Raw genomic sequence first — 72,089 nt, forward strand, 5'->3', positions numbered from 1 at the left:
GAGGGGGAAGAGGAAATTCCAGAGTCTATAGAACTATACAATAAAATAAATGTTTGAAAGCACATAAATAATAAAAGTAAAGCAAAATTAAGAATCTACTAAGATACTATTTCAGTGGGCTGACCCTCTTCATGTAAATGCCCACATCCCACATGGGCACTGCTTCTTATCCTGGCTTTCCACTTCTGATCCAACTCCCTGCCTGTGGTCTGGGAAAGCAGAAAGGCTGATGGTCCTAGTCCTTGGGACACTGCACCTTCTGGTTGCCAGGAAGGAGCTCCCCGCTCAGCAATTGTGGTTGTGGCCATTCAGGCAATGAATCAGTGCGTTAAAGACCTCTGAATCTCCTCTCTGTAAAAATCTGCCTTTCAAATAAAAAATTGAAAAATATATAGTATTTCCTCTAAATATGCGCATCTTTTTGTTCAAGCTAAAAGGTATTAAGCAAAGAGACTATACAGTAAAGCATATGTAGAATTGCTTTTAATGTGAAGTTTAAATGTTCATGAGTGTCTGCTTTATACCATGACAGGTTTAGAATAAGACATTGTAAATGTATGAAAAACATATGAATAAATTAGAGGACTTTAGATATTAATAAGTTGTCTGAGGAATGTAAAGTTGAATAATGTATTAGACATTTCTGGAGATATCAATTTGCAAGTCACTGAGTTCCAGTTATTTATGCAGGGCATTACTGTAGATGGTGGAACCTTGAAGAATTTGTAAGAAACTTAAGTAATCAGGGTTAAAAATAGATGCTGTAGGGCCCAACAAGTAGCCTAGTGGCTGGTGTCCTCGCATTGCATGCTCCAGGATCCCATATGGGTATGGTTATAATCCCAGTGGTCCCGCTTCCCATTTAGCTTCCTGCTTCTGGCCTGGGGAGGCAGTCAGGGTTGGCCCAAGGCCTTGGGACCCTGCACTCCGCATGAAAGACCGGGTGGATGCTCCCAGCTCCTGGCTTCGGATCAGCTCAGCTGTAGCTGTTGTGGCCACTTTGGGTGTGAATCAACGGATGGAGGATCTTCCTTTCTCTCCTCTCCTCTCTGTATATCTGACTTTCCAATAAAAAGGATAAATCTTAAATATATCTATATCTATATCTGTATCTATATCTATATCTATATATCTATATCTGCATCTATAACTGTATCTATCTCTCTATCTATCTATCTGTCTATCTGCTGTAGAAGTGAGGAATGCTGCTAAAGAGAAGGGGCACTGAGGGAAGCTCTGGGAAGACCCAGTCATTTGGCGTGGACTATGAAAAAGGAAGGTACAAGAGAGTAGAAACGGGGATGCAGAAAAAACCAGGAATTGTTACACTAAGGGCCACATGCAGGGAAGATTCCCGGCATTAGTGAGATCACAGGTACCCATAAAACACTCACATATCTGTACCACGAGCAGAGAACAAATGAGCTTACTGTCTTACAAATGTGATGCCCAAGGGCTTAAATGAAATGGCTTGTAATATTAATATTTTTGAAATGTTCCAGGTATTAGGCAGGAGCTGACATAACAACCCTGTTTATCTCTGAGGACCTACAGTGACTCTCAAGGTCACCTTTGGTAACCTAGCAGTTAAGGACAAGATCACTGTATCCACGTCACAATGAACCCCTACAAATGACAGGAAATTAGTACCCTGTCCACCACATGCCAATAGCACAGGGCTTGCCACCTGAAAATGCCATGTCCCAAGTTTCACTGGGACACATGTTCAAAGCAAATTAAGATAAATAGCAAGTCAAATTAAAGTATAAGGCAAGGGAACTGAGTAAATAAGTATTTGGGATTTATCATAGACTGGAAGAGATTTTTCATTATATTATTAAAGCAAATTTGGTATAAAACATTTTTGTTGATGTTGGAGGTAGGCAAAGGGCACCTAGACAGCCTTTGGGAGCATTATTATAATCATTCCACTTTCTTATTCATCATCTTTTAAAATATTTATCAAGCTTTTAATATTCTGTATCTTTCAGAATTATTATGTAAAGAATTATAATTTCAATAATATTTAACTACGTATTTTTAAAATGTTATCTTGTGATTTTGAAGGGTACAGGAAAAAGAATAGGGCTGGGTAGGGCAGGGCAAGGCTGGATATGAAAGGGAAAGGAAGGAGAGGGGAGGGAAGAGGAGAAGAGAAAAGAAAAGAAAATGAAAAGAAAAGAGGGCATGGGAGAGGAGGGGAGAAGAGAGAGAGGAGAGGGGAGGGGAGGGGAGGAGAAGAGGGGGAGGACAGGGTGAGGAGGGGAAGATAAGGGCAGGGGAGAGCAGGGGAGAGGAGGAGAAAAGAGGGGAGGAGACAGAAGGAAAGAGAAAGGACAAAATGAAAATGAATTTCAGTTTGTTTTTATGTTCATTTGTTTTGTCCAGAAAATATATAAAGAGCTTACATAAGGCAATGCATAATCAGGGCCATTTTAAGGCATTCCAACTTAAAAGACAGTGGATCAGGAGAAACCATTATAATACCCAGCCCCCATTCCTCTGGGTCTGTCCTAAGACAAAGATGGTGATAGTGCATTTATTCCCGGAAGTCACTTGGATACAACCAACAGCCCATGTTTTATGAAAATGTGGCTAGTTCAATAGAATACCTGCTTGTTTTTGATTTCTATATTTTATGCCTCTCACTCCCCCCTTCTACTTAGCCCTTGTTTTCTGAGATACGATCTATCAAACACACTAAAATACTACAAATGCGAAGAAAGACAAGCTCAGACAATTGTTAGTGGAGAGCATCGTGAATGCTTAAACATCTCAGTGGCAGAAACGACAAAGGCTCTCTCATCTGCCGTTGTGGGGCTGACTTTGCCAGCAATCAAGTTTACAAATGAGGGTGACCCATTGGCAAATGAAATAGAACTTCAGCACTCAATGATCTTCTGTATCAAAGTAGATCTTACATGGGACTTATTTGTCACCAAGACGGAAAACGGGCATCAGCAAACATTTTGAATTTTCAAATTCCTTAACAAGCGCATATTATCTTGACAAAACACACCTTTTCTCAGAAATAAAACAAAACCAAGTGAAGAGAGAGCAAGACGTTTGCATTTGTGTTCCTCTTCAGTACCAACATGATCTTTCTGACCTGAAGCCGAGGCAGCAATGTGCGCGGTGTCTTCCACCAAGACATCCCTTATGGAAAAGCAGTGCTAGGGGTGCTCAGCTGCTCATGTGAGGAGGCACGTTGGTGGTGATGGACAAAGGGCTTGAATGGGTGTAAGAACACATGTTTACATGGTCATGCTTGCCAACTGAACATCCCGGGAAAAACAGCTGCAGCAGTTGCTACGGTGCTCATTTTTGCTCACACAAACCCCAGCAGGAAGTGATGAGGACTCAGAAAACTGCTGAAAAATGAAAGGCATGAACTTGGTTTCTGGCTCTTGGTTTTGGATAGACCTAGTCCTGATCATTGTGGCTATTTAGAAATCAAAGCAATGGATATACCTGTCTCTCTCTCACAAACATGACTCACAAAAAAACTACATGATTTGTAAAATATTTCATGTTAAAACAAATTTGAGCTAGCTAAACAACTGCTATATAAATAAGCACATACATACACACTTTGGAAATGTTGAGGTAAAAATTAATAATTCTACTAGCCAAGTGAGATATAATGACTATCACAAGTTAATGAAAAGATATGATAGTTAAAATACATAATTAGAATAGGTAAAACAGTATACATAACACATACACAATATGTCTTTTGGAAAATATGACGAAATGGTAAGCAACATGAAAACTTCTGTGTTGAAGCAAAAGTAGCACTTGGCACAAAATATATAAAGTGAAAAAATAACATGTATCATTTAAATAAAAATGTGAATAAAGAACAATGAAACAAAATTTAAAATTATAACAAGTAATAATAATAATAACAATAAAGCAGTGTTGAAAGCATAATGGACAGTATGATAAATGAAACCTGATTTCTTGAACACACTAATACAATTTTTAAAAGCAATCCAAATTGTTAAGTGTAAGATAAAGAAAGATAATAAACGGTTTCAGAAATGAAAAAGAATCTATAGTGGCAGAGCTTGAAAGTATAATATTGGATGTGACAAACAGCATTATCCAACACATAAAAGGAGTAAACTCTCAAAAAAAAAAAGTCTTGGGTCCTGCCTAGTGGCCAAAGTTCTTGCCCTGCACGTGCCCGGATCCCATATGTCATTGGTTCTAATCCCGGCAGCCCCAATTCCCATCCAGCTCCCTGCTTGTGGCCTGGGAAAGCAGACCAGGATGGCCCAAAGTCTGGGGACACTGCACCCACTTGGGAGACCCAGAAGTAGCTCCTGGCTCAATTAAGCTATGGCGGTTGCAGCCACTTGGGGAGTGAATCATCGGACGAAGATCTGCCTCTCTGTCTCTCCTCCTCTCTGTATGTCTGACTTTGTAATAAATAAATAAATAAATAAATAAATAAAATATTGATAAAATGGAAGTAAGACACTTTATTCCTGACAAAAGGAAGAATTATTTAGTTGGAATATTCTAATAGTAATAATTAGTTTATATTATGTAAACATATGTCAGGAAATGAGAAACAAAAATTTAATCATTTTAGAAACCTAATATAATCCTAACTCTGATATCAGACAAAATTATGGATACAAGAAAGAAGGAAAGAATGTTATCTTTACAGAGAAGCTAATTAAAAATAAATATGAGATGTTACTAGGCAAAAGACCCATAAGATCCTTTGTGCTACTACCTAGAGTTATTGTTTTGTAAATGTATGCTGACATAAAGTTCTAAAGAAGATAAAGATAAATATGCATGTTCAGTACTTGTGCCATAATAGGAAGAGAAATAACCAGGAAAGCTGCAAACATGGAGAATCTACAAAATACTTAGCAAACAGTATGTTTAATGTTGAACTGTTGCCGCTGTGCCGTTAGCATCAGCCACAGCGCTGACTGCTTGCTGCGTTGCTTTCTGCACTCCTGTACAACAGTGTTACATGTAAATCCTGGGAGAAAACAGCAGGACAATAGGAGGAGCAAACCATTGAATCAGAAAGAAAGACACCAGCATGATCAGAAAATGTGTCTGAAAGCACAACAAATCCACAGACCTCATTTTACAGTGAGTAAAATGTTAAGGAATTTTGTCAAATATGAGATTGATTGCTTATAAATGCCAACAGGACATAAAAATGCATTTCAAAGGGAAAAAAGACAAATAATAATAATAAAGTTTGTGAATAAATGTACATGCTTTCTCTGTGTCAAATCATTCGCTTTATTCTAAGGCTATTGGACAGAACCTAACTGAATCATTATGCTCTGACATTCATGGATAATGTGATCAAGTCTCATAATGCTAGTCACTCTTACTGTGAATGCTTTGATGTGAGAAAACTTAATTGACAGAACACAAGTATTGTAATACAGAAAAATGAAGTTTATTCTACAACGTTGGTATATAACAGAAAATAGTTATGCAAAAATAATTATCTGGATATTTATTCTTTTTTCTCTTAAATTATTCTTTTTTATAGTGAGACACTTTCTGAAGGAGTATAAAGTAGGACCATTTGGGAAATTCACAGGGCTGGAATAATGCGCCCAAGCAACAGAATAGAAGCAAATTCTGAAATGACTCTAATGCACTGAACACTATCAGAAAAGATACGGGATTTCACCGTGCCACGCACAAAACTAGTTACTGGTTAATTAAGCACTTAAGAATGAAGACATAATTCTAAAATTTCAGGAAGGAAGTAAAAGGAAACGTAAAGAAAAAACAAAAATGAAAATGGAATCTGAAAGTTGAAAAAAGATATTTGCATAAACCTAAAAATATAAAAAGCTCTTATAAATTAGAAACATTAACTATTAAAAACAAGTGTAATTTTGCATAAAATGTTTTTAATAAATAAAATTATTCAAAAAAATAAAGTAATTACATCACATGTACTTAAACTCAGGAAAATTAAAAACATAATCCTGGGCCCAGAACGGTAACCTAACGGCCAGTGTCCTTGCCTTGCATGCGTCCGGGATCCCATATGGGTATTGGTTCTAATCCCAGTGGCCCTGCTTCCCATGCAGCTCCCTGCTTGTGTCCTGGGAAAGCAGAAGAGGACAGCCCAAAGCCTTGGGATTCTGTACCCATTGGGAGACTCAGAAGAAGCTACAGGCGCCTGGCTTTAGATTGGCTCGGGGGGTGAATTATTGGATGGAAGATCTTCCTCTTTGTCTCTCCTCTCTGTATATCTGACTTTCTACAACAAAACAAAACATAATCCAAAATTGTTTGTCTATTAAATATTGTTCTTTAAAATATCTGTATGCAGTTATCAGCACATACATATATAAACCTATAATTGATTTAATGATATAACAAATACATTTATTATCTATGTATTTTTTATTTATTAAGTATTTTCTACAGAAATGATTATCAAAAATTTAGCTAATTTGTTCCTTTTAAATTTTGAGGAAATATATTCTTATGGATTTGTTAGATTATTTGCTGTACACATTTTCAGGGAAAACAATTACATTATTTTAGGCAGAGAATACTTTTATACCTGAGTGTTCACTGGTATCTAGTGTGCCCAAAGAATTAGAGAAAGCAAATGTCTAGCAACAATAAATATGAATGAAATTGACATTTTGAGTTTTGATTATTACACGCAACCCCTGTCTACACTCTTGAGGAACAGTGAGTTTTCGAATTACTATTGGAACTCTTGGCTCAGTGGAACATTAAGCTTCTGATTATAAAGTATGGCATAATAAAAATTAACAGAAAAATAAGAAAAAAGGTAGATGGGGGTGCAAGCAAGGGAGGGAATGTAGGAACTCTCATTGTGTTTTTAAAACTGCAAATAGGAAATGCATGAAACATGTTTCTTTTATCTGAATGCATTTCAATAAATATTACATCTAAAAAAATCACAAACAGACCTAATCTTTTTAATAAAGGAATATATGCCCGCCAGAAAAGCACTGCATTTTAAGTTAGAATAAAAGGAGAAAACTTATGGGAAAAAAAAAAGCTCTTTTGCAACCTTTAAGTGTACTAATGAATCCTATGATCCCAACCAGAAGAACACACAGTGAGGGCTCAGATCTAAGGAAAGGAGCCACACGGAGCACGCTGCACTTTTTAGGTTGTTTTCTGGACACACTGTCAAAAGCAGTCACAGGGCATACTTTTGTAACAGAATGTATCATCCTTTGTATCTTGGTTCCACTTACTCTTTTTCAAAATGATGGCCCCTCTTAAAAGTATTACTTTCTTAAAAATAGCACATGCATTCCAAAGTTTCACAGAAACATTATTGTTGTCACATCATTTACCGCCAAGAGAAAGGATTGTCATTCAACTAAGTAGAGAGCATTGTTTTTTAGAGATGAGAGCCAGCACAAAGTTTAAATGATTTCATTTGTGGCTAAGAAATTGGGAACAGATGCTAAGATAAATGGAGCGTATCAAGGGTATGTAAATTTTTGACAAACAGAGTAAACAAATACTTTCAGAATATGGCTTTTCAGCAAGTTTTTTTCTTAAGAAGTTTTAATTTGCAACTCCAAATCCAGACTGTTTAGAAAGTATACAAATAAATTTACATTCCAAGGTAGTAATGGAGTAGGAAAAAATCTCTGGATGAGTATGTGTATAATCTATTCCTACTGAATGATAAATAGTGATAGAAAACGCAGAGATTTTATTGCTAGAAAAACCAGCAAATAACTAGGACTTTAAAAAGTGTGCTGCAGCCAAGAGAAAGCTGGCTTTTATCCCAGAAGTATGTAAATGAAATTAAAAGAACTACCAGGCACAGGTTACTGCTCACCAATAGACTTGCGTCAGTGTTAGTCACACGGGAAAATATATAATTGCTCCTACTGGGATGCAAAATTATCCCAAACAATATGTTTCTACTCTAAGAGATGTGAATTTAGAAAAATTGAAACTGTGAAGCTGATGTTCATAGGAAATAAAATAGTACTCACTTAATTGAAGTTTCATATCCAAAAGGGATCCATGATATCACTCCAAATGAACTCTATACTCCCGTTTGAAGAGTGAGTGACAACCAAGGTAGTACCTTATCGAAACATTCACTGGTTTCTAAATCAAGGGATGTGTCTTAATTTGCTGCAGTAATCCTTATCTTTCTAACTTTCCCAAATTTCATAATTAAATGGATTATAAATCATTTAAAGGTTTCTACCAGCATAATTAAAGATTCACATGGAATAGAAATATTCTAAAATAAATGCATTGCAGAAGATACCAGAATAATCTCAGGTAGTCTAGATAGAACACAAAACATTATAGGAATGAAATGGCCCTTTGCAGATATGATTGTCACGTTTAGTCCTGGTTTAAACTCCGGTGGAACTGCGGTCTGCCTACTTATTACTTGTTCAGATTGATGATTTTTTACAAACTGAGCCTATGGAGAAGATTAAAATTGTGCCTAAGCAAAAAATAAAAAATGATGGGAGAGAGAAGGTGAGGGAATCTGGGGGGAGATCAGGAAGTTAAGGAAGTGGCATTGTCTTAGAATTGTACCTATGAAATGTATAAAATCTGCTTTTTTTAATGTTGCTAAAAAAGCACAAAGAGCCAAATGTAGATCCAAAGCTCTAGAGCACTGATAGCCCTTGCAGAATATTCAACAAAAATGTAGGTTTCTATTAATATTACAAAATGTATTTTGGTTAAGCAATCAAAAAATAAAAAGGCAAGAAAACGAAGTTGCAGAAAAATACCTTGGAGTAGACAAAATAAATAGCATATCAAATTAATATCAAAGGCTTAAGTCGTTGGGTACCTTCCAGCCAGACATCGGGATGACACTTCTAACACCTGCTTTGACCCTGCTGCAGGGTTGAGACGCTGTACTTATTTCAGGATTTAAAAGGAATATGCTCTCTTCCTCTCTTTGTCTTCCAAATACAAGTTATCATGTCACAACTAAGTCAATGATATTTTTGTGTTCGAAAAATTGAGGAAAAGAGCAGGGATATTGTGGTGGTAGGGGATCTCTGTATTTAGTACTCAAAGCTGCTCTATAAATGAGGTCTATTAACTTTTTAAAAATTAATTTTATTTTTTATAATGATTACACGATTGGTCATGGTGGGAAGGATGAAGGTTTAGGAAAAACTAGATGAACTCATTGTTTTCAATTTTGCCATTTCTTATTGTTGTTTCTGGGAGAAGAGGAGAGACAAAGAGGGAAGTCACACATGACTTTCCAAACGTCCCAGTACACAAGGATGAGGAACTGCCACCTCACATTGACCTGGGGTCTCAATGTGGACATATTCTGAGGGTTCAACCCAAGTGGTTTGTATAGTTCTGAAATGCTGTCAATTTCACTGAACCAAGCATGATGTCACCCTCCCAAAGTCCATTGGCTGATCCTGTAAGCCTCAAGTCTCCATTCACCAAGATATTTTGCTATCACCGTTGAGGTCTACTAACTTTTACACTTGCTCTTACCCAAAAGGCTGAGAAGTGGTGAGGTCTACCAACTTTTAAGAAGAAAAACCTGATAGATACTAAAGATACACAAAAAGGCAAATATTCAGTCAATTCTTGTGGAAAGTTAAGTGCATTTTGTAAGAGGAACTTGGGTTTGGCTTTATCATAGTTTTACTATATTGCTGACTTCCAAGTCTTCCAGTGAAAGGTTTGTGCTTCCCCGTGAGCATCAGGGACACTGCATATTCTAGGATGGGAATATCTCTCAGTACTCCTATTCCTGGCCATGGTCTACACTGCTGTTGTTTGTTGCTCAGCATAGTGTTCATCAATTCCTGTCTAGCCGCCCTATTAAACAAGTTTGGAACCTGAAACTTTGCAGTGTGAACCTTCTGGTAACTAAACTCTAACATACATTTTCACAGCAGACCAGGGGAAACATTTAATTGAATTTAATTGTAGTGCTTTTCCAAACAGGATTTGTGCTAAACAGCAGATGGAAAAATACGACTAGAGTGCTTTTGCTATTTTTCCAATTTTCATGTTTTTCTTAAATCTGCTTATTTCAAAGGCCAACAGGCAGGAAGACAGAGACAAAGTATTCATCTGCTGATTTCTTACCCCAATGCCTGGAATGTCCTTACTGGTTGAAAACCAGGCACAGAGTTGCAGACAGGAACTCCATCCAAGTCTCCCTCTTTGGCAGCAAAAGCCCAAGTGCTTATGTCATCACCTGTTGCCACCCAGGGTCTACATTAGCTGGAAGCTACAATATGCAGCCAGGGCAACCCCAGGATACCCTGATGTGGGACATACATTTTTTCACTGTCACCTTAATCATTAGGCAAGATGGCCACCATACCAGCAGGCCTATAGACCCCATACACAAAGCAGTCTGAAGTCTTAGTTAGTGGTTAGGGTTTGCTGTCCATGAAGAGAAGAACACGAAGGTTTATTGATTTGCCTCCAGTTAGTTTCTGCTGGGCAAGATGAAAGGTTATACTTTGCATTGTATTTGGGCACTGATGGATTGTAATATTTTTATCACTGTCATCTCATTTTGGAACGGATGAAGTATAACGTGTGTGTCCCATCTGGATTTGAAGACAGTATTCATGATTGGAAATTCAATTCACCCAGTAATGTTGTGAAGTCACGTCTCAGATATGTTCAAAAAGGTTACTGGGGTTGTCGTAGAGTTAAGCTTTTAATTGCAATGATGGCATCTCATATGGGCAGCTGCTCTACTCCCGGGTGATTTACATCTGATCCAACACCTTGTTGCTGAAACAGCAAATATGGCACGAGTGATGGGAGTGGACCCAGATAGTGTAAGACTGCAGGCTTTGAGTTGGCTCAGCACTGATTGTTGGGGCCGTTTGAGAAGTAAACCAACTGAAAATAGATCACTCTCTCTTTATATCCCCTTTTGGCTTCCACTTTCAAAATAAATTAATATTCTAAAAAACTTGTCATTTTAAAATTATTCTTTCTTTTTCATTTAGTTTGCAGCATTTTTGCAAGCTTCTGGCCAAGGTAAAAGTAGAAATTCTGATAGTTTCACTTTTACATGGAGTGTTTGTAGTTCAGCTTTGTGGAGAAGGATGCAATAATATTTTTTTTAAGTAAAGATTTTTCCAGTTGAATTTATGTTATGAAATGTGTATGTTTGAACATGCTCTTTTCATTTTTTCGTTCATTTACACATTAATTTTTTCATGCTATGATTCCATAGAAACAAGAACTTTGTCTTCTACTCCTCCCATTGTACCCCGCGACAGTTTTCTGCCGTATTATCACAATAGTGTAGTCTTTCAGCAACAGGCACAGACTTTAATTTTCACTGGTACATACTGTCTCTGGAATGTTTTTGATGCTCCTTTCACTATTTTAAATCCACTTTTGAATTCCTTTTTTGTAAATATTTGCATTATGTTAGAACGACTCCAGGAAACTAAACATTTATATGATGTTTTCTTAGCGTCTATTGTATAAGGAACACTTCATGAAAGGATCTTTGTCACTCTGCGATTCTTTCTGCTCCAAAAAGGAAGACTTCATAACTAGAAAGCTTATATCGTCCATCTCCATCAGGATATATTGACATGTAGTGTTCTAATTCTACAACATACTATCATGAAATATATAAATCCGTTATGTTTGCTTGTAAGCATTACCACTCCCTAGTTTTTTAAATATAATGATTATTTGTGAATTGCATTTGTTGCTTGTGGGTCTCATGTCTTTATTCCACAGAAACAGTCCTGGTAAGTTTTGCTCTTGTATTTGCAAAAAAGAAATACATAAGAGGTTATTGTGATCTATGGTCACTCCTGGCTTAATAACCGTTTGAATAACAGTTTGAATCTACTTGTAAATGAAGTTTGAGATCTAACTCATGATCTCTCCTTGCCTCTCTGACCTACAGCTTCTTCCAAGCTTCTTCATTCAGTAGTCCTTTTCATTGGAGGATATATATTTTAGTATAGTATTTCTGATCCATTTTAAAATGGTAGCCATTTTTGGTATTTCTTCCAGTTCTGATGATTGAAGGACATTTTCTTAGAGTGGAACATCACTTCTATTTCCATCAGAAGTCCCAACATTTCTACTTTAGTATCTCTAAAAATGCTGATCATTTTCTCAATTCACCTACTTCTCATGATGTGCCATCTGAAAAATCACTTAGTATCCTACTAAATATACAGATATACAAATTGCAGCTCATATAGTTTTAATCATATATGTACATTTTTATCATTTCAATTGTTATACCTACAGCCCAAACATCAGTTTCTGAATCTTTAATCATTTTAGCTTATTCAATCTGTCCCAACATTATCATGCCAGCATATACCTTAACCTGCTTATTTGGTTGAAAACAATCATTTTATATTTGCACAGTATTTTAATGTGTTTGGTAACATATTTGGTTGGAAAATGTTATAGGAGTTCCTTGCAAGTTGCTCTTAATTTGTCTAAATATATTTTTGAATTATTACTTCCCATTAGCCTCTTTTGTTTCATGTTGCCCAACATTTTCATCTATTTATTCCTGACAAAAATGACTGGATATTTAACAACTTTCAAATGTCATAAACAGTGATAGGGCTTAAAAGTTTAGGAGTTTGTATCTCAGGAAATTGCAACTTTGGAAACACACAGTGTTTGCCAGCAAGAAACTAAGACTGTGTCTCAGGTGTGCATTGTTCAGGAGAATGTCACAGGTGCACACGGGTCAGGAGGATGCTCACTGTGCAAGTGGAATCACTTACTTTGGTGCACTAATCTCTAGGTATGTAGATTCTATTTACAAAACAGAGATCCTGCCTTGAGTGAGGATAACTGGGACAAATTATGATTCATGCAAGCGTTTCATTTTGAAGTATAAATAAAGAGTAGAAATCTAGGGAATGTCGAAATTGCTGTTCAGGAATAGTGACAGGTTTGGGCCATGATTAAACTAGACTGTGGCCTCTGCTCAATCCGATCAGGATATCTTTAACAGAACCAGAAAAGCACTGTCCCAACTCTCTGCAAAAACAAAAACAAACAAACAAAAACAATAAAAAAACAAAACAAAAAACAACAAAATGAAAACCACCTCAAAGGGAATATACGTTCTACCATGAAATCTTTTTTTAATAAAAATAACAAATTTCATATATTTGAATTTATTTTATTATTTTGTGGATACAGTTCCATAGGTTCCCTTTCCCCATCCCCAATTTCCCTCCCACCTCCCTGATTTTCTCAATATTAGCGCAATGGTATAGTCCTTCATTAAGAGTCATTAAGCATCATTCTGCTATTTAAGTGTATCCTGACATTGTAGCTATGGACAATGGCAGAGTGTTCGGCATCCTATTGCCAAGATATATTTAATAGTTTCATTGGGAGTCCATCTTTTATTTGGAAGTTTAGATGCACACTGCATTGTATCTTCACATATGGATAGGGTGGTCTCCATAGGTCAGACAACAGCATTGTTTACTTCAAGAAGGTTATTGATTTCATTTCTTCAGCAACACATTGGGCATTCAGTAATATGTTATTTATTTTCATGTTGTAGATTTTGTTTTTCTTAAGGTGTTGATTTTGTTTTATGGCTATTCATTTAAGAGAATGCATAGTATCTGTGTAACGGAGACTAATGTGTCTATCGTGAAATCTTAATGGGCAGCAGAAGCAGGGATTCTGCAAAGGAACAGGGTTATTGCAGCTGACACACGGCTGACATGAAGTCTCACAGACCCGACCATGATGTCCTAACAAAGCATGAAGCCTCACACTGGACACAGTGAACCTTTAAGCAAGTACAGTTTTCCAAGGTATGGTCCACCTTGCCTTTTTTGTACTACCAAACATTGCAATATTACAAGCAGTATGATTTTCAAGACCTGTTGTTTATGATTATCATTCTATTTTGTCCTCCTCGTATGGTCTTCTAACAGCCTCTCATTTCCACACTTCTTTTAAACTCCTCCTCTTCCCAGATAGCTTTATTTTTCTCTACTTCAAACTCACAGAAATATCCATTGGATATGGAAATAAAGCTGTGTTCCCCTCCTATGTCAAAGAGTATTCAAATTTTTACATACCTTCTATTAACACTAAGAAGTGGTAGAATGTTTTGAAGTCAAATCGATAAGTAGGACGTCACTATCTTTACCGAAAGGTAGGATTGATGTTTGCTTTTCTTTCCTGGGTAACAACTATTTCTATATAATTGTCAAAGGAGGATGTTGTTTTAGCATGTGTTGATATCTAGTTGCATGTTTCATAAGCTGTAATTCCCAGGATAGTGTGATTTTAAAATATAAACACTGTCTCTTTCCCTCATATGAACAAATGTGCACACCAACAAATAAACACATCTACATACACACATACTCATTTCAGGTACAGGAGATTATGTGAATAATACCTTGTCATTCAACATTATGAAAAGCAATGGAAGTGATGTAGTCGTGGCTGAGTGGTTGAGGCGATGGACTAGAAAAACAATGGAGAAGGAAAAGAGAGGAACAGCGGGGCCCATCTTTAGCCCTATGCCAGCCGCCTTTCATCATGGTCTCCTGCACAGACCAGCTCAAAGCCGTTCTATCCCTACTTCTTTAGTCCACTATGTAATAAAGGGGTTTTGGAATAGTGGTTACAATTCACTTGAGCTGATCCAGTACAAAGCCACCAAAAATATTTCTCACTTTAAGCAACAATTCCGTTTTTAGCCCAAGCACCGCCCTGTTCTTCCTCAACAGACTGGTTTCTTAAATCCTCTGATTATTCCAACCAGTTCCCTCATTTCCTCAACTCCTCTAGCTTTATTTCACCACTAATTCAATAATGTGTACATTTGTGTGAGTGTAGCTGTTATGATCTTTACCTACTCTATACTTCTCACATTCACAAGAGTGGAAAGAACTGTGAAATGTTTACATTTTCATCCAGTCCTGTGCCAGACTCCTTTGTACACAGTTGACCTGTACATTTCAAACAACCACTAAAATAACAAGCAGCCCTTCGCATGTTCCAATACTGACTACTGAGACTGAAAATACCCATTTTTGTCTTGTGCATTTACTTCATTAATTATTGTTGCCTGAGTTATTGGAAGTACGTTTCTCTTGTTCACCAGCTGCTTGCTAAAATTGGCCAGTTTGATAGAAAAAAAAATAATTTGAATCCTGCTTTCTCCAGTTACACAGTATCTTCCAGCCTTTTAAAAATCATTGCTATTCTTTGTTTCTGCTTCTGTAATTCAAATGGGGCAATGTTGCATTTCTCATAATGAATTTCTAGAGATTCTTCTGTATTGCACAATGGATATTTCATTTCAGATTATTTGAACTCTCTAAGATTTTCAATGTTGTATAGCAATTCTTGATTTTGCATTCTCATTTTTTATTTCATTCTCAGGCACGGAAGAAATTCTACTTTGTATACTACATTTTAATGGGTTCCATTGTAGTGCATTGCTTTCCTAAACTGAATTATGCAAATATAATACTTTCATATTTTGTTATCTTTGTAATTATTTTTAAATCAAACTTTCAATTCTTCATTTGTATAATTTAGAGTAGAAACAGACAGAGAGCTCCCACCTTCACCTGCTAGCTCGCCATCCAAATATCCACAAAAGCCAGGGCTGGGGCTGGCAAAGTCAGGAGTGCAGATTAAATGGAAGTTTCCTGCATGGCAACAGGAAGGCAATTACTAGAGCCATCACTGCTGCCTGCCAGTCTAAATAAGAAGAAAACTGGAATCAGGAGGAGAAGCAGGGATGAAACCCACACTCTGATATGGCACACAAACCTCATAAATGCTTCCCTGAATGGAACTAACCACGGCCAGCTTTATACCTGCTAAAAATTAAAACCATGGATTTTTCCCTTTGAGTCAGTTTTTTCAACATCTTCTATCAATTATTTTAAATCATTCATTTGTGCTTTATTCTGTATTATGTAGCATTTTATTTTTTCTTATTTGTTTTCTCATATTTCCCTAAGCTCTTTAATATCTAACATTGCTTCTAAATCAAAATTATTACGGATTGTCAGGATGTGTAATTATCCAAAATGGCAAGTATACTCTCTTCACTATTTTTTAAGTCAATTTGGCTATTCATGGATGCCTGTAACAGTATTGCAACTTAACTACCTATTTTTTATTATTTATTATTTTTAATTCATTAATTACATTGTAGTATGTGACACAGTTTCATAGGTACTTGGGTTCTCCCCACCCCTCCCCAAACCCTCCCACCATGGTGGATTCCTCCACCTTGTTGCATAACCACAGTTCAAGTTCAGTTGAGATTCCCCCATTGCAAGCATATACCAAACATAGAGTCCAGCATCTTATTGTCCAGTCAAGTTCAACGGCTTCTTAGGTATACCCTCTCTGGTCTGAAGACAGAGCCAGCAGAGTATCATCCCAGTCAATTAAAAGCTCCAACAAACCATCAGTAAAAATTTACATCATTATGGAATTAATTGACATAGTAATGAGTAACCAATATGGTAAAAGTAAATGTGGGTTCTTAACCACCTTCTGTGACCACCTCACTGACATTTCAATTTTAGTTTATACACAACATATAACATACATAACATAACATGTTATACATAACATCATATCATCTTAAATTAAGGCAAACATGTGGTATTTAACCTTTTGGGATTGGCTCATTTCCCTTAGCATTATGGTTTCCAGTTTGGCCCATTTGGCCACAAAGAACTGCATTTTGTTTTTTTTAATAGCTGAGTAGTATTCCATGGAGTAGATGAACCATAGCTTTCTTATCCAATCCTCTGCTGATGGGCATTTTGGCTGCTTCCATGTTTTTGCAATTACTGATTGTGCTGCTATGAACATAGGAGTGCATGTTGGTTTCTCATAAAACAAGTGTTCTGGATATAAGTTCCCTGGCAATAAGGGAAATCCAAATTAAAACATCAGTGAGGTACCACCTGACGCCAGTAAGACTGGCCCACATGAATAAAAGCACCACAACACTTGTTGGCGAGGTTGCGGGGAAAAGGGAACCCTGCTCCACTGCTGGTGGGGCTGCAGGCTGGTACAGCCTCTGTGGAAATCAGTATGGAGAACATTCAAACAACTCAAAATCAACATATCGTATGATCTAACTGCCTATTTAATAGTCACTTAGCAAACAAGCACGTGGAAACATAAAAGAGCACGAATGAGAATCAAGGAATGTTACCAGAGTATAGCTAACACAGAAGTTAGGATTGCTATAAAGCGTCATGTATGTGATAGCGGACTTATGCTGCCTGCTGAAGTGGCTCCGTCCTCTAACAATGCCTTCCTTCAAGCACCTGCTCTTCTTTCCATCCATCCTCTTGACAGGCATACTGTTGGAGTTTGCAAGTGATGGACCACGCACCTGCATACCTGACACTCACATGGCATCCTGATAGAATTCTGGACTCCAGGAAGGGATCGGGTCCATCGCTGGATGTTGCAGTCATTTAGGGGACTGAACCAGCAGAAGGACCTCAATTTCTGTCTCTGTGTTCCTCCTTATGCCTTTCAAATTACGTAATAAATTTTAAAGCTTAAACAAACAAACAAACAAACAAACAAACAAAATCACATATGGTAGGGCCAGGGTGTCAGAAAAACAAAAGAAGGTAAGGGAAGAAGAGGGTAAAAGAAGAAAGACAATGGGTGAAAAGCGATACTCATCATATCATTATTGGTGTTTTTTTCTTGATAAAAGGATGAAAAATCATATCTGTAGAAATTATTTTAACTAAAACAGGAATATTGAACACTCATTATGGAGTGTTTGAAAGCATAGGTTTGAGATGTATGCCTCAGTTTTACACTAATCATATTAAGGATAAATTCCCATAAGTACTAGAATGATATAAAATAGTAGTATATCTCCTAAAATTAATGGTATTGAAATATTAAATACAAAGGCGACAAATGACGAAAACAAGCACAGATGTAACTGAATTAATAAACAATGTAAAGAATTTGTTTAGGAACTTTCAGTAGTGTAGCAAAGCGGAATCTAATGGAACAAAGATCAGCTATTTCCAGCAAAGCTGAATGATATTCCTGCAGAGATGGCCTTTAAAAGAGTGACATGAATGAAGTTAGATTATTGTGGGCAACAAGAACCTCAAGGCTAAAAGCTCCTGGGACAGCAACAAGCCCCAAAGTTCTCGGGAGATGGTTGAAAGCAAACAAAGATGGAATGTCAGGAATCCCTGTGGGAATCGGAACCAGCTAGATGGTGCCCACAGAAATGACATTACATAGTCTCGTTAGAAAGTCTAAATTTCAAATGTTGGATGAAGAACTGCATTGATATTTGCCTGTTGAATCCTCTATGTAGGTACCGTTAAACCTTACCCTCAGGGATGCACTGATTGACAACTCTGCTCTCAAATGTAGGCCAGGGAACTTTCACAGCTGCTTTATCTTCACACAACCAAAAAGGCAGCTAGAATACACACACAGCTAATATCTGATTTTCTACTTAAATGCTAATGTTTTTCACATCCTATAAGCCCATTTAAACAGCGCTTGACTTGGCATTGACATTCAATGCACGAGTAAAAGTTTCTCCTTAATTAAAACTTCAAAATAAATTATGGCAAATTATCATGAATTTAATCTAGTGAAACAAATACTTGTAACCTTGTGTAATTGGTCATTGTTAACTAGTTATGTAGGCTTAACTTTGTGCTGTATTTGTCTTAGCAAGTTGATTCCTACTTTAGAGGATAAAATTTTGTTCTACACAATTAGCTAAGTATTTATTTTTATATGCATTATCCTTTAATATTTCTCCAAAAATATCCATCATGCAGAAATCTAGATTTCTGGTACATGCCATACAATAGTAATCATGTCAGGCCCGGTGGCGTGGCCTAGCAGATAAAGCCCTAGCCTTGAACGCACCGGATCCCATATGGGCGCCAGTTCTAATCCCGGCAGCTCCACTTCCCATCCAGCTCCCTGCTTGTGGCCTGGGAAAGCAGTTGAGGACGGCCCAATGCATTGGGACCCTGCACCCGCGTGGGAGATCCAGAAGAGGTTCCTGGTTCCCGGCACCAGATTGACGCGCACCGGCCCATTGCGGCTCACTTGGGGAGTGAATCATCGGACAGAAGATCTTCCTCTCTGTCTCTCCTCCTCTCTGTATATCTGACTTTGCAATAAAAAACAAATGAAGGTATGAAATTGATTATTTTTGGGATTATTTTTGTCTATCATTTTTATGAAGATACTGCATAGGAAAAAGAAATTCAAGAAATACAAAAGGAATTTTTACAAATTTGACTATGAAAAATACCTTAATTAGTGTTTGGAAGTTTCATAAATTTGGTAATGAAATGACCATTATAAATATATAGTAAGCTTCATAAAGCCAAACTGTGCATACACCATAGCCCACGGAACGCTTAACTTTCAGGAAGTGAATCCATGCAAGTACGCAAAAGCCCCTACAGGAAAGACAAGCGTCACCAAGGACAAGGGATCCTTTACTTTTGCTTGAAGTCAGTGCTTCTCAAGAACAATTCCTGACCTGATCTGCACTAATGTGTTTCATTTTCTCTATGTTAGGGTTGGACATTTAAAAAATCACAAGGTCCCAGCTCCGTGGCCTAATGGCTAAAGTCCTCACCATGAACAAGCCGGGATCCCAGGGGGCACCAGTTCTAATCCCGGCAGCCCCACTTATCCAGCTCCCTGCTTGTGACCTAGCAAAGCAGTCAGGGACAGCCCAATGCTTTGGGACCTTGCACCCGCGTGGGAGACCTGGAGGAAGTTCCTGGCTCTTTGCGTCAGATAGGCGCAGCACCCACTGGCCCGTTGCGGCTCACTTGGGGAGTGAATCATCAGACGGAAGATCTTCCTCTGTGTCTCTCGTCCTCTCTTTTTGTCTGACCTTGCAACAAAAATAAGTAGATCTTTTTTTAAAAATCAAAAAAAGTGTGTTTTGCTATTGCCTTGTTTCACTGAAACTTAAGTTAGTACATATCACATGATTTTGGTCTGAACACTACCTTTCCTGTAAAGTGTTTTGTTACTTGAATCAAGTATAACTGGTTTCTCTAGTCACTTGAATAAAATGTACTAATTTCTAATCAGATAATGCATTCAGGTACACACATATATTTTTTTCATGTGATTATATTATACATATATATGAATTTACTTGTAGATAATACCAATTTCCTAACCATAGTCTGGCAATTTACACCGGAAAGAGTAATGGATGTGTATTCCAATTTCTCAACATATTTATTACTTGTTTGTATTTTTGAGTATGTAATTGATCTCAATTCGGCTTCATTTTACGTTTTCCCACTGACAATATTGTATATCTTTGATTATTCTTTCATTTTACTAACACTCATCACTGCTTGCTTTTTCTTACTAATGCATTGGGATTCAATACATGTTGAAACCTAGGCACTTTGGGAACATTGATTTCAAAGAACGTTACACAAGCTTTACTTTGTGTATCTCTTCCCATGTCTGTCTCAGATGGCTGGAGACAGTTCTCCAGGCTTCATCTCCCATATTTGTCTGCTAATATGAGGCTTGTTTTATGCTGTAATCATCACAAAAAATACTTACTAGAAATCTGAGGCATATAAGCGCAAGACCTGCGTTAGAACAGAACAAACACTCTGCTATTACCCTCCGTAGCAAGGGCACTTGTATGTCTTTTGATTCTCATGTCAGAGAAATTGTTTGCTCGAAGGATTAGGAATAAATTAAAATGAGGCACTGGTTGCTTTTAATTTTTGTACTCATATATGCAAATTACACAAGTCCTGTAAAAAAACGACACCGAATCTTGTTCAGTATATCAGTACTCCTGTGCCAAAATATACATGCATGTTTTATTTTATGCTTAAAGTGTCAGTGCTAATATACAGCTGGAACAAAATATATAACAAATACATGGAAAAATTATCCTTTTTCGATTCTTAATTATTAAATATTGACAACCTAAAACATATCAACGATTGCAAGACATCAGATACGGTGTTCTGGCACATTTTGCTTGTTATCACAAACCAGTATTGTTCCCATTTTTCATCTCTGAGATTTTGTTCACCCTGATTTCCATTCTTACATTCTCCATCATTGTACCATGTTACAGAGCTGAGTGACTTGTATCAGCATCTGACACAATTAAACTCCAAAGCCAATATTTTCATTCACGGTGTTTTATGTGCATGAACTGTTTATTTCATTTGAATATGTCTTTCTTCTCTTTAATGATACTTGTTGATACTTTCAGAAATTAACTTGTGTTTTACACTGACAATTCTTCCACTTCTCTCTACATTTTTCTCTGCAGCAAAGAAAATGATTACAAAGCAAGTCAATTATTAAAATGGATTTTTTCCTATTACAGTTGGGAAGAGATTTTAATTTCTCAATTTCCAATCATGTAGTAAAGATGTGGAGGGGCCTGGTGCGGTAGCCTAGTGGTTAAAGTCCTCTAGTTGCATTCTGGGAACCCATAGGGGTGCTGTTTCTAATCCCACTGGCCCCTCTTCCCATCCAGCTGCCTGCTTGAGGCCTGGGAAAGCAGTTGAGGACGGCCCAAAGCTTTGGGACCCTGCACCCACATAGGAGACCTGAAAGAAACTCCTGGCCCCTGGCTTCAGATTGGCTCAACTCTGTCCTTTACAGCCACTTGGGGAGTAAATTAGCAGACGAAAGCTCTTCCTCTCTGTCTCTCCTCCTCTCAGTATATCTGACTTTCAAATAAAAAAAAACAACAAGAATAAATTAAAAAAAAAAAATAACCAGATGTGGAAACCCCGATATCAACTGGTAACACTAATATAAATCTAGTTAGTTATTTGTAGTAAGGCTATTGAATTATTTTTCTTTTGTACCCCTAAAATATGATGAGTTAATTGTGAAGAATTTATACTTAATTTATGTTTATGGACAGGTCAATCTTCATGGAACCTAGACATAAGACAGTGCCAAGTGCCTAAGTTGTGCTCATAACCTTTAATATAAAAGGAGTCCTAACTACTTGTACAGTTGAATACTGAAATTCTGTATGTGTATTTATCTGCAAAACATCAAGCACAGTATATGTAATACCCTGGTAAATCCACTGGTATGTATTCAACCAGATCTGCTCCCAGCATCCTTTATAAAGCAGCCTCTTTTTCTTCTATAGCAAAATTAGATGAGTAAATTCTGTCAAATTTAAGAGAAATTCTGAAAAAAACTTAACAGCAAGTTCTTTGGGGAAAATGTGCTAAAGCTACCATATGTTCTCCTGTTTTCACCTCTCATGATTCATGAGTCCGGAGATCTTTGTTACAACTAAAATCCTATGTGAGGCCAAAGTATTTATTCCCAGTAAGCTGCAGGGCACTGGCAGATTTTTAACATTCTGTGGAAATGTTTTCTAAGCTCTAACATCACCAAAAGCTTATATTCACCTGTGGTATTATAAGAAAATCATTTGAATAATAGCATAATAAAATTACTCATAAATATTTGATGACTACAGAAGCACGATAATGACATATAGACTCAAGTATTTCAAACATATTAAATATTCATACACATTACCAGTTAGAAAGCATTTATTACATTTTATATACTGAGAAAATTGCACGAATAAAAATTTTCATGAATACATTTGACTTGCACAAGGGCATCACATCCTGACTAGCAAATATAAAATACATTGTTGTGTCAAAGTAATGTACTTTGGAATTACTGCTAGAACTAGAAATGAGAATCACAGCAGGGGGTGTGTTTATTATAATATTTTCCAGTTTCTTGCCACTTGCCTCCATCATCTACTAGATGTGGTTTTTATCTTTAATTTTAAAAGTTTAATGCAATCTGTATCTTCTATTGTCTTTAAATTCCTGAACACCATGATAATACATTGCAGAACTGAAAGAAATGAGAAATATGTGGAACACAAGTCTTTAATAAGCCTCATTCTATATGTTTATCTGTGGTTCTAAAATATGCGGATGATGTACTATTTGGGGATTCACTTCATGCCGGTCATAAAATACTTCTTCCTTTTCCCCTTTAAATACATTAAGTGACATTAAATAAAGTGATAACTAATAGAACAAGGCCTTATCTAAGTTTATGTTCTATCTAAGTATAGAAGCACATCATCAATAATTTAAACATTTTGTTCATCAATTTGTAAGTAAGAAAACAGAAAATATTAGGTAACTACGAAAACGTCAAGTATATTCGATCTCACCAATTTTCAGAAATTATAAAATTGTTCCTAATTGCAGGGAAACTGTATTTTGTAAAATAGGACCAAAACAAATGGAGACAAAGAGGAGGCATTCAGGATAACAAACCTGAACAGAATGATTATAAATTAATGGCAAATTGATGTTAAGCAAAAAAAGGGGGAAGCGGGCTATAATGGGAAGAATAAAAGAAAATGCTTGGTTGAAAATAAAGAGAAGAATTTCCGATCACAGTGACAGTGAGTTACAAGGCACTAATAGTTCTGGATCACTGGGTGGTCTTGATGCTTGCAGATAGATTCCTACAAATCTCGTTTCCAAACACGGTCACAAAGCGACACCTGCACCTGCCACTCAGAGGACTGAGGATGCCTGCCAAGGCTGATGCTGGTCATGAAGGTGTTGTGATTGGTTTAGCCAGGATGGTGAATTGCAACCTTATGTGCTATGGTACTTTGTTCACCAGTTTCAGGGCCAAAACAGGTGTGAGAAGCCTACTGTGTCGGAGACATACATTTATATTCTCAGCTTCACTTTAGAAGAATTTGATAGTAATGAAGAAGAATGCTATGACTGTAAAGGGGGTGAACTGCTTAGAAATCGGTGATGATTTCCTGGACACCATTTTTTGGGACTTTCAGATAAACATCTAAGGTGAAAAGGTTGATACACGGTGTAAGGAGTCATTCGAATATCCCACCCTGGGCCCAGCGCCATTTCTTCTTCCTCACAGCTCACGAAATTTGCTTGGGTCTAGCCATCCACCAATCAGATGCAACCCAGCATTTTACCTGAGAATCCCACCCCAATCTTTCAGCCCCTTCCCAACCCCTCTCACTCACCAATCATCCCTAGGCATTCACCTGCAGGCACCAATCCCTTGGGGCCTGCCCTCAATCCCTCCCAATCCCCGCCCCCCACACCTTGCAGACAAAAAGGCCCCAAGGTGCGGCTTGCTCTCTCTCTCTCTCTTCTCTCTTCTCCTTCCGGCCTCTCTTGCCCCCTACCTCTTCCCCTTCCCCCCTTTTCTCTCCACCACCTCCACCCCGTTCCTGCCCTGCTGGAATAAACCTCCTAAGATACCTCGTTGCCTCTGGTGTTTTCAGCTCACGGTAAAGAACCAGGTTGTAGGAATTAGCTGCGCGTAATAATATCGTAATATCATATGAACTAGAACTCAAACTGTTTTAAATAACTAACACAAGGGTTCACTTCTGTGGCAAATGTGAATTATCTATTAAAAACTACTGACAACTGATCCATGCAAGCATTTTTTTTTTTATGACTGCATTATTTTTCATGAGAAAAAGGGAGATAAGATGTGTCCAGGCTGTAGTGATCCTGTGCAGTGAACTGGGCAGTGCACACAAGGTTCTCTTTTCATGTACCTTCATGTGCCTATTGCCCCGACACCAGCTGAAATCGCTGGCCGCTTTATAATGCTGGCAGAGAAGCACCACATGGGTCATATTCCACCAAAGCAGCACATGGAGATGCCACTGCCGCCTCTGCAGCAAGCGCCACACACGCACTGTAACCAGCCTCACAAGCATGTCCATGCTCCTCCAGTGGAGTTGTCAATAAGAAAACACAGCAATTTAATAACTGTCCCTAATCAGGATGACTCAAGGTCAGGTGCTAGAGGACTACCACCTCTGCACCAACACCTGTTCAGCACCACCCTGAATATCAGGGTCACCCACGATCTGCTGAGGGTCACCCTCATGTTATTATGCCTCCACAGCAACATTGCGTACAATCCCCCCTCTGCTACTTATCAACCACACAGTGCCACATCCTCCCCAGGCCGCAGGGACTCCTCACTTGGTCTATCTAAGCTCCACCTCCACCAGTGACCTCTGCTCCACCACCAATTACCCTTCCCCCTGGACATACTGTTGCCTACCTGCCACCTTATATGAACCATCCTCCTCTGGGACCTCCCCCACCTCAGCATAGTGGCCCACGTGTGACCGCACCCCTCCTCATCGTTATAATCCTAACTCTTCACCCCAGTTCACTGAAGATCAAGGAATTCTGAGTCTTCCATTTACACAGCCGGGGGAATGAATCCTGGTATATGGCCTGCACCAAGAGGGCCACCACCTCCCCCATGAATGCAGGGTCCGCCTTCTCAAATCCCACTTCCTGGACCACATCATACAGATCAGACAAGATACAGACCGCATTACCAATGGTAATAGCATTGTGATCTGAAGATACAATGAAGAAAACAATCTTGTGTATAGTCAGTGTTGTAATTCAGCTTGGACTGTGTGGGGATGTAATGGTGCCACTTAACAGAGGTGGCTGTAAAACCCACAGGGTCTGGTTTCTTGACATTCTTTTAAATATTGACCTTAGGATTTGATTTCAAGCACTACAGTAGAGAGAATCGGCTCAGCTGAGCACAGTTGTATTTTGACATCTTTGTTTCCTGAGTGTGGTAAATCGAATCCAGCAATCAGAAAGAAGCATCATTCTAACTGATCAAGTGAGATTTCTCCCTGGTGTGTAGAGATGGTCAACACATGGTAATCAATAAATATGATGTATTATATGAATATGACAAAAAATAAAAACCATATGTTCATGTCCATAAATGTAAAGAAAGAATTGACCAAATACAAATTTTTTCATGATAAAAATCTTTAGCGAATTAGATATAGGAGAAATATTTCTCAACACAATTGATGTAAAATATAAGAAACACATAGGCATCATCACAGTGAATCGGAAAAGTTGGAAGCATTTCCACTAAGATGCAGAAACTGACAAGGATGCCCTCTTGTGCCACTAATATTCAATATAGTTCTTTAAATATAATTCTGGATATTAGGCAGGAATATCTAAGGGATGAAATTTGGAAAGGAAAAAAATCAAAGTACCCCTGTTTGTTATGACACGATTCTATAGAGAACCATACACTGATGGTACTCATCAGAGAGCTTTGCAAGGTTGCATAATGCAAATTCCACACACCAAAATCAATACCCTTTGCACATGCAAAATTTTTCATGGCTGAAATGACACTGTTAAGATCAATAATATTGCAAATATTTAAAATAATTTTAAACACCTTGGGATAAATTTAACCACGCATGTGAAACATCTCTACAATGACATTTACAAAACATTTGAGACAGAAAGAAAGAAAAAAAGCTGCCATGTTCACAGATTGGAAGAGTTAATATGTGTCTTAAAAAGTCAATATTACCTGAAGCAATTTACAGGTGCAAATCAGTCCCACTCAGATTACCTATGACATTCTTCTCAGACCTGGAAACACAAGAAATTACAAACAGCTAAAGTAATGTCAAACAACAAAATGCTGGAGAATCATGATGCTAGAGTTTAAGACATACTATAGGACAATCAGGATCAAAACAGCCTGATACTAGAACAGAGACAGGCCCAACAATAGGAAGAAAAGATGTTGGCTCAACTGACTGATTCTCCACCTCCAGGTACTGCATCTCATGTGGGCAGCAATTTGTGTCCTGGCTGCTTCGCTTCTGTTCTAGCTCCCTGTGTACAGCCTGGGAAAGAGTGGGAGGATGGCACAATGCCTTGGCATCTGAACCTGTGTAGGGGACATGGAGTAGGCTCCTGATTCTAGGCTCAGCTCTGGCCATTCCAGCCATGTGGGGAGTGAACCAGCTGATGGCAGATCTTTCCCTTTGTGTCTCTCCTCTCTGTAAATCTGCCTTTCCAAAAAAAGTAAATGAATCCTATTTAAAAAAAAGAAAGAAAAAAAAGAAAAGAAAAGAAACTTCAGAAATCAGTCTATGCATCTACAACCATTTATTTGTAACAAATTAGCTAAAATCAATCCCTGGGGAAATGTCAGTCCTTTTTGCAAATGATACTGACAAAATTCTACTTACATGTGTAGGAGTATAAACAAGTCTCCCTACCTTATAACTAGTACAATAATCAACTCAAAATGGATGAAGGATCTGAATCCTTAACTGCCTATCATCAAACTACTAGAGGAAAATGTGAAGGAACCTCTGGTAGTCATTGGCATGGCTCAAAACTTCTTGGAAATCAGAAAAGACAGAGGACAGAGCAAGTCAATCAACCACCTCAGCTATATGTTGGCAGCGAAATACTGGGCAAATGAAGACTCTATGATGGACTGTGTCAATCAGTGGACGACCTCATCGAGTGAAACTGGCAGCGATTCATAACTGGAGAACTATTAAAACCATTTGAGCAAGGATCTCAGAGCATGCCCCACATCCGGGACTTGGGGTGGATGGGAAACTGGGTGGGGCTTCTCAGTCAATATTCCACTTTACCTCAGATACATGATGGAAACAATATGGACATAATACTATTACCCACTTCTTTATACCCCCTGAACCTTTTTTTTTTTTTACCATAATTAACTATGTAAAGATTGTCAACAAAAATACAATAAAAAAAATACAATAAAAAGAAAAACTTCTTGGAAATCAACCTAGAAGCACAGGAAACCAAACTAGACAAATGGGATTATATCAAGTTGATAAGGTTCTGGACTGTAAAAGAATACTCAGCAAAGTTTACAGACAACTGATAGAATGGGAGAAAATATTTTCAACCTATGTAATTAATAAAGGATTTACATTCAAGAACTATAAAGAATAACAAGCTTAAACAACAACAAAATAATCAACCCAGTTATGAAATGGAGGAGGATATTAGCAGGTATTTTTCAAATTATAAAATTGAACTGGCAGACATATGAAAAAGGCTCAATATCATTAGCCATCTGGGAAATGCAAACAAAAACTGCATTGAAATTTCACTTCATCCCAGTTAAATAGCTATCATCCAAAAATTAAAAAGGAAAGAAAAATGGAAATGCAAGCAAGGATGCGAGGACAGAATAACCTAATATTGCTAAACACATTGGTAGGATTATAGAGATCTATAATGTTACCCCATGATCCAACTCCAGGAAATTCATAGAACTACAATGGAGCCAGGATGTGGAAGGTTTATCTGTCCCCTAACATTCATTGCAGCCCAATTAACAATTCCTCAGATATGTCCAACAATTGTTGTCTGGATAAAGAACACGTGGAATATAAACAGCATGGAAATATTATTCACTCATAGAGAAGAATGAAATTTTTACAACTGAAAATTATTAACGTAGTGAAATAAGCCAATCCCTCAAAGGACAAACACCATTTTTGTTTATATCAACAGTTAACATAGAGCATATAAAATGTATAGGACTGCAATGAACATCTTGTGATATGATTGCTGTTTTTAGTCTTTGTTTACACTGTCGCAGAGCTATAGTCTAACTACTTTTTACTTATTGACTGTTATGAATAGTCATGAGAGTAACCTATGATAATATGTGTTGCAAATATTAAATAAAGAAGGAAGTGGATTTATGGGATGGGAATGAAAGTATACTTAGCATATTATTACTGTATCTATGAAATAAATGAAATTAATATCAGTAAAAGTTTTTAAATTTTAAAGTATTCTTTGGTATATTACTGTTTGGGAATAATGGAAAAATAAACACAAGAGTAATGACAAGGCGTTAAAAATGGCGCAGTAGGGAAAGCAAATGTGAAATACATAAAATCAAAAGAGGAATGTACAAATTCTTACAGATTTTTAAAAATGTAATTGGTGAATGAATTTAATGCGCTTTTAGAAAACAAATTTTGGGTAATGGAAAAAATCATACATGCTCTAACTAAATGTTGTTTAAAACAAACATTTTATATCTAAACATAGTAATAGCTTAGATGCAAAATAAAAGTAAAATGTATTCTATTCAAACAGCAGCTAAAAATTTTGCCCATAATGAGACCAGATAGCCTTAAGAAAATATTAAGTACAAAATACAAAGAAAGATATATCTTGAAAATTGATTCATCAGAGGATATGAAATCTTTAATATATTCATACATAATGCTAAAGATCCAAATCTTGTAAAGGTAAAATTTACTGAAGTAACAGCAGGTGGCCATCGAGAGTTCTACAAATATCAATGTTTTGCTTCAGTATACCAGCTTTTTTTTTTTTTTTTAAGATTTTATTGTTATTGGAAAGCCCGATATACAGAGAGGAGGAGAGACAGAGAGGAAGATCTTCCATCCAATGTTTCACTCCCCAAGTGAGCCGCAACGGGCCGTGCGCGCCAATCCGATGCCGGGAACCAGGAACCTCTTTCGGGTCTCCCACGCGGGTGCAGGGTCCCAAAGCTTTGGGCTGTCCTCAACTGCTTTCCCAGGCCACAAGCAGGGAGCTGGATGGGAAGTGGAGCTGCCGGGATTAGAACCGGCGCCCATATGGGATCCGGTGCGTTTAAGGCGAGGACTTTAGCCGCTAGGCCACGCCGCCGGGCCCAGTATACCAGCTTTAATACTAGATTAATGATAAAGAATATGAATTCTGTAAATTAGAAATGTCTAAGAATTCCATTCTATTTAAATTTAATTTACAATATCATTAAAATGATTAAGAATACATTTTTTCCAATTGTTGCAATCTTTGACTGAAAATGAAAATAGCTAAAGAAAATGAAGATACACAGAATGGGAAGCTATCATAGCTATCATGGATCAGGAAGCTTAATACTTCCCACATGACATAATACTCCCAATTGATATATGGAGTCAAGAAAATGTCCTTCAAAATCTCAGTAGCCATTTTTGACACAAATTCAAAATGTATCCATAAAACTCATTTAGAATTCCAAGAGATGCAGAATTGTAAAACCATCACACACACACAAGCACACACACACAAGCACACACACACACACACTGCAGCTCTACTGTGTCAGTTTTAAAAGTTTTGAAAAGCTGTAGTAATTAATATGGTATGATACTATTCTAAGTTTAATACAGAGTTCAATAAAATGGCACTGAAATTTAGGATAAGAAATATCTCATATTTACTGTCAAGTAATCTTTTTAAAAGAAGAAATATCTGCAACAAGGGACGGTGGCGGCGCTGGCATTGCTGCACAATGTGGCTAAGCCATCATTATCACTCCAGCAGCCCGTGTCAGAACTCAAGAATGAATCATGGATGCCCTGCTTCTGACCCAGTTCCGCACAAAGCCACCGCACCTCAGAAAGCTATAGAGATGATCCAGGCACTCAGGCACTCCCCCACATACGGGAGGCGTGGCGGATGTCCTCTGCCATCTAGATTTCAGCCAAGCCCAGGCCTGGATGTAGGGGCCATTTGGGCAGTGGGTCAATAATCAGGAGAGCCCTTTCACTTTTTGTGGCTGCTTCTGCACTGTCCCTTTACCTTGAAGTAAATAATGTTCTATAAAAAATTCAAGACAGTACAAGTTTTAGATGCAGTTAAATGAAATGTATATAAATTCATAAACTATTAAACGGCTTACAAAAAAATACCTTAAATTGTGCACCAGACATAGAAGTAGAGTGAAACGTTAAAAGTCTTGGGGGAAAGCAGACAGAAATCTTACAGATAGATTCTTAAGATGCTGGAAAAAATAGAAAAATGTTAAAATAAAATAAATTGAATGAAATGTAGTTATGCTTCAAAGAATACTACCAAAGAAGGAAAAAACAAAGCTGATCCAGATCCCAGGAGGAGCTTATCCAACAGATGAGCATTTGTAACCAGAATACAACTTTACAACTCAGATCCAAAAGCCGACCTATTACAACCAATACAAAATATTTGAATATCTTTTAATAATTGCCGGTAACTACACAAAATACTCCCAGATTATTTTGTTATAAGACAAACACAAACCAAATTTTTATCCAGTACCTCTTCATATATATTTTGATAATAACATTCAATAAAATTTAAAGACAAGTACAGAAAAGGAAACCAAGACATTAAAACATTAAAACATCCTGTATTCGTGAATAAATAACAGTAACTTGTGGAAACAAGTGCACAGCTAACCAAAAGTAAATAGAGCTACCACATATCTTGTCAATTCTACCTTTAGTTGAGTACCTCATACAAATAAAAATATATGCCCACACATAACTTGTAACAAATTTTTGTCAAAGTATTCTTCATAATTATCATAACCTGGACACAATAAAACTACGCTTCAATTACTGAATGAGTATGTGAGTATGTAGGTATAAAACAAAATTCTATTTAGTCTATTTAGCTCTGATACTGTCTATATCATGGGTATATATTATGCTATTTCACACACTATGGTTAAAACATTTTCTCATGGGGCAGCATTATGTTATAACAGGTTAATTTTCCACTTGCCAGCAGAGGCATTCAATGAGAGCACAAGTTCATGTCCTGGCTGCTCTACTTTCTATCCAGCCCCCTGCTTTGGGCCTGGAAATGCAGCAAAGGATGGTCCAAGTTGACCCTCTGCATCTGTGTGGGGGACCTGGAAGAAGCTTGCATTTCCCAACTCCAAACCGGCCCAATTCTGGCTATTGAAATCATTTGGGGAATTAATCAGGTGATGGAAAATCTCCAATTCGCCCCCTATCTCTGAAACTCTGGCTTTGCAAGTAAATAAATACCTTAAAAATTCTGAATAACGATTTATGTATATCTTGTATCTGTTTAATATCTCCTGAAATTAAACAACTAAATTAGCAGGCTTTGGCAAATTGTCATAGGGATGTATTTGAATATTACTATAAGCAATACAGAAATAAGCAGACACCTGTACTACAACACAGTAAATTAACTCCAATCCCATGTCAAGATTTGCCTTATAGATAGGTTTATATTAACAGTTTTCATTTATTGTATGAACTGAATATTGTGAGCCAGTGTATTTAGCAAACAGCCTTATTTAGTGTTAAGGAATTTATACATATATTATAGATAAATTTCTTAGAAGTTATTAAACAAATGTGATTACAATAAAGGTAATTTTCTGAGGAATGTACACTGCACCAAGTGTTGTGCACATGTATTAATATTCTTAATATAATTTGATTCAAAGTAATTTACCTCCTTCCTAATGCTTGCAACCAATCTGAAATGTTTCTAATGTGATTCATGGATAGAGCCAGGCAAAAGTGAAAATTTTAAAGTCAAATTATCAGAGTAAAAGAGGTTGCTGGTGAATTATGCATGCATTTAACAAATGACAGATAACTAAATTATTGCTTAATGTCATACAATTTATGCAATATTGTTAGATTTCTAAGAATTACTTAATCATAATATACTTTCTCCCAGAAGCCTTCCAATACTACTAAGGATTGTGCAAGTGAAAACTGACTCTTCTAACATCTATTCCTATATATATATATACCTTAAAAATTCCTATATATATATATATAGGAACCAAGTAGCTATGAAGGATAAATACTCATTAAAGCAAACTGATCATCAAGAATTGATAGGCTAAAGATCATTAGCCCTTTGTGTAGTTGCTTTGCCAAGAGGTAAGATACTCATCATCCAAGTACTAAAGGTGCTTGGAGTCCATCCAGCAGATTGATGAGTTCTTGAGCTGAGGCATCAGACTGTTCAAAGGCTAATGAGACCAATCTGTGAATATATCAATCCTCTAATTACCCAGGCTAATTTTATTAATCATTGAAAATGTGTTCATGAGAAACTGCTAACATATGGCCTTGTGATTTTGAGCTGACCTTAGCTTGGTTAGGACTTAGTGTCCAAGTATGGTTTCCTGAGGTGGTTTACAGAAGACAGAATAACATTTGAAAAAGCATGAGTACAGACGTTTCAAAGAAATTGGACTAGATAATATACAATCAGCAAGTTTCCATTACCAGGAATTAGACCAACGTGAGGGTATTTGGCATATATTCATTTAAAGGAACTGAATCTGCTGACAGCTTCCCAATCCTTCTATTTTTTGTGTTCTGGATTCCATGTAAACAAACTATATTGTGTGTACATATGCACTCCATCAGTCCTTACATGAGCATATGTGTCTGTGTCTGTTAGCATGTGCCCTAGCAATCCAAATATGAATATGGATAATTATTGCAAACATAAGTATATGTGTATATATGTATGTTAATTCAATAAACTTAACTTCTGCTATACACCAAATATCAATGGTAGGTGTTGGTAAATCGTGGGTCACAAGGAACTCTGATTTACAGTCTAGAACCGCTCAGCTTGCTGGAGGATATGCATAGGGTTTGAGAAGGTAATGACAGAGTTACAAAACAGCTCGTAAAGAAGTGGCCTCAAAGCATATAATTCCCCATTACTAACATATCATCAACTCTTTCAACTTGAACCCCCACCCTCAAGAAGGTTTTCCTCAGTAAACAGATGTAATTGAAACAGTTAATAGATACTTCTGTAAAATATGCAGGCACTCTACAGAAATCGGCAGGTGCAACACCATAGTCCCCCTTTCTGGGGACATTTTTGAAGGGAAATTTTCCAGTGATCAGAAATTCGCTCCATACTATTACATATTTTCCCTTTTACTACCAACAGAGAAAGTTAAATGGGCAAGTTTATATCAGTTTATGCACTTTTCACCATGTACTTGAATAGGTCGACGATGGAGACACTTTCCTGGCATATGGTTTCATTCTCCACAGATCATCCTGTTTGGCCATTGGATTACATTATGAAACTTACATTCTAAAATGGACAGCTGTTTGTTTTTATTTGGATATGGGCAATGAAATTTCCTTCTATGCCCCAAAAGGTTTGCCCCAAACACTATGAATATTAAATCTAATGGCATAATATCTCAATCAGCAGAGTGTACTACCAAAGCCATCACTTCCAGCAAATAAATCTAACAGTGGGATCATGCTCATGGAATTCATGAGTCCTATCATAATTTCCACATTCTTGAAACACACACTATGGGCTTTGGAAGTCTCAGTTATGCTTTCATCTAATTAATAAGAACTTCTTCGTGGGTGGGAGATGGGATCTTTCAGGATGCCGATAATTTCATATATAAACACCCAATGTATGAAGCTACTTCACCCAAAAGAGTGATTCTCAGGCCCAGCCAGTAAGGATGAGAATGGGAGTGGTTCCTCTCGATATTAATGTTAGTATTATTCAAGCACATCTTCTCCCTATACTGTCACTTTCAGCGGTACAGTGAGAGAATCTCAATTAAGACTTGCTCCACGCCACTGAAAATTATGCAGGCTAATTGATCATTTGAGTTTCCTCTTGCCTTTGAATGGATGCACTGGTTGAGGTGATTGATGCTTGATGTCCACAAGACATTTATTTTTCACTGAAAAAAGGAGTGAATCACATTTTCTATTACAGGAGCTTTTTCAGATTGGGTGGTATTGCCAACTTGTCCTGTTGTACTCATTGTAAACTGTAGAAATCCTGATCAGGCAGGACTGTTACTGGTCCAGGACTTTTGGAGGGAAATTGCAACTAAATTCAGATGGAGAATTACAACCATTTCAAGGTTTTCTAAAGAAAAAAAAAAAAAAGAAAAACACTATGTGGTTATCAGAAGAAGTAAACCATAAACAGGAGTTAGGTCATCATGAACTACTACAAAATTATGGTAATTTAGTTCTTATTTTGAATGTATATTTCAAAACATACAGAGAATATGAGGAACTTTATGAAAATATTATGATTTAATTACAATGTTTCTTATGAAAAAATTTATAAAATCCATTTCCATGAGCTTTTTGAAATGCCCTAATATATTTTTTTGTGTTATTGACTCTCTGAACTTGAGTTTCCTCATCAATAAAGAGAATACATTTCTAAGCAGAACACAGAGTGGGCAGAATCTGATGTATTGGATCAGGAAGTAGTTTTTTTTTTCTCCTCTACTTAAATCATGGCCAGACTTTTACCTGTTCTGGTCAATGAGAAAAGAAGCAAGTGTGTTCTCTAAAATTCATGAAAAGGATTTGCAATTTGGAATGAATCTATTGCCTTCAGTACTTAGGAATAAAACTTAGTCTAATATGGGAGACATATGGTCCTTTGATTCATGTCACCTCTTGGGAAATGTCACATTAATCACAGCCAACAAAAAAACAGCTGAATACAGACATATGCCGAAACTTAACACCATATAGCTGAAGAATTTCTTAGATAATCTCAACTCAAATTTATATCCCCCAGAATTACTACATAAGCAGCTGTATGTCATTAAGCCTTGAAATTATTTATTATGGAACAAAAGATAACTGATACGATTAAACATCTGCTAAAGTTTGTTACAAAGATTAATTAATCAGGTGTTTTATTTGCTATGTTTAAGATGCAGTAAATCGTATTGCTTTGTTGTAGTTTTTAAAGAATTTTTTTTTATTGGAAAGGCAGATATACAGAGAAAATGAGATACAGAGAATAAGATCTTCCATCTGCTGGTTCACTGCTGGAGTAGAGCTGATTTGAAGCCAGGAGCCAGGAACCAGCAGCTTTCTCCAGGTCTCCCACACAGGTGCAGGAACCCAAACCTTTGGCCCCTCTTCTTGCTTTCCCAGGTCACAAGCTGGGGTTTGGATGGGAAGTGGAGCAGCTGGGAGATGAACCAGCACCCATATGGGATCCTGGTGCAAGCAAAGCAACAATTTAGGCACTAGGCTACTGTGCCGAGCCCTGCCTTATTGTTTTGCAAAATAGACAAATCTGTCAGTTGTTGTCTTGTTTTTCACTCTCCATACTAAGATGATATGTTAATGTTGCTGAAGATACCATTATAATGAAAACTTGTATATATATATACATATATGTAGAAATTAAAATCAAATATATACATAATCTGAGACTTGTTCCTCATTCCAATACTAACGATTTAATGCACTTTTGATAAAGATTTAGAGCATTTTGGAGTTGTTGTGGTATAGAAATGCTGACATCCTATTTTGAGTGCTGCTTCAAGTCCTAATAGCTTGAAGTAGATTACGTAAAATAGATGATAACATTTACTATACAGATTATAGTCACTAATCTCACCTGAGTTCCCATTATTTTATCCAGTCTTGGACACACACACACACACACACACACACACACTCACACACTCACTACTTTCTATTTACTCATCCCTCTTTAGCTTACTACCCACAAACACCTGACAATCATGGATCTTTCGATCTTTGCCTTTTTCCGGATATAATAGAGTTACAAGTATATATTTTGCAAATTTTGAGACTCTTTTTTGTATCAGCAATAATTTGAGATTTTTCTGTGTCTGTGTTTTGAGTGCTTGAGTATTGTTTCACTGTGTGGGTAGATGTGTCAGTTTGTTAACTTATTTACCTATTGAAGATCAAAAGGATGAAATGTACTTTTTTTTGGAAATTTCAATAAAGCTGCTAAAAATATCACTTGAGAGTTTTCATCTAAATATTTCCAACTCAGCTGGACAAATAGGAGAGTTAAGACTGGGCACATGGTAAATCTGTGACTGCCCTCTAAGATGTAATCACACTGTTTTTGAAGAGGTTGACCATTTGCACTTCTAAAACAATGGATGATGGACTGTGTGGTTCTACACCCTGGTGAGTATTTGCATTTTTCACAGTGTGAAGTTCAGTCCCTCAAACAGCTGCTTCAACATCACGTTAACACAAATGTATTTTTAGTATCTGATTTCTTTTGTTTTGCATTTTCATCGGTAATATAACTACAGTCTAAAAGCTAAGAGTTTAGGACCTTGAGACAAAATGTTTAAGATTTCAAATCTACCACTGCATAAAGAAAGCTGTTCTATACTTACTGTCAGCATCAGTAACACAGTAGGTGAAATGGCGATGATGCTACCACCCCAACTGGTTAGAACTAGATAATAAATGACAGGCATTAACACCAGTTCATGTCCAAAAATGCACTCTTTAATCCTGTAACCAAATATCATAATCTCCTTCATTTTGAAACGAAAAGCAAACTCTTAGCAAAACTGGTCATCTAAATATCAAGAAAAATATTTTAATAATTTTGATGTTCAAAATTCATTTTAGAAAAACTGACATAATAAATTGTATGATTGCTGTATCATTTCCATATTCTATTTTCCATCTAGTATTTGAATTTTAATTCAACAATTTCACCTTTATGCCTCTTTTCACAGCTTTCAAGTTTGTGAAAGACAGTCTGAAAATTTGAGTTTTGTGATAACCTTAAAGCATAACTATTTTTTTAATTTAGTTTGGCCGTCAATTTTATTTAAACAAACTGAATCTAAAATGAGACAATGCATTTCATAAATATAGATCACTCTTAAATGAGTGGGAGATTGTTTATTTGCATTGGGTTCTCTCAGTGAAAATTTTTTTCGATCACGCATTTGTTGATGTTTTTCACAATGAATCAATCACTTAAAACTTCCAATCCTTCCAAACCAGAATATGTCACATCTAAGCAATTTCACCCTTTGTGCAGAAGGTCCTGTTACTTCTCATTCAATTCATGCAAAGTACTGAACATCTCCTGCAGTGGCCACAATGAGTGCCAAGTTAACAGACTCAATGATTACAGTAAATATAGGTTCCATTTAATTTCCTAACATACTCACTCTAGTTACCACAAATGTCAAAAAATATTTCCTGTATAGTTCACATTTTGTAACAGTATCAACCATATCTGGACCAACCTCATGTAGCTACTACGTTTGATAACTTTCAGCTTTAACAAATGTGGACATAAAATTACTTGGATACAAATACTAAATCGTGCTTGTAATGGACACATCTATGAATTGTTGTGTCACATCGAAATTTTCACTGACAAAATAGGTTAAAGAATATATATATATATATACACATATATATACAACTATATATTTTACATGTATATAAACAAGTGGATTTATACATGCATATGTATAAATAAACATGAATAAACATGTCTGTTTGTATATATTTGTACAATTACATATCCATAATGTAAGAAGCATCTGCTGCGATCATATGTTATAGAAAATTCAAATCTGTTCTGAGTTGCTGCTCTATTCTTCAATACTCTGAAGAATAGTGTTAACCTTCCAATATTATTTTTGATTATCGAGACTCACATGGAAGTTTTCTTTTTTGTATTCATGGTATTTTCTTTTAAACTCCCCATCTTCCCTCTCCAAAACTGTTATTACATTGGAGGTATTTTCCATTGTGAAACAATTTTGAAAATAAAAATATCTAAAACAAAACAAAAACACTGTAATTCAAGCCCATAAATTTTGGAAATATGTTTTAAAAAATACTCTAAAAATTCTGATTTTAAGGCAAATATCCTCTATTCTAATAATGTCCCTTATCGTAGGATGTTGAAGCTTTATTTGATAACAGAAAACTAGTTGGATTCCAACATCTACTTGATTTCATAGGAATAGTGACTCTTTTTAAAACTAAAGTAAAGCATATCTGTGATTCCTAAGACAAAGCATTTTTAATCACTCTTTGCATTAAAAAATATTTATTTTTATTGGAAAGTCAGATATGCAGAGAGGAGGAGAGACAGAGGGGAAGATCTTCCATCTGATGATTCACTCCCCAACCACAACGGCTGTTACTGCGCCAATCTGAAGCCAGCAACCAGGTACTCTGCCGGGTCTTCCAAGCAGGTGCAGGGTCCCAAAGCTTTGGGTCACCTTCGACTGCTTTCCCAGGCACAAGCAGGGAGCTGGATGGGAAGCGGGGTCACTGAGATTAGAACCGGTGCCCATGTAGGATCCTGGTGCGTGCGAGGCGAGGGCTTTAACCATGACACACTATCGCGCCAGCTCCAATCACTGTTTGCATTTTAACATTACATCATCAAATCTAATTTCCAAATAAAACTGAGAACAAAGAGATTAAGAAAATTTGCCCATAGCGTTCAAACCCTTTCGGATGTTATCTTATGGCTAAAAACATTTAGGCTGCATCATTACATTTTACATATCATTTAAAGTTTTATCATCCATTTAAGAACAACATTGTGTCACATAATACAATGTAATTACTGAAGTTAAATAATAAATATATAAAAAAAAAAAAAAATCTGATTGTGCTAATTTCCAGATTTTCTGTGCCATTGACCTCCAAGAGCCATTGTAGAGCTAAAGGGTTGCAATTCTGCCATCCAGCTTAAAAGGCCAAACCTGAAGCTTTTATTACAAAGCATGGTAAAAGAGAAAAGAAATGCAACAACCAAAGAAAGTGCTCTGGGATTTAGCAGACTTCTAACTCAAAAAAATTAATAAGTAAAGCTATACAAAGAACACACAGTACATGAAGTGACTAATAGATCATCCTCTCATTTGAGCTAAAAGTTCTATGGCAAGACATGATTTATTTATCCTCAATTTAAAATAGATGTGTAGAGTAGCTGATGGAACAGGGTAGCTGAATATGAGTCTAAAAAATAAGAATTACAGAAAAATTACAAACACTACTATTTATGTTGTGTACGAATGTAAACATTAGCTATGTAATGACATTATTGTACATAACAATTTAATTTTCATTAAAATTTTGCATTATATATTGGCTTATGACTATACACATATTCATTAGCTACATATTTAACAGAATATCAATAATATCTCATTAAATTTTGATATTAAGTTTGCATGTTTAAAATAATATTTTCTACAAGACAATAATTCCATGTTTCAAGACAACAAATCATGTTGTGGCTTATATGTCATAACAGCATTTATTTTTAAAATTAAATTTGAAAGGAAAAGGAAAAAAATATGTGCTGATATCACATGTTAAACTCCATTTTTGCATATGAACAAATGCAAACATTTTGTTATTTCATTTCCTTCAGATGTGGTTTATTCGCCAGGCACAAGTCAGCTTCCTTGGGGTGTAGCAGTAGACAAACATAAATGGCCCTTGTCAATCCATGATGTAAGAGTTATCTTCAGAAGACAGATATTTAAAAATGTTACAGGGAGCTATATATAGTAAGTTAGATTGTGATTCATGTTAAGGAGAAAGCATAACTTAGGACAGGGACCATTGTGGCAGCATGTAGTGAGGCTGTAACATAGAAGAGCAGATGAAGGGTTCTCAGTTAAAAGAATCTTTGAGCAGATCCAGAGGAGATCGGACGAAAAAGCCCTATCAGACTTCCAGAGGAGGAAAAACTGCCAAAGGCCTGAGAGCTAATGCATTTTACGTGTTTCAGAAATAGCAAACCTTGTACCGTAAGGAGATGGCTCAAGAGGAAAACTGAGAGAGGAAATTAGAAGGGGCAAGCCATGTATCGGGATCTGAGGTAAAGTTAATCTCCTTTTAGATGGTTTAATAGCCAAAAGTATGAAACTGTAAACACTTAGTTCTTTTCCTCATTGCTACTGTTTATGTTTCTTCTCAAGCTGAATCAAACATGTTAAGATGATATGTACAAAGAAGCACAAGATGACGAAATGTATGCTTCTTTATCTGCAGCTCCTTGTCTCCCATCACAGACCAGCATTCCACATTTGCAAGTGAGGATTCAACTACCTTGGTAACTACTCCCAAAAAAGCAATGTGGGAATTCATTCACATAATCTTACAAGGAATTTTCTTTTTTAATCACTCAATTTTTTTACACAGCTTTTGTTACAAATTAGATTATCTTTACAAAATATGGAGGTAGGTAGAAGGAACTGCTTCGTTATGATCAAGCAGACACTGTCTAGTCACCCCTTTGTGCCTCAGATTAAGTCAAGAAGGTTTAAGTCAGTATTCTTAGAATTGCAAGGATGAATTTCAAACACTTCATTCTTTATGCTACATGAAATTATCTAGTGTCATTGAATATTCTAGTATAGATACTGTATCTTATGAATTTATAATCACACAAAAAATTGTTGGACTATTTAGCAGGATACAAATTCCAAAGTATCAAAGAACGTAAACTTATTTCTTCACTTGTTTAATGCATTCATCTTTTAATCCATTTTTAGTCCTCAGTTTGATTTCTACTATAGAACTGTTTTGTAATTCAGTAGCCTGAATTATAAACCCTCCTTTTCAATGTACAAATTTAGAGTTAATACAAGAACAAGCTATACCTTGCTGAGCATTTTGAAGAGAGAGAAAGTCCTAAAACTGAAAAATTGCCTCTAGAGAAATGCCCCCCAAAGCAGCTCATGCCATTTTTTTGTGCAGCCTTTGTCTTATTTAGTAATAGCTGTGTACCAAAATTAATTTCAATTATTGATAATTAGAAACATTACAGTGAAAGAAGAAATCAGAACCGCCTGAATCCTAGATGAGGAATCCTAGATAAGGAACTGATATGATTTTTTTAATGACATCAGTTTTATTATCAAAGCTTTTGAACTTTTCCTAAATAATCAAGGGCAAAGACTTCTACAGTTTCTATTTTATTCTAACTCAGAACCAGTTTTAAACTATTATTGCTTTAAGAAGGAATTCATGATGGGGGAAGGGTTTGGGGTGAAGGGGGGGGAATCCCAGTCATGCAATGCAATGTAATTAATGAATAAATGAATATTAAAGAAAAAAAATTAAAACAAACAAACAAACAAAAACAAACAAACAACAAAAAAAGAATTCTCTCTGTAGAGCTGACTTTCCAATAAAAATAATCACATCTTATATAAAAAAAAGAATCATGATTCAGGTCTGATGCTGCAGTAAGGACAAATCATAACAGATTAAAAATTCAGAGAAATGCATGAAGAGCATAAGTAGAAGGCATATTATAGGAATAAGTCGATTAAAATATTTCAGCAAATTGTTGAGAATAACTTAAACTTTAAGTTGTATGAAAGAATATAACACAATGTCAAAGTGCTTATTATTGAACATTTTTACTAATTTGGAAAGTGACAACATTTTTTCCTGCCGGGTATTATTTTGTTGGGGGAAAAATTCGAATCAACCCAGGACAATTTCAAACAATCAGGTACAACTGTAACATTCACAACACGGCTGGATTAAAATCTAAGACTTGTTCTTTGCTAATTTGTTTACCGACATTAGCCTGCTGCATTTCTTTGAAATATGATTTCTCATCAGAACAACAGAACGTGTCGTAACTTCTTTGTGTGTGTGGCTGTGCTGATGCACGGATGAGCCAACACGTAACCTCACAACAGCTCCTCATTAAGGTACGTCTTGTCACATGTGGTCAGGCTGGCTGGAGATTGTGGAAATATGTCATGTTTAGGTCAAGGTTTTTGATGTTTTAATATATACTGATATGAGTGTTCTGAATACCACATAATAATACATTATCTTAGGCATTTTACATGATTTGTCAATCTGATAGAACAGGGATGACAAAATCTAGAATCACTGTGGAAGTTAAGGCTATACCAAAGTTACTGACTGTATTTAGCTAGGTGTATGGATTTTGATCTAGAATGAAAACTGTCATGTTAACAAATGGAATGGGGGAATACTACTAAAGAAAAAAATAATTTTCTGGAGATTAGTATTTCTTTCAATTGATATAAAATTATTTATAAAAATGCTGCCAATTTACCTAGATATATGGATGAAGGAAATGAGTATAAATCATGGGCTTGAAATATTCATCATGAATTTAATCTTGTGTGATGTATTATGAAATGTATTCAAATACGTATTTAACATATACATAGTTATGAGAAATTATCATCTTATATAGAAGGTAATCTTGTAGTGCAGGCAATATTTAACATTTTTGGAAACACTACAAAATTGATTTAACAGAGCTTGAATTTTAAATTAAAATACTAATTTAAATCTAATACATAGTATGTGTCCTTTTTACTGCTATAGGAAAAAGCGTGCATATTGTTATGGTGGTTTTTTGGAGGGAGGCATGAGGAAGGCAGAATTAGGGGAGAGAGACAGAAAAAGAGAGAAAGAAAAAGGAAATTGAACCGAGAGAGAGAGAGAAATCTTCTATCAGCTGGTTGACTCTCCAAACTACTGCAACAATCCGGACTGGGCCAGCTTGAAGCCAGGAGCATGAAACTCCTTTTGGGACCCCTGTGTGGGTGGCAGAGGTCCATGTAAGTGGACCCCCTTCCACTTCTTTCCCGACTGCTGAGAGACAAATTGGTACTGAAGCTGTGGGTCTGGAACCCAGGCTCCTGCGGGATGCAAGAACTGCAAGCAATAGTTTAACCTGTTCAATGCCACAGTGTTGGCCCCGTAACTCACTTTCCAAATCAACCAGATAATGCATAGTTGGGCACAGTGCAATAAGTCTCCCTGGTTTCAGACCTCATGTCAAACTTCATAGACTGAGGTGTCAATTGAGAAGACATGCAGGAATTTCTGGGAGACCAAGACCAGAGATCATAGAGGTCAGAGAAGTAGAGAGGGGGAGCTACACAGAGAAGTCCTGAAGATTCCAGCATTCCGCTGTGTAGCGGTTGATGCATAGCCGTAAGGTAACCAGCTGAGGTCAGGGAAAGCACCATTGTAAAGATAGGAAGCAGCAGGGCACCACTTGCAAAGACAGGAAAAGGGCACTTTCTTACCACGCACACTAGATATTCTCAAGGTGCATGGAAAATAAGTAGCCATGACAGAGCATCACAAAAGTTCTAGATGACAATTTGACATAAGATGCGTAAGATCCCCAAGTCACAAGTGAGTCAAATAAATTCCAAAATGAAACCCAAGAACATATGTAGAAATAATTACACAAGTATCCAACTATGTAACACTGGCAAGGTTTCAGAAGCAACTTTTTTAAATGAAGCACTGAAGAAAAAAAATGGACATTCAGAGTTATTTCAGCAGTATAGTGCATTTAAAGTTAAACAAAAGCAGGATACAAATCAGTACAAATCAACAAACTTCCAAAAGAAAAAGGCTTTCAAATGAAAAAAGCTATGAGATGAAAATACACTAAAATTATTGGAAGAAGATGTTAGAAATTGTAAAATTGTTTTAAAAAGTAAATTGTTTCCATGGAAATGAAATGGAATTTGCATATTTAAAACATTTTTAAATCTATGAATTGTTTCATAGTACTCAAATTGGTAAATATTTTGAAAATTCCTGCCAAATATAATAGTAAAACAGAATTGAATAAATGAAAAAAAAGTGCATTCTTGAGCTATAGGGCAACTTAGAGCAAATTATTCAATATGCAGTGTTTTAAGAAATAATTGGAGGAGGTTAAGGACAGAAAACCACATGAGAATTTTTCCTAAAATCTATCTTTAAATGAAGTGAGAATTAACCAGAATCTCAGGAAACTCCAGCTGAGAACCACATGGAATACTTTAATCAAATAATTTAAAAGTGGTACTAAAGGCATAACTACTTTTCAAAAAATGTAGGAAAAAATGTACTATCTATAAAAGTCATAATGTAAGAACTACGTTAAAATTGGAGTTTAAAATACTGAAACGAGAGTCTGAGAAGATGGCATAGTGATTTCAGAAGCTATCTTGGGCATCTGTAACTGATATGGACACCAGGCGGCAGCCAGGCCGTTCCACTTCTTATGCAGCTCCTTGTTGATACACCTGAGAAAGCAGCAGGGGCTTGTCACCCTGCATCCCTGTGAGACACCCAGGAGGAGCTCCAGGCTTCTTACCTTGGCCTGGTCCAGCCCCAGCTGCTGTGACCCACTGCGGAGTGAGTCTGTAAATGAAAGGCCACTCTCCTGTTTGTCTCCTCTTTGTAGTTTCACCTTGCAAGTAAATAAATATTTTATTTTAATTGCTGAAACAAGACCACATGAAAATTTTGCAGGGACATCTGTTATTGGGTGTAAAGAGTCTCAAAAATTTGAAGGTACATAATTGAGTGAGAAGAACCTCCATAAGGTTTGTGGTTATTTGTAAATTCAAACTTTCTGAAAGGCATGTCATCTAAAGGCAAATTAAAAAAAAAAGTTCACATTTTGAGAAGTTGTATAACAGATGTGAAAAGTCTCATATTAGCTTCCCTGAGAAACTGGGAAACAGAATATACTAAAGGAGAAGAAGAAATGTTAAATAAATAAATATTACACAGTAAGTGAAATAGACAAACAACGTATAGTTAATAAACCAGAAGCTTTTTTTTACTAAAATAAATTATTTATCTCCACCAAAACTGATCTGGTCTGCAAGATGCACTCTTTGGTTTTTCTTTTTCCTTTTTTTTTCTTTCTTTCTTTTTTTTTTTACCAAATTCCTAATGAGTCACAAGAGAAGACACTTATTAAAATGATTAGAACTAAAGACTGATCAGAAGAGCTGGCAAGGATCCCATACGGGCGCTGGTTCATGTCCCAGCAGCCTTGATTACTATCCAGCGCCCTGCTTGTGGCGTGGGAGGGCAGTCGAGAATGGCCCAAAGCCTTGGGACCCTGCATCCTCATGGGAGACCCCGAGCAGGCTCCCAGCTCCTGGCTTCAGATTCGCTCAGCTCAGGTCATTGCAGCCTCTTGGGGAGTCAGTCAGCCGACTGAAGATCTTTCTCTCTCTGTCCCCTCCTCTCTGTATATCTGACTATCCAATAAAAATAAATAAATCTTAAAAATATATATTTTTGTTTTTAAAAGTACTCACTTGAAAGTTAAATTGAGGGAAAAAAGAGAAAGTTATAGGTCCGGACAAAGCTGAGGAACGAATTTCATCCAAGTCTGCCATGTGAGTGATAACTTAAGTATCTGAGGCATCCTGGGCTGCCCCACCTGTGTTAGCTCGAAGGTGTGCCAGGAGCAGGGAGGAAAGAAACGGACACTGAGCACTCTCTCCAGGGTCTCAGGTGACTCAAACAGCAGGACAACACGCTGCACGGAGTCACCTGTCCCTAAAGCTTATTTTTCAAACAGAAAAGCTGTTGGATGAGTCTCATTAAACTTGAAGTACTAATTTACCTTTATATTTCTACATCATCCCAAAGTGGATTTTCAGAAGTCACTACGCAATCCCATGGAGGGTTCTCTCCAAACTGAAGACAGCACATAGCTAAAATTACTTTTCTATAATCACATAAAGCATTCTAACTTTCTGTAGAAATTTTATGATGACTATACTGAAATGACTGAGTTTGAAAATAATTATCATTTTACTTTGTAAATCCTGATGTATGTGAATACTCATTTTTGAAGTTGAAATGACTTCAAAAATATGTAAAAATATGCAGTCTAACCTGATTGCTTTAACTAACTAAAATGTAAATATTTTAAGGGAAACATTTTTTACAAAACAGTCATTTTACTGTCTTCCACACAATCATAGTAATTTTTAAAGTCAGAAATTCTTGGGATATTATGTATAGCTGGTGTTTCTTTATCTGAACTCATCAATTTCAATCATTTCTGTGGTTAGATGTGCAGGCACACTCACACACATTTCTATATTCAAATTTCTTTATCCAGCTCCCATAAATCCCTTAGCTACTTAAAATAATAAAAGACTTCAGCATCAAGCTAGGCTTTGAAATATGCTTCCCTTAGTGTAAAAGTTGCCAGTAATCTCCAAATATCATGTTATTTTTACATTTGTTTTAAAAAAATCCTCATCAAGGGCATAATTAAAGAAATTTCTAACCTTTCAATAAAGCATAGTTCAAGTGGTTTGTGCAACATCATTATACAAACACAAGATTCCAATGAAGTTAATGAAAATGTTTTACATTCACATGTTGTCTTAGGAATTCGCAGTGTCAGAGTATATTCTTAGTGAATCACTTCAGCAAACTGATTCTGCTGCTGTTCCAGTGCATTGAGAACAGTTATCTCAACAGAAGAGTAATAAAGTTCTAGCTGCAAAATTCCATGAGTGAATACATGAACTAACCATACCGTTTGTATATCAGAAGATGACGCATGTTTAACTTCAATGAATCACTCACTTAAAAAAGAAAGCAAAGAAGCTATAACGGTAAAATGTTAATACATATGACAGAATTTTTCAAAATATTTACTAACGTTCATGTGTAATCAGGCAATTTAATATGGAATAACTTCATTGCATCTTAATATATTCAGTTATTAATGCAGTAAATTACTAGTGAGATATTTTAACAGGTAACAAATTGGAACAGTGAGAGGGTAGGAGAGAGAGATTATACGATTATAATCACGATTCATGCATTCAAGATATAATGGGGTCCTAGTTAGAATCCTATGAAAATCATCATAATTTAAAAGTCTGTAATGGATATAGGAGAGGATTCTGTGATCCTCAGTCAGTGTAGAGCAGAGAGATGTCATTCTCAGCTTGAATTCCTCATTATTAGATTCCATGCTGATAAAGCAGAAGAAAAAACTCTCCAGAGGTGTGGATCACTAGAGAAGCCGTGCTCCTGTAAAACTCTGTGTGTGTGTGTGTGTGTGTGTGTGTGTGTGTAAGGACACATGGAAGGACACAGGAGGAAAGGATAATAAAAGCCTTGTAATGAGTTAGTAAGCAAATAAACATTTTAAGGAGTTTCCCATGCCAGGAAAATAGGTTACACACCATCCAATCTTGGGAGCTGCTGAGTGTTTTAAACCCCAGACACAGCCTGTTCAAATTTAATTTCCAGACAGACAGTGTCAACAGCCATGTGACGGTTGCAGTGCAGTATGGCAAGTTTGAATGTGAAGCACTTTGATTTGGCAGCCAAGGAGGTAGATCTGGTAGGATGTGTACCATGGATAATTATACATTTTCTTTTTTAGAGACACCTACGATACAGACTATTCTTCAGTATTTGTCATTGCAGAGGGATGCTATTAGAATGTAACTCAATATTTTCTCCAGTTGTCCTAAACTCTATACTACCCATGCTTATGTCCCTGGTTTTCCAGAAGCTCTTATAGTCACTAACACCTTCTACAAATCTCTTCCTGCTCAGAGTAAGTGGATTGGACACCTACAGGGACAATCGAATGACACTAACCACCTTGAGTAACAGATAATTATTGATGGTGTATGGGATTGTTAACGATTGATTTTCTTTGCTGAAGTGACTGATTTGCCCCATGACTGTACAGTTTTAACCGTGTGGCTGTTCAACCTTATGCAGCTTTAGGATTTACTTTGGCCATAAATCATTCTTTGGTCAATGGGACAGTAATGAACATAATGTAAAGAATAGATTTGCGCTATCTTCTGTTAGAGTTTGGTCTCAAAGACATATCACAAAATGAAAGGCTTAAAAACATTCTGGCACTAAAGGGTGGACTTAAAATTTTGAAGCTGAGTTCCCTGAATTGATCAATAATCCATCCACCAGCTCAGAACTCACATGCTGAAGAGTTAATAAATCCAGAGGCTGCAAACTTGACACGGTGACTGGGAATCACCTCCTGTTAGGACAGGACAAAGTCCAACCCTGTTATCCCAGGATGCTTTCCTTTGTTGATACTTTTTCAAGTTTTAGTTTTTATTTTGCTGTCTTCCAAGAATCAGTCCAACCCTTAAATTAAATTAAATTAAAATTGTCCCTCTAAGCAACAAAACTTCCATAATTAAAAAAGTCATGAAAATCATTCATGTCTTTGCTATGAAACTTCTTCCATTTTCACTGATATATTTGACAGTTCTTTTAAATTTAGAGACATGTTTCCATATAGCTTTAGGAAATAGCATATGTTTATTTTCAAAATATCTAATACTCTTCAGGGCTTTGTAATTGATACTCAGCTACTGCTTATTATGTAACTCAGATCACACTGCCTTGAGCTCATGTACATAGGGACGGCATCCTCCATAAAATATTTAATGATACAGTATTTCTAACCAATTTGATTTAATTTTCCCCAGTCACCAGATGAATCAACTATAAATCTTGAAAATGCTTTTTTAAAAATCACATATTTGTGATTCTGGATTTTCTATTTCATATTTGTTCTTAAAACTCTTAACAATTACAAATCCACATAATATTAACAATGATTAAAACCAAAACTTTTTGTATACACTATGTGAAATGTTTTTCATAGAAAGTTTCTGCACATGTATATGCATATATATGCATAACTCTCTATGGATATAATTTTATCCAATGAACATTAGCTATATATGGTCAGAAGAAATGCAACAAATGCCTAAGAAATGCCTAAGAAATGAAACTTAAGGTGTCACATTCCCAGGTTAAAACGGCCATGTTAGCATGCATTTCAATTCAGACACAGAGGCATTTTCCTAACGAATAAGCACAAATGTGTGATGTAAGGCTCACTGCACAGCAAGCAGTAAGAAGTATCACTCACTAGATAATCTCAAGTGAACACTCACTCTTAGCAATGGAGCAAGAGAGCTCAAAACTTCGCTCCCCATTACGCCCTTTCTTCCTGGGCTCTGTCTCATGTATTCGTATAAATACCTGCTTCTTACAAGACATTCTCCTTTTTAACTTCGTGTCCCTGAAAAGAAATTAAAGGGAGTAGAATGTACTACAAAGAAAAAAAAATCAGCAGGCAGTCCTTCTGAAGAATCACATTTCACGAAGAGATAAAAAAGACCCACACAGCCGCCTAACTCAAGGCTCCATTCAGAAAACACGGCTATTCATGCGGCACACACTTATTTTACAATTGTGCTTTTTTAAGATTTAGTTTAATTTTAATTTTTTTCACAGTTACTTTATGATTTTGCTTTTTCTTTAAAATCTCCTCTATCTTAGGGCTAGTGACGTGGCGCAACATGCTAAACTGGGATTTTAACACTGATATCCCACACAGAGGTGTCAGTTGGAGTCCCACTGCTCTGCCATGCACCCACCTGCCTGAGAACGCACCTGGAAAATCAGGAGATGATGATCCAAACATTGGGCTCCCTGCCACTCACATGCAAGCCTCACACAGATTTCCTGGCCCCCGTCTTCTGCTTGGATCAAGTCTGAATGTTGCTGCCATTTCAGGAGTGAATTAGCAACAGTTGGTAGGACAGAGATTGCAGCAACACAGAATAAAATCTCCAAGTATAGGGGTATTTATTTATTTCAACAGTGAGAGAAATCTAAGGGTAATAGTATCAAACTTACAAGTATGGAAATATCAATTTGAAAGCTAAAGTTGAAATGTAAATTTCAATTACCAATTTAAAGATGATTTACTTAGAAGTAACTGAACTTGGGCTTGTGGGATAAGGCCTCAAAGTATCAAATCCAAGGTCTAATTAGAGTATGACCTGTACATACATCCCCAAATCATTTGTGTTATTCTAGGGAAACAGGCAGGAGTACGTCATTACGTCACCGTAGACACTACGCAGTAGCCCAGCTACATGAAGATATTCCTTTACTGCCCCATAGAGGTCATCCAATCTGCAAAGACTAATTAAAGGCAGATATGCCTGAGTGATTAAAGTTATGACCTAATAGTCTTTTTCCACTAAGCAGTTTGCTGAATTCTTATTGCTCAGGGTGGCCTTGGCATCTGCATCAACATTTTCTTCTTCAATTACTACTGCTATAGTTTCAGTAAAGTGAAAGGAATGTCATTCTGCCTCGGAGGCTTGGAAAGCTAATTTGTTTTTAAATTTCAGACTTAAACTCCATGTGTCAGAAGTGCCAGGCATAAATATACATTTGTATGTGTTTGTAGGGTAAGTGAGCTTGTCAGCACTGCACATAGACACGTTTGAACCCGATAATCCAGGGATTTCTAAAATTCTGTTGTTTTGGCATTATATCATCAAAACAAATAACTGAATATTTTAGAAGGATTGGTACCACTGAAAAGAACACAAATTTGATCTTCAACTTATTTTTGTATGTTGAAGACTGAATATAGTTAACTATTCATGGATTATGTGAAAGAAATATTATATGAAAGAACACATAATTAATACAGAGGCTAAACTATCCCACACCCATGACACATAATGTCAACTCAAGTGAGGATAAGGAATTTTTAACAGCAATCACTCACAGGTTGAAATTCCCAGTAACATGTCCCCCGCAATACATCACTATAACATTATATCACAATATCTCACTATAATCATATTTTTAAATTAATAACAATGTAAAACCTGAATAATCAGTGAGAAATCGTTGTAATGAACTGTTTACCATTAAAACCAGCAAAACTCCTTGCAATATTAAGCCTTCAGCAAAATTCTGTTCACTTCTTATTTCAAATGAGCATTGACATAACACCATACATACAGGTACAATTTATTTCAATCAAGAAAGTATGCATTTAAAAATATTTTTAACTGCTTGTATTATATAAATAGTATCTGTCCACCAAAAAAGCTACTTCATAATTATCACTTTCTTTTACATCAAGAAAAACCTTACATTTACGTAAAGTACACAGAATTTCAGGCTATGGTTCCTGTCATGAATATCAATAATTTGAGAAGGGAGTTAAATAAAAGCAATGATTTGGACAAATGAGGCTATTTTGTGTGATGGTATCCTGTAGACAAGAAAGATTTCTGTGATTAGGGGTAGAAAACACTGTAATTTAAGCAGGGAAAATTCAATTTTCAGAATCATTACCTATGATGGTAGATTGGATCTGCAAAGAATTTGTGAGCAGGAAGTAAAGGATATTGAAGAATACTGGGATTAACAGGTGGAGGAACAGTGTGAGGCGGAGACAGAAACGACAGTGACGGAGACTCACTGCCCACGTGTGATTAAGATCTGGTCTCTGTTGGAAAGGGTAGGCTATGGCTCACCAGGAGGGAGATGAGTCTGAGATGTGCAATCAAAGACTCTCCACTCCAATACCAGCTCAGTGACGTTGTCAGGGAAATACAAGATGGAGACTATTGCTGGCCATCACGATGGTGGCATGGGAATGTGTGTTTCCACTGTAGCAGAAAGATTCACAAAGTTCAAGAGGAGGAGGAGGCAGGACACACAAGTTCTGAGAAGTGCAACAGTTCCTCTACCTCTCCAGTGGTTTTACAAGAGTCACAAACATGGCTGCTAGACAAACAAAACAAAACAAAACAAAACTAGAGGGCTGTGGTCCATTTTTCACAGACTGCAAACACGAAATAATGCTATGGAGATAATAGACAATAAATTACAATAATAACTGGCATATATGTTAGAGAATAGTTCTTTCATTAAGCGGATACATGGAAGGAAAAACAAACAAGTTATGCCAATATCCAAGGAAAGAAAAACCAGAAAAATGAAGCCGAGATGGTCAGATCTGACAAGACCCCCCACAAGTTGCTGAGTAAGTAGATTTCCACTTAGCCTGAAACAATAAAAGGGAAGAAATGTGTAGTCAAACTTGAAGTAGCAGGAGCAGAATTAAAACCAAATGAATTTTGTGTCTTTCACTCTGACAGATGGAATTAATAATCTACTTTTGGACAAAGAATGATTACCCTGATGTGATATTTCCTGGTAAAATATCTGTCATTTCCTTAACACAGAATAAGTCAAATGCAGGACAAAGTACATATTATAAGTCCATAATAATGAACTAAGACTCACTGGCTCGCTGAACAAGACTAGTGATCATATTTGATAACCACAGGCATGGTACGATATTTTAATCTTTCAAAATGATAGTGGTTCATGTAAAACAGAAGCAAAGATAAATGTATTCTGACGCACTAAATCTTGAAATCTGTGCATAGGTTTCTCATCTTCATCTCTTTTGTGACTTTTCATTTCAGATTAGCTTTCATTTTACAAAGCAATCTTTAATGTGTTATCATGCATTGCTATTTGTGTTTGCTGGTTGGGAAATGTTTTAGCTTCTGTGAATTAGCTTTTAGAGTTCTTGTAACAAAAGCTACTTAAAAGGGTAGATCTACTTGACTGTATGTTTCCTAAGTCATCTTGATACACTTAGCTGTTCGCTGTCTGGCAGCAATGCACTGGGTGTACAGAGCCAATAATCATACAGGTGGACTACTGACTGATGGTCAATAGCTGAAGTTTATTAACAGCATCAGACTTTTACAGGCTGAGGGTCACATGGGCATAAGGGAGCAGAATTAGAGAAGTTTCCATATCAACAACAACAGGAATTGACTTGAGGCTGTGGGAGTTCCAGCACCTTTGCCTTGATCTTTCATCTAAACCTGAGGATTAGGGAGTTCCTGGTCCTTGCTTTTCCATATCGGTCGCTCCTGGAATACTGACACGATTGTAGTAGGCCATGGTTCCACACTGGCGAGGCTTCCCAGTGACCTCCCATTAATCAATTGCTTTCCTACAGAGCTAATAACTTATCCTACGATATGTAATAAACATGAATTGGGCAAAGGTAAAAATTCCTTGGTTTTATTTAAATAGCATGTGGAGTAAACAGATGCCTCGTCTTGTTGGTTAATAAGTTTTCTGGTTCCAGCCATGACTGTTCGAGATCTGACTGCTTACATTCTTTTCTTATAACCTGCAAATTTTATATTCTATTGTATGTACATTTGTAAACAATTTGAAAAACTATGGTAAACTTATGTCACTAAGAATAGGAAGTAATTCTTATCAATTGGTTATAATTTTAATAGTATTTAAAGATCTTAAACTGTTGTTAAAACCGATTTATTATTCTGTCCTGAACTAAGATTGGCTCATGTGCCTCACATTTTTGATAGGTAGCCCTTATAACCCCCAGAAACAATTATTAAATGTGTACAGGCCTGCCCTAGAATATCAAGGCCAGGTAATGGTTGAAAGAAAACACCAAGACCATAAAAATATGCTTCAAAAGCAGAGGGGGAAGATACTACCACCTGTGGACGCATTTATTTGGTTGTATTCACCCTAATTTTTTTTCAGATTTCTTCTTTCAGCGAACTGCCAGAAGTGTGCCTCTGCAGAATGAGAATGCCTTTAGTTCTACGGAGAGACAGCCACCCAAAGGAGGAAAGGCCCGGACCCCTTGCCTACTGTGGGAAGAAGGTTTGCCTGTGTTTTTCCAAGCAATCTATGTGGGTGCCTGCCCAGGATGTCAAGCCCTGAAGGCCCCCTCCGAGAAGATACCCATCCAACAAGATACCCCAGAACCTGATTCAAGGAGACAATGGAAAAGGAGGAAGTTGGCCCCACCCAACATTGGGTGACAAAGGGGGACCTCACGGGGCTGGTGAATAAAGCCCAATGACTGTTCCTGACCTCCTGAATTCAATACATCCCTGATAGATTAGAGCCACAGAGAAACGCTCCACCTCAGAATGTTTGAGGATGATTTTAAGTATATTCAGCTAGATCTTAACTCTGGAAAGAATAAGTGATTTATAAATGACAGATTCTTGACTACCTTTGATATTAACAAACAATAGAGACTTACAGAGGGACCTGAGACTACTGATACATTGATATGTGACACAATGAAAATTCATTTTGTGAACGCAGCATGTGATGATCCAATCCGGTGCCTACTGTTCCGCCACTTCAAAATTTTTTTAAGTTATGTTTAACCTGTACCAGTTTTACATACTCTTGGAGTACAGTGCCATATTAGGATTCATGAATACAATGTTTCCTGATTAAATCAAATGTTTTGAGATCTGGAATTTAGTCTTTTAAGATTAGTTGAAAGCTTGCCTTTTAGTGGCAGAATTAATGAGGCAAATGTTTTTAAAATGCATTTATTTATTATTTTATTTTATGGGAAGGGAGAGAGACGGGAGAGAGACAGAGGAGAAAGAGAGATCTTCCATTTTCTGATTCACTCCCTGAAAGTCAAGACAGTGAAGCCATATCCCTGAATTCAAGTGCAGATTGCCCTGTGTCAGCAAGCAAGCACTTCCTGAGCCATCTCCAGAGCTTCCTGGCCTGCACACTGCTAGGAATCTGGGCCAAAAAACAGATTCAGGACTGGAAATCAAGACACTTCAATACGGCATTCGGTCAAAGTATTTAAATAAATTGCTGAACTCATTCATGTCATAGCTTACTCTGGAGGTATGCAATGAAAAGTTATATTTCAATATGCATCTTAAATGATTCATATATAAATAAAAATGAACTTGCATTGCACATACTTTCATAATCATTTGTTGAATTCATTTATATAAACTTAGAAAATAGACACTGTGGATGTGTTCTTAAAACAGATCTGTGGAATGCCATGAGCATACAGATCACATTTAACACATACAATAAAGATGTTCCTTGATTCCACTTTTGTTCCATTATAGAAAAATTCTCATTTTTTCCACTTACTCAGTGTGATGAGCAAAACTTATCTGTTAAAAATATAAATTATAGGCCCGGTGTGATAGCCTAGCAGCTAAAATCCTCACCTTGTACACGCTAGGATCCAATATGGATGCTGGTTCTAAACCCAGCAGCCATGTGTCCCATCCAGCTCCCTGCTTGTGGCCTGGGAAAGCAGTCCAGGACGGCCCAAAGCCTTGGGACCCTGCACCCACGTGGGAGACCTGGAGGAATCTCCTGGCTCAGCTCCAGTTGTTGGGCCACTTGAGGAGTTAATCAGCGGACAGAAGATATTCCTGTCTATCCTCCTGTGTATCTGACTTTACAATGAAAATAAAATTCATATTTAAAAATATATATAAATGTGTGTAACCCTTCCTCTTAAAGTCTGAAATGTGTGAAACACTAGTTGATACAACCCAAGGTTATTTTGTGTTTAACGTTCCCTTTTAGAATAAGCAACATTAAGTGACATGTTAGCACTAGTCTGAAAGTCTGTATTGTCAAGGTAATGTTCACGCTACTCTCCCTCCTCCCAAATAGTGTGTAAGGAGGAGGGAAGAGAAATCCTAAAAGCCAATCAATCAGCAACAAGCATTACTTTAAGAAAACAGGTTTAAGAAGGGAACATGTCAGACAATTGCTCTCAACGAGCTTGTAGAGGGACCACACTGTGTCTCGAGTGCTCCAAGCTGGAGCCCCATGAGTCCGGCACCACTCTAACTCCATCAGAACTCAGAGATGACCCCCACCTCACCCCTTCTCTTTCCTACTCCCGCCAGGAACATAGAGTAAGGAAGCACAGAGGCCTCTGCCCGGATACTAGAGGCCCACGAGGCCTTCTGGTAAAGAAACCAGGGACTTCTGCCCGGATACTAGAGGCCCACGAGGCCTTCTGGTAAAGAAACCAGGGACTTAGGATTGACTGTGAATAAAGCATATGCCTTGAAGGAACAATCTCATCATCTCTTACTTGTGCTCAAAGGTGAATGAACCGCTTTAGGGCAGTCATACTAAATAACGCTGAAAGTTTAGGAAATATAGAAACAAAATAGGACCAGAATGGTGGTGGTATAATTCTATTTGGACTTTCTGCCTTAAAACAGCCCTTCATTTGCAATTGCCAAATTTCCTTTATTTTTTATTTTTTAAGAGTTATTTATTTTTGTTGCAAAATCAGATATACAGAGAGGAGGAGAGACAGAGAGGAAGATCTTCCGTCTGATGATTCACTCCCCAAGTGACTGCAACAGCTCGTGCTGAATTGATCCAAAGCCGGGGCCAGGAACTTCCTCCAGGTCTACCACGCAGGTACAGGGTCCCAAGGTTTTGGGCTGTGCATAACTGCTTTCCCAGGCCACAAGCAGGGAGCTGGATGGGAAGTGGAGTTTCTGGGATTAGAACCGGCGTTCATATGGGATCCCAGCGTGTTCAAGGCTAGGACTTTAGCCATTAGGCCACTGTGCCAGGCCCTATTTTTTATTCTGGCTGTCACAGAATTTGGGTAGTGAGCCCGTGGATGGTAGATAATCCCTGCCATGGTTGTTCTTTTCATTAATTAATTGGAGACCAAGCTTCAGATTGTGTTCGAGTCCTGTTTGTTACTTGCCGGCTATGTCACATTAGTTACTTCGTGTATCTGCATTTTGCCATCTGTAAGCAGGAGATGATTCACAAATTTGTTCAGAGTTCTAAGTTTGAACATATTAGATATTTATCCTTCTTGCAAATACCAATAAAATTTAATAACAATATTTTGTAAAATGGTACCATATTTTGAAACAAGTGAAATCACTTTACTTATAACCCAAGAACTCTACGATTTGAATATGGTTGCATAACATTGTAAGTGTGTGTATCCATGTATCATCACATAACTGACAGATTCAAGGTCTTCCAGGGCCCTGGGTGATAGCTCAGTGGCTAAAAGCTTGCCTTGGATGTACCAGGATCTCTTCTGGGCACTGGTTCCTGTCTCTGCTGCTCCACTTCCCATCCAGCTCCCTGCTTGTGGCCTGAGAAAGCAGTCAAGGACAGCCCAAAGCCTTGGGACCGTGCACTCACAGGGGGGACCTGGAGGAAACTCCTGGCTCTTGGCTTCGAATGGGCTCAGCTCAGGCAGTGAGGCTTCTTGGAGAGTGAATCAGTGGACAGAAATCTTTGTTTCTCCTTCTCTGTATCATCTTTTCTGTAAATCTGCCTTTCCAATAAAAATTAAAGAAAAAATTTAAAAAATTCAAATTCCAATTTCTGTTTGACTCCAATTTCTACTGTAGTCACATCATTCCATGTTTGTAATCCTTTTCGCATAGAATATGACTCACATCTGAGAAACACACATCTTTGTACTTTATCTATTAACTAAAATAATGTGAAAAATTAAATAATGCAAATACGTACAATTGTTCAAGTTTGGAATTCTCACTGTGTGATATTTCAGTTGGAACAGATGGAACATATATGTTAATAAGTTTCCAGTACTGCTTGGTGTTGTTGAAGTGAGTGAAGACATGTGCCAACTTAATCTTTGACATATAAAATGTGAGAATAAGAAAAGGTCTTACAAAGAAAATGAATGATAAAATGTGGCCTTGGAACGCAACACTTTTGAGACAGTACTTAGGCGTACATGGGTTAACATGAGTTTATGAAATCACACTTTAAGGAAAATTCTACATTCACATTTTAAAAGGAACAATTTGAAACGTCTTTCTGAGTATATAAATTTGAGATACGTTTTCATGCTTTAAATTTAAATGCTTTTAAAACAAAAATAAAAAATTATAATATATGAATAATTCAAATAAACAAACATGAAAACATCCATCTGGAAAAGTAGTAATTAAGTGTCCACAATGGAGTTAAATTGTTTCCAAATTCAATCTGTGGCTGTATGATAGGAAATATAATTAAAATATTGTAGAATCTGAAATAGAAGAAAGTAATTTGAACATTTGCTAAAAGGTAAATAGTTCTTCTGTGCCAATGACAAAAATTGAAACATTTCCATACAGTAATGCAATACAAAATATAGATTATAGGAGAAATATGTTAAGAAAGTTAATTGTATTATTTGAAAAATCAAAATACTAAAGTTGAGATTTTTAAGAGTTATACCTCATATTATGGGCATTTAGAAACACATTTTTTGGCCCAAAAATATATTTCAGTATGTAATTATTTACATCATGAAAGTAGAGACGAGGATTCTCCGTGAATTTGAATTTATTCTGCTGCAATCGATTTGAATTCTGCATACTTCTCAATGGTTGTTTTCCAACGATTTTTCTGAATATCCTTTGTACAAATGCCTTTTCAATTCTTTAACACCAAAATAAATGTTACAATTCCATTCCTCTATCAACTTTTTGAAATAGCTTCATATTTTGAAAACAAAGAAATTATGTAGTACAATATATTATATAATGCACCTGCTATCTAAAATCTACCATGAAATTAAGCCAACAGTCTCTTCAGACAATTTAGTGTTTGAATCATGTTCAGAACATGCTAACCACAAAGGCAGTGCTCTGCTGTGTGGAACTTAGAAAAACAAATGCAGGTAGGATTTGCTTACCTCTTCCTGTCCAGCCCTAATGTCCTCAGCTAAAAAGCATCCTTGCTACATATCCTTGCCCCAAGTATCTTGCTCCCTGATACACCGGAAGGTGAGGGGAATCCTACCAAGCCTTGAGAGGAGCACCCCACATGGCCACTGAATTTACCACTTTCACCCTTCAAGCCAGCTATGCTGGCTGTCATGACCCTGAATCCTGAGAAGGCATTGTGATTCCAAGTGTGTAATTTGAAATCAAGTTTCTAGTCAAAGCATCATCACATTTGCACTAAGGAAAATCAAATAATTGTATGTTGTACGGACGTCTGTGTGATTTTTTGCTTGTTCATCTTTTGTTTCAGAGCCACAGCCAATGGTGAAAGACCAAAGGGGGAAAACTCAGTTTTTTTTTTCCTCTACTACAAACTGAAAGCTAGTAAGTCCTAGACCTGGACTCCTACTGATCCTGCTTCTAATAACTGTGGAATTTTGTGCACAGGTAAGCTAAAAAACACATCTAGATTCCTGTTTTGGTCACAATAGAGGGTTAGTGTTCTAGTCTTTTTTTTTTTATTATACTGTAGCTAAAATTTCAACAAGTGCAATGTCTTATTACTGGAACATTAAAAACTAAGGTTTTTTTTTTAATGACCAGAAAAAAATAAAAAAATAACAATTTAAAACAATAAGTCATGCAAGTAGGTGTATAGTGAACTAAAGCGGTTGTATGAGTACAATGCCCGTGTTATGAGGTATAACTTCACTTTCATTGCTAGCTCCAGATTGCAGTTGCACACACACTGGCAAAACCCTCTGCCTGTTCTGAGCAAACAGAAGCTGCTGCTGCTATTTCACTGTGTAAGAGTTGGCACCAGCAAGAAATATCCAACATGGCTATTCATGTGGCACACCACCCCACCACCCCACCACCATGCACTGCACACAATGACACTTCCAAAACTTCTTCTAAAGAAAGGGTATGGTGAGGAATAATACCCAACTACAGCTCAAAGTCCTCTCGGTGTGAATATTCAACTAGCTGTCACTCTGGGATAACAAGATTTCTCTACACTTTATTGATTTCTGCTCTTCCTCAGGAGGTTTCTTGCACTTCTCTGCACCTGTGTGCTTTCTCTGGACCTCTAATTCAGCCTTGCTTCCATTCTCATTTCTATTTTCATTTTCTCCTTCAATTCTTTCACTCTTGGAGAAAAGAATCTGGAGTAAACCCAGCTGAAGGTTTCCCCAGCACATCATCCAAACCTTGTAAACAGTACGATTTGTAAAACAGACACCTTACTTCCGTGCCTCTGGAAAGGTGGGACAGAACCTGAGATTAATATTCATATCTGACAATCCACTTGATTAAAATACACTCTTTTCAGTAGATGCACTGTTGCACGTGGAGAATATCACACACTAGCAAGGTATTTTTAAGCATTTTTAGGATTTGTCACAGATCTTTACCATCTTCTGTCAGTTGATGGGTTCTTTCATATGAAAACTCAAAACTGTTTTCACCTGCATATTTGCAAATAATGATCACAACACATTCAGGTGAGATTGTGAGATCCACTAGTAATGAACCCCCCCCAACATTAACATCAACTCATCTGTGTACACGCCTTTATATGCAATTCAAGAACGTGTGATTAACACATTAATTTATATGCAGAAAACCATGTAAATGCCACAGACTTTTTATTGCACTCACTCCATCTGACTTTCAAATCAGAAGAGACATACGGCTGTAAATGTATACCAAACTCCATAAACCGGGAAGCATCAGCTCTGAGAAGCATTTAATGCCTCCACCATCTATTATCATCTCTAAGCAGAAGACAAGGTTAAAATATTCTTTAAGCAATATGAATTCTAAGTATTGGAATAGGCTTATAAGTTGGCTCAGATGCAACTATACAAACATAGTCATTCTTAAAATTAGGAAAAGATACATAAATAGATATCATTAAATGTCATATTGTAATAATCATTTTTTTTTCTTTCCCCAATGCCATGTCTAATGCAGGTGTTGGCTTCATTAAATGCAGGCTCAGCCTTTGCCAACTTGAAAACAGTTCTGAATATGCGTGTCTGGCACTAGATCATTTCTAAGATGTATCTGGTCTAAAATGAGGCATCTTGAAGTTCATATGAATTTTCCTAAGTTTAAAGAGGAAAAGATCTATTTCAGACTGAGCTATTATCTGCTTGGAAACTCAATTTGTAATCATATCACTCCTTAAAATCACTATGATTTGGACTGTGACGAAATAAACGAAAAGAGCAAGTAACACTAATAAAAAATCGAAATTTACAATAATATTCTACTGGATGATTCCAGTAATACAAGATATATGACAAGTGGAGAAAGGTAACTATAAGATAAAATGAACAAAATTTGCTCACCTGGACTAGTAAGATTCCCAGGGCTGATGCTATCTGGCTAGAAGCTAAGCTTCCACATGGTGACCAGTTGGGTCGCGCTCTCTACTTCCCATACAGCACTGTGTGGCCTGGGAGAGCAGCGTAGGCTGGCCCTCATCCCTCTATCTGCCCTGGCATCCATGTGGGAGATCCAGAAGAAGCTCCTGACTCCTGGATTCAGGAACCAGGTGTTAAAATCATCTGAGGATGGGATCTCTATCTCTCCATCCCTTGAAGTCCAGCTTTCCAGTAAACATATACATAAATAAATAATTTTTAAATGAACATGTGAAAAGCACATTCTAGGAATTGGTTAAAAATGATTTTTTGCCAATTTCTGTATCATGTACAAGAATGATGCTTGCACCAGATGATTTTTGCTAACTCCTACCATATTAAATTTTTTAAAAAAAATTTAATGTTTTTTTCTTTAATCTGAAAGGCAGGTTTACACAGAGAGCTGGAGAGACAGAGGTAGCAAACCTCCGTCTGCTGGTTTATTCACCAAATGGTTGCTGTGTCTGAAGCTGAGTCAATCTGAAGCCAGGATCCTGGAGCCTCCTGCAGGTCTCCCATCTGGATTCAGGGGCCCAAAGATGTGGGTCATCTTCTATTGGTTTTCCAGGCCAACAGCAGGGAAATGGGTCAGAAATGGAGCAGAACTGGATCAAAAACTGTAGGAAACTGGACTAAAACAGGTATAAAATCCTTGAAAAATATTTTTATGTCCTATATAACACCTAAATTGTATTCAATAAAGTCCACTAGTTTTACATTTTATGACTTCAGGCAAAGTATTTTCCTACGTATGTCAGAAATTATAAAATATATTTGAAACATAAATAACCTAGTAGCATTGCCTACAACAGAGATTATCTCAGCAATTTAAAAAATAACTGAAACTGTTTTTTGCAACAAAATAGATACAGCTAGAAACCATCATACTTAATGAAATAAGCCAGTCCCCAAAAGACAAATGTCATATTTTTCCCTAATCTATGGTAGCTAGTAGAAAGAACATAAAAAGGGTAACCTATGAATAAGATTGAAAAAAAAAAACATGAAGACATACCATATATCTTTTTTGATCTCAGGGTAATGAAATTGAAATGAACAACTTAAGAAACTTTTGGAAATATGCAAAGACATAGAAACTGAATAACATGCTCCTGAATGAGGACTCAGAGTAAAATGAACAAAAAATTTTAAAAATCACACAGATGAATACAGATGAAAACGCAACATATCAAAAATTGTGAGATACATTAAAAATGCATAAATGTCAAAGCTTACTGTAACTATGTTGCTATGCAAAATGATATGTAACAATGTTTCTCCAATACCTAGAGAAACAAGAATAAGCTAAACCAAATTAATGTAATGAAAGAAACAATTAAAAATAGAGAAGAAATGAACCAAATTGAAGAAAAAAAGAAAAGATCAATGAGGACCTATTTTCAAAAATTAAAGTGGTAAGCCATTGGAAAATGCAAACAAAAGGAAAATACGCAAATTGATAAAACCAAAGATGTTAGAATCAATACTACAACAAGTTACAGATGATATCTCAGGAACAAAAACAGTCATTGGAAATCATAGGCCACTAATTTTTTTTAATTGAGGCTTGAGGCTAAAATATGTGAAAACTTGATTTCACTAATAACCAAGACTGCCACTGAATCTGACAAAAAAAAAAAAAAAAAAAAAAGCCTTCCAACTAAGAGAGAAGCCCACAACTCACTGCTGATTTGTACCAAACATTGAACTAAGAAATATTTTAATTTTCCTCAAACTATCCACAACTAAAAAGCACAAATTCCCTGCAACTCTAAAGGGCGAGCATTAACGCGAACCAAAACCAGAATAAGATATAAAGACAAACAGGAAAGTATAGACACACATCACTGATGATCACAGAAGCAAAACACCAGGTAACAAAACCCAGCAGTGTGTCAAAGTGTCATACACCCAGATCACGTAGTACTAGAAGGTTCAAGTTAACACAGATCAGCAAACATGATACAGCACATTAACAATTTGTTGAACAAAAGACATTACCCCAACAGACGCAAAGAGTTTGATAAAATACAACCTCATTTTGTGATGAGACTTAAGCAAATCAGCTATCAACACAATACAATAGATAACAATATATAAAAAATCCACATCATACTGAAAGGGAAGAATCTGGAAATATTTACACTAAACAAGGATGACCACTCCCATAATTAACTGTTTCCAACATGTGGATGGAAATTTTGGCTAGAGCATGTGGGCAGTACAAGTTAGAAAGGAAGAAGTCAAACGATGCCTGTGTGTAGCTGACATGATGTTATACATAGGGGGCACCAAAACGCACCAATAGGAGATTATTGAAACTCAAACGCGTTTGGTTACTCACAGAATGTAAAATCAACACGCAAAGATTAATACATTCCATTTACTTCAACAATCCTGTGCCCAAGAAAGAACTAGTAAGATTAGTCCTATTTATAACAACCACAAAAGCATAAAATATTTTTGTATAAATTAATCAAGCATATGAAACATCTCTACCACATAAAGCACAAAACTCTAAGGAGATAGATAATGACAGGAAAAAGGAAAGAATCTATTCATGGATTTAAAAAAATATCATCAAAACATGTTTAATACCCAAAATGATATTCAGCTTCATTGTAATACTAAGAAAAATACTAAGGGCAATCTCCTCATATAGAGAAAACAATGATTATGAAGTATATGTAGAAACAATAGGAACTCCCCGTAGCCAAAGTAATGTCAAAAAAAATCAAAACAAAGTTGAAACATCACTATAACAGATTTAAAGACACACTGCAGTGCTGTTATAATCAAAACAGTCTACTTCCCACTCAGAAGTGGACATGTGGATGACTCACTAAAGAAACGATCAAAGCACGTGGGTACCAGTCAACTTCATCATTTCAAATCAGGCCTGGATCACCTTGTTTTTATCTACAGGATGCACCTGCCAGGGTTCTGACACATGCCTCCCCTCTGTGCCATTCTGCACCTGAGAAGCCAAATGACACCTATATAATTACAGTAGAACGAACAGTAGATAAGCTTTGCACATTAAACAAAATAGGATAAGTGTATCAATTGAAGGGAATATTGAATTTGATCGCATTTGCATTTTTGTTAATTTATTAGTTCAGCATTTTACTACTAATAATTTTAACACATAGAAAGCTTAGTATTAAAATTAATCTATATTACACAAGAAGCAAATGAATGAGCTCAGTCATCTCTAGAAACTTGATCAGAAGCTGCACAGATGTAGAAAGAACAGCTGTTTTTATAGCTCTTCTGATCTCCAGGCAGTGCTCTTAAGTCTTATAGCTATGACACATGTATACCAACACATTACCTCTTAAATAACTGCACTGCACAGCCCTCAGTGTAGTCAGAACAGAGCCAAGACATGAGTGTGTGTGCAATGGCTGCAAACTGATTCTCCCTGTCAATGTGCCATCCTCCTATAGAGAGGCTTTCCAAAATAATTTCACAGATTTAAAAATGTATGCATTCGGGCCTGGCGCGATAGCAAGGTGAGGACTTTAGCCATGATACACTATCGCGCCAGCTCCAATCACTGTTTGCATTTTAACATTACGTTATCAAATCTGTAGTTGTGGGTCTGGTGCAATAGCATAGTGGTTAAAGTCCTCACCTTGAACACGCCGGGATCCCATATGGGCGCCGGTTCTAATCCCGGCAGCCCCACTTCCCATCCAGCTCCCTGCTTGTGGCCTGGGAAAGCAGTCGAGGACGGCCCAAAGCCTTGGGACCCTGCTATCTCATGGGAGACCCAGAAGAGCTCCTGGCTCCTGGCTTCGGATTGGCTCAGCTCTGGCCATTGCGGTCACTGGGGAGTGAATCATCGGACAGAAGATCTTCCTCTCTGTCTCTCTGTATATCTGCCTTTCCAGTAAAAGTAAATAAATCTTTAAAAAACAGCATACGTTCATACAAACTTTTTTCTCAAATCATGCTTCCACATATAAGACAGAATGTGTATTAATTGTTTCTGTTAGCCTACTTATTTCACTGACAATAGTCTCAAATCCAAGGAATATATTCCAGCATCCATTAGTACAATGAAGTGATTTTAGTTCACAGTAATTTTCTGTTTTATGAAGAACTGCAAGACAGAAGTTCAAAGGCTCTAAACAGAGAAGTGATTCAGAGCTGTAAATGACCTCATCAGAGCACACTATATAAATGACTTATACTGTCATACTGAATCCCATAAACATGGAAGATATTACATGTCAATGAAATGTATCCTTTAAAAATTTTTAAAAAAGTACAATCATTGAAGCCCATTCAAGTTTGCCTGAGCATCTGGTTTCTTGGCATACACCTGTATTGTGAAGGCCTATCTGGTACTGACTGTTATAACCTTCCCTCTGCATGCCCACTCATGCCCGTTGTGCCACTGTCAACCTGATACACTAAATTGTTGCAGGAAAGCACAATGCTCCTCTCTCCTCCTTTCTGTGACTCTGCAGAGGTTTCATGGTTCATTTGCTGTGGTCTATGTGGGACATTGGGCAAAAATGTCACAACTCTAGAAAATCACTGTGGCTTATCATCAGAGACCGGTGGTATGCATCTTTTTGCCACTGTGGAGGGCAGTGAAACACAGGAGTGTGTGCTCAAAATCCATGTTCAAATGGAACCAGTTATCCTAGAGAGGTAGATAACTGAACAAACACATTGTAATGAAGGATTCAGGAATGGATGATGCCTGACAACAGGAACCTGAGCACAATTTGCTTCTACCCAGTTGCAAACTTCCAATGATTTGACTTCCTTGACCCGGTCAGATGCCTATATCTCTGCACAAATAGGTACTGCTGGCATACTTAGTTCATTAAAGTTCATGTCAGTAGAAATGAATCAACACTCTATTCCTTGTGGTCTGAGATATCACTGTGAGAGTGTCTCCAAAAGCTGAATTTAGGAATAACGTAAAAGAAAAGTCCTGGTGGCATTTGACGTGTCTGGGCCATGTACTGAAACCAAGACTTCACTCTACTCCTGTTAACATTGGTGATCTGAATACCAGGATGGCTGGTGGAGGGACATGAGTATTGAAGTTGGATAGAAGAGATCAGATGTGACTTGTGCATGCTTATTTGGAGATGTCTATCAACTGACACATGAATCTTAAATCCATAGGCCAAGGATGCCTGTGTCTTGTATCACCTGTAGGAATCCTGTAGATAAGAATGAGTATACTTGAGTCTTAATGATCAATAGCTGAATAATAAATGGACTTCTGAAATGGATGCAAATTGTAGAGAAGCAATCTGCACAACCAGAACCCAGGTAGTAAACTTATTTGGTGGGAGGAGGCACTATCAAACACAAGAATCCTTAAGAAAGTTCAGACTTTCTATGTTTAAATGTATAATTTGTAATTAAGTTGAAATTAAGAATTGAAATGGAAGATAATGCTATTTAACCATTAAACTTTTTCTAAGAAAAAAGGAATAAAAATGATCTCACATAAGAAAAATTGGAGATTCAACCAAAAAGTTGCTTAGAGTTGGGAACAAAAAGAGAAACCCATGGAAGAAAGACAAACATAATTAAATAGTGAAGAAGAGAAGAAGACGGTGACTTGGAGGTGATAATGAACTCTACAAAATGCATGGATGACAGCATAGCCCATGGAAAGGAAGTACAGATTTCAAAAAACTTTTCCTTAGAACATTTGATTTCAGTTAGAGCTGTAGAGAACAGTGTGAAGGCTGATGTGCATGGTGTGAGTAGATAAGCAAGAGTTCAGGAGGAGGGGAGCAGATATCGGACACACTCCATGGCTCACACTTCCATGAAGATGGTAATTATAAGTAAGCGCATGGTTTGGGAATCTCAGGTTTTTTCATAATAAGTGCTGTCAGATGTGGGAAATTGAAGTGTCAGCCAAGATCAAAATGGTCACAGTAGCATGCTTGTTTAAGAGTTGAGGCATTCTTGGGAACAATAAAGTGGGTCTGGGTTCTCTACTGTGCATCTAATTATGCCCAACCCAATGATGCTGTTAGAAATTTTGCATTTTGAGAATTTTTAGGCAGCAATTCCAAAATAACTGATGACATTAGCAGAACATGGTGATGTATTTCACAGAGTGAAAAGAAAAAGTTGATCCCCGGCCCATGTTGCTGTGATGGTGGCACCCCAAGCACCTCTTACTGAACAATATCAGCCTCTTTTTATGCTTATAATTATTTTCAAGTAAATACTACAAAATACAAAAATCAATACATATTCCTTTCTTTAATTAAAAGTTCATGGAAATTAAGGAGTAAGACTGTGTTCTAAGGGAGTATAATATTTTTTTCAGTGGTTAATATAAATCGTTGGCCATTGACGCTGACAAGCTATTCAGAGCACATGACAGATCATTTGGGTGTCTCAGAAGGTGATACTTTAAAGCACCAACTTCCTTGTGGGGTATAGATGAGAAGTTTGACATACTCCCTGGGTAAGAAGGCTGTGCTTTGTATGAGTCATTATCTCCATCCTGCTTGTGGGAGCACAGACTGCTGAGAACCAGATGATATTATGGTAACTCATGCTGATTACAAAAGTAATTTTAATGAAGGGAATTGATAAATGATCTGCTTTCCTGCAAATATTTCCATCACCAAATTTATTTTATAATCTGGATAAATACATATTTTCATTAAATAGCAAAAATGAAACAATAGTTTTTATAAAACTCTGATATTATTAGGTCTTTTCTGATCTCATTTTGTTTTGATGGATTAAGAGTAATACATTTTAAGCCTACATTTAGAACACCAATGTTCAAAGACATATAAAATATTTTGCTGACTTTGAATTTTATATATTTAGTTTAGACCATTTCCTGTAGTGTATGCGTATTCTTTAGTAATTTCATTATGTATCTTTTATAATTAAATACTTATAACATATTTAACCTTTATTAATCATTTAAGGTGTAACTTTTGACTTTTATTTAAGTAAATTGTTATTTAGGGGCTTAAACCTAGTAATCAGTAAATGTGCTTATTATGAAGATTTAGTTCTTAATGTTTACCAATATGCCTCATATTGGTAAAACATTCCTTGAATATTTTTATAACTTACTTCTATAAAGTGAACAACTTTTACATGTTTGACAACATAGTTAGAAGCATAATAAACTTCTTGCATATCCTTCCCTCCTGAGAGCATTCATTACCCACCACGTCCTTTATTGAAAGCTTCATAATGTTATATTTTCATTATGCTTCACCATCATAGGCAGACAAATTTGAGCTGAGTACTTGGTCCAGACATGGACTACAAAATGTTCAGGGCAGAATCAATTGGTGGAACATCATGAGGACATGGTTAAGCAGATAGGAAAACATTAGCCAGGGTGAAGCAGAGAGGGCACATTCCAAGAAATAGGAGAGGAAAAACAGAAAACAGAGGGGCACCTGAAGACTGATGGATACAGAAAAACAGCAGAGACAATGATGTGGTGTTGCAGGGACCAGATAATTCAGCGGCATTCACTCAGTAGCAATCTAAAATGCACCAGTGGCCAGAAGTCCATGAGCAACTGGGTGGGAATGAGAGTTCACTGGGAACTCTGGATGTGAACCCAAAGAATTGCCGATCATGCTGTTTTGATTCATTTGACTAGGAGCAGAGACAGAGCAGCAGATCTCAAACAGGGGGTGCAGGAACAGGGTGGATTTCACAGCCCAGACTCTGACTAGAGCCAAATCAGGAGCCATTTTGTGTAGGAAGGCAAAGGCTGTGGGACAGGACTGTGAATGTACAAAGTGGGAACAAACTCATTTCTAACTCAAAGAATTGCAATGATGTTACATTCCACAGATACCACCCAAATAGGTCCAGGTATCCCACAGACCTAATGGCCAACAGATCAAGAACTCCATGAGTGGGACATAAGGCACCATTTTGTACAGTGTAGCAAAGACTTTGAGACTGGAGGGACAACATTGAGTTGTGCATGTGCTCAGCTGAGAGTAAACTCATTGAGCTCAGCACATTGTGCTTGTCCCCATCAAAAATAATATCGACTTTCACATCTTATGACTCAAAATAGGTCCATTTGGCCTTCAGACCTAATGACTAGAAGGTTCCTACAAGAGCAGCACTGCCAGAAACATAGTTATTTGGGAAAGCTGGTGTCTCCTGAATCCTGAAAACTGTGCAAACCAGAAGTGGGAGAAAGGTTGTAGAGAAAATGGTTAAGACTCAGCATGGACTCACAGGAGGTTGAGAGTGGTGACCCAGGAGCTAGGTCTACAGAGACCATAGTGAAAGTCTAACACAAGAATCCAGATCTGAAAACCACTGGAGGGAGTGGCACAAGTGACTGCCAACAAAAAGCTGTGTACCAACCACAAAAAAGCAAAATCGCATTTTAGACCTGTGGGTGACACAGCTTAGAAACCTGCCTAAGGAGAAGAATCTGTCAACCAGAAGTACAATGAGCAAGAGCAAAAGAAGAGACAAAGGTACAACTACTCTTATTGAAGACTCCCTTTCAAAGCAGCAAAAACCTTTTCCAACCTCAGAATTAACTGAGGAATACATAGAGAAAAAGGAGGATACAGAATTCGAAACACTTGTTATAAAGCTTCTTATAAACAATGAGAAGCACATACAAGAGTTCAAGGAATTTAAGAAGACTGTAACACAGGAAAATACAACACTGAAAGATTCAAGCTGAATTATTAGGAATAAAGGACACAACAAGCAGATAAAAAAAAGTCAGTGGGAAGTCTCTATAATAGAATTGATGAGACAGAAGAAAGAATTTCAGAATTGGAAGATATTTCTCGTCACAATGGGGAAGAAATAAAAGAGCTGAAAGCAGAGCTGGGTTATGTTAAAAAAAAAAAAAAAAAAAAAAGTAGGGCCCAGCACTGGTGGCCCAGCAGCTAAAGTCCTCACCTTGAGCACACAGGGATCCCATGTGGTCTCAGGTTCTAGTCCTGGCGCCCCCGCTTCCCTTCTAGCTCCCTGCTTGTGTCATAGGAAAGCAGTTGAGGACGGCTTAAAGCCCTGGGACTCTGGACCTGTGTGGGAGACCTGGAAGGAGCTCCTGGCTCCCGGCTTCGGATCAGCACAGCACCGGCTGTTGCGGTCACTTGGGGAGTGAATCATCGGATGGAAGAGCTTTCTCTCTGTCTCTCCTCTCTGTGTATCTGACTTTGCAATAAAAATAAATAAATCTTTAAAAACAAGTATTCTTGAATTAAGAGACACTATTAAAAATCCAAATGTAAGAGTTACAAGAGTTCCAGAAGGCACAGAAATATTAGCTGGGTTTTAAATTATGTTTAATGAAAAAGTAAAGCAAATTTTCCCTTAAATGGAGAAAGAATTGGGAAACAGCAACTAGGAGGGTTACAAAACTCCCAATAAGGTTGAGCAAAATCATTGTTCACCATCACACATGACAGTCAAGCTCTTGTCAATCAAACATAAGGGAAATATCCTTAAATATGCTCATGCAAAAAATCAGTTGAAATATAGAGGAATGGCAGTTAAATTCACAGCTGATCTCTCACAGGAAACTCTACAGTCCAGCAGAGAATGGAACAGAATAGTACAGATTCTGAAAGGGAAAAAAGTGAATAATATACCCATCAAAGCTTTCCTTTGTCTTTGAAAAGGAAATAAAATTTGTCCACAGTAAAGATAAGTTAAATAATATTCCTTTCTAAACATGCCCTACAGTTGATGCTTAGAGAAGTTCTCTTGACAGGGAAAAGGAATAGCACCCACCAAAAACAAAGGCAAAGGTGAAGAACATCTCAGTAAAATAACAAAAGTTTAAATCAATTAATAATCCATTTCTAAATGACATGATCAAATTATCACCTATTTATATTAACCCTCTATGTAAATGGCTTAAACTCATCAACCAAACATCAAAGATTAGTAGGCTTGATTAGAAAAACAAAACCTATCTATTTGTTTCCTATAGGAGACATATCTCACCAACAAAGATCAGCAGAAATTACATATCATGGATTTTGATGTTTTTGTTTTTAGTTTCATTTCTTCAAAACACTTTTTTTTCTCATAAAAATCTTCACTGACTCAAAAATTATATGGTGGCGTTTTCTTCAAGAATGTTCTTGATTTTCTTTTTCATTTCTTCAGAGACATATTAGTCATTCAGTAGCATGTTATTTAACTTCATGGCATTACAAATTTGTTTTTTTTCTTCCTGTTTTTAATTTTGCTTTGTGGATTTTCATTTATGGAGATGTATAGTAACTGTGTAATGCAGACCATCATATTTAGTGGCATGGTGTTTAACTTCACAGCATCATAAATTTTGGGGTTTTTTTGCCTGCTGTTGATTTTGTTTTGTGACTTTTCACCAGGGGGGATTTATAGTGAATGTGTAGTGGAAACTGGCATGTCCAGATGTGAGGATACAGGTCAGTGTGCATCTACTTCCAGATCGAGTATGGATTCCCAATGAAACTGTTGGATGCATCATGACAATAGGATGCTGGACTTTCTGCCAATGTCCATGCCTGCAATGATGGACTTGTTAACTGTTTATGAGGGACTATGTTGTAATACGGGAAAACTCGGTTTAGGGTGAGGGAGTTAAGGAAGAGTGTAGAGCAAATCCCAGGGCCTATGGAAATGTATCATAGAATGATGGTGATGATGATGGTAATACTACTACTACTACTAATAAATGGGATAAAGAAAAAAATGGACTGAGTTTCAGGCCCTGGCTATGAGCTTACCCAATCTTAGAAACTTGGTTCTTGGGGCCTTTGGAGTGTATACCAGCAAATGAAAGATCTCTCTCTCTCTTTTTCTCTCTCTCTCTCTCTCTCTCCTCCTGTCTCTCAGATGTATAGATTGCATTCAAAATCTGTAAATTTTATTTTGAGC

The 72,089-nt window shown here is 36.9% G+C and overlaps 1 pseudogene; it reads left to right on the plus strand.

Annotated features, from left to right (window-relative positions):
- The first annotated feature begins 23,424 nt into the window (after nt 1–23,424).
- On the plus strand, nt 23,425–54,057 carry LOC101518273 (E3 ubiquitin-protein ligase Hakai-like; annotated as a pseudogene).
- Nucleotides 54,058–72,089: the final 18,032 nt, after the last annotated feature.

The sequence above is a fragment of the Ochotona princeps genome, chromosome 10 (genome assembly GCF_030435755.1).
Source record: "Ochotona princeps isolate mOchPri1 chromosome 10, mOchPri1.hap1, whole genome shotgun sequence".
Taxonomy (NCBI): Eukaryota; Metazoa; Chordata; class Mammalia; order Lagomorpha; family Ochotonidae; genus Ochotona; species Ochotona princeps.